Source organism: Canis lupus, chromosome 30 (genome assembly GCF_048164855.1).
Source record: "Canis lupus baileyi chromosome 30, mCanLup2.hap1, whole genome shotgun sequence".
In the NCBI taxonomy this organism is placed as follows: Eukaryota; Metazoa; Chordata; class Mammalia; order Carnivora; family Canidae; genus Canis; species Canis lupus.
The window spans coordinates 8736055-8808143 of NC_132867.1; the positions used below are offsets into that span (position 1 = coordinate 8736055).

Here is a 72089-nt window from a genome sequence, read left to right on the forward strand (position 1 = left end):
TAAGGACATAGTATTTTATCCTACTAAAAATTCCAGTACAAAAGTTTTAGTAGACTGTATCAAAAGATGTTAAGGATTATACATTATCATGCTATCTTTCTTTCCCCCTTAGTTTAGCTTAGAAATGTTTATACATACCTATTACTGTTTACAGGGAAAACACACAGTAGTCAAGATAAATATATATATGCCTTTATGTCAACTGCCTCTTTCTCCCATGCTCCTCTAAAGTAGGAACAGTTTTTGTGTTCTGTTTCTCCTTATAGTTGAACATTCTTTGCAATTCAATTTTCATAGTTGCGTGGTGGCATTAACTCTCTAATGGGTTCAAGTAAGTTACGAGTTTTTAGATTATTTGGATTTTTTCTCATTGTTAAAATAAACACAATATAACGTTTTTTGTATATAAACCAGAAGCAGAACTCTTCACATTGATGATGTGTCATTTTTCATTATAATTTACTATAAAATTTTCACTGGGATTCTTTTTTTAACCATGGTCAAGCTATTTAGAAAATAGCTGCTTAAACCAAAATATATGGGGATTTTCAAATTATATTTGTTTTTTTTGTTGTTTCAGGCTTAATTATAGTATGCAATTTAATGCTCTTATATGTATCAAGACTAGCTTTTCCTATCAGCATATGGTTAAATTTTGTTATTATCTGTGCATGCTTAATCATTCTTCATGTATGTGTATACATACATACATAAATGTACAATTACATAAACAGGAGGAAGAGAGATTGGGAGAGATTGTCATCATAATCCAACTATCAGGTAAAATTGTATATATGAATGACTACTGTGTTACATGGCTTTTGCTTTCTAGACAAGTCTAGATGTCAATGTTATTTAATGAATTAATCTACTGAATTGTTTTTTAAAATATGTGAGTATACTTACACATATTTACTAACACTTATGTGAGTAAAAAATGCTGTGCGATTTGTAAGAGCTCTGACAAAAGTTTAAAAAAATAACAATTTCAGTTTCTACTTGGAACACATAAATTTAAAAAACAATATGAATTAGTCCTTGGAACCAGCTGCACTCCTTAGTTAATTGTCATTCAGATGGGAGGCAAGACATTTTCTTTTTTCTAAGTTAATTCCGGTTGTTTTTATGTGATATAGAGCCAAAACCCTTCTTAATCAAGTGGCCATACAAAGTGTGAAAACTCCTTTTTAATTGAAGTAACCAAATAATTTACCATCTAAGATGGGATACTTACGAGAATAAATGGAAATGCAATTGGAAATTTATTCTTGAAACAAGCATACATTGAAGCTGGTCAGAGAAATTGGAATGTCTCTCCATTCCACCTGTAATCTTTCTACAATCAGCTCTAATAGTGGCAATGACATATTTGCCACAAGTCTAATAATATCACTGTATATACTAAAGAAATACAAGTATGTGCAAGTGGAAATGGTGTAATTTAGTACATCTTAACTACACTGAAAAATAATACATGTATCTTTTCTGCTTCCTATTTCTGCTTCCTCCACATTTAAAATTACCATCAGCATTCTTTCTAGCAAGCTCTCTTAATTACTGAAAATCAAGACCAAGACTTTCTAGGTACAGTACTGTTCAAGTAGATTCTTGCTTTTCATGGAAGTAGGATATGAATACTCTTTTTTTAAATTTTTTTATGAATACTCTTAATATCTGTTTCAACTCTAAGAATCTTATTAAAAATCTTATTGAGTAGGTTACTAGTTATTCTGAAATTATATAAATAGAAAATGAACAATAGAATCAATAATATACTATTTGATTATATGCATAATCCAGTTGAATATGACAAATGTCTTTAAATTAAGTATGAGTACCATTATGACTGAATAATTGAAAATTTACTCTGTGCTAGGTGCTGTTTTAAATACTTTATATGAAACTCATTTTAATCTCAGGATCACCATATTTTAAAACTCCAGGGAACACAGACACATGTAAATGGTACCTTTAGGACTGTGCAATTCTGTAGTCTTCTTATTTAATCTCCCTAAAAGCCATGTTAATTGGTACTTCTATTGTTCTTATATAATTAATTAGTACAATGAGAAAAAAATGAACTCATTCTAAGTATTTCAGCCAATAAGTAGGGGAACTAGTTTCAAAAGTTACATTTGTAATCACATTCATTCATGAAACAATTATTTATTGAGCATACTTCTGGTCAAGGCACTGTATTAAGCACTGAGGATATGATTAGGATTGGATGTTAGAATATTAGATTCATGTCATGTTTCAATATATAAAAACACAGATATCTTACTTACATAATTATTTGGAAACATAATCACACACCTATCTTTATCTCTATATAGACAAAAGGTAAATTATTAATAGATATTTGCATGTTAATATGTTTAACTGATATTGTGACATGATTGATACAAGGGAAAATACGACAAAATGGAAGAAAGTTTTTCAATGAGGATAAGCGTGGTGGGGAGGTTTACATTATTTGTTGTGTGAAGATTGAGAAGAACCTATACAGGGCAGCCTGGGTTGCTCAGTGGTTTAGTGCCACTTTCAGCCCAAGGCGTGATCCTAGAGACCTGGGATTGAGTCCCACATGGGCCCCCCCGCATGTGGATGCTTCTCCCTCTGCCTGTGTCTCTGCCTCTCTGTCTCTCAATCTCTATGTCTCTCATGAATAAATAAATAAAATCTTTAAAAAAAAAGAGAGAGAGAGAAGGACTTATACGGATTAAATGTATTCATGTGTATTTGAAGGTAGGAGGAAGAGTGGGACAGGGCAGATAGTAACAGAATTGTTGGTTATCTCAAGCACAGTGTGAAGTGTAGATGAGACTGAAAATATATGCAAAAACTAAATTCAAATCAAAAGTAGTCAAAATTACTCTTTTTGTTGTTACTTATAATTCCCCATTAAACATAGCCTGCCTTTCTAGTTACTGCTTCATTAAGTTTATATAAATATACAATGGTTATATATATGTTTTATATATGTTTTAATTTATATAGTTTTATATATATTTAAAAAAACAATGGATAGGTGTAGCTGTGTGATGCTAAACATGAGTAAATCCATTTAGATGGGACTGGAGGCTGTGAGAACTTTCATTGCTCATCAATACTACAACAAATTCAGAGCTCAGCAATTAGGAATACTGTATCTTTTTTTTTTTTTTTTTTTTTTTTTTGTCTTGTTGCAAGGAAGTATTTTTTAGCTTCAGGGAACCTTTTTTATTGGAATAAAAAATGAATTTTCTTGAGTATGTTTAATAGTCATGTAAATTAATTTGCTATACTAAGTCCTTAATTATAGTTTAAAATATTTGATATTAAGAATTTTGCATAATATATAGAAGTGAAACATACATGAGAGATCTTTTAGTTCTTTTCTTTCTCACTCTCTTTCTTTTTACTTCTTTTATATAAACTTTAATGTCACATATTAGAGAAAAATATTACACCCTGAAAGACTCACTGTAATTGAGGGGGACAGAAAATAATGCCCATAAGCTTGTTTGTTTGTTTTTTTTGTGTGTGTTTAGGGATATGATAATGCCTTTAACAAGATGTTAAGTGGGAATCCAAGATCATTTATTTAGTAAGAAGAAATATCATGTAAGTTATTATGTCAAAAATAACATATTATGCTAAACAACTAGTTTCTTCAAACTGTAATTTGAACAAATCAATTACTTTTAAGTAATGAATGGTTCAAGAAAACAACTGCTAAATATTTCCACTGTGTGTTACATAGCCATAATTTTTCTAATGTTTACGGCAATTTTCTATACAAATATGAGAAAACAAAGCTTTTCTCTTTCTTTATAACATTTGCAAGACTGCTATGGTAGTGCTGAGATAAAGTAATATGAAAACTCTGGTAAATAGTATCATCTTTTTCTATCTCATATCCAAATATGATAAGTTGTCTGAAACAATATGTTTCATTATCACCGGTATTTGAAAATCTTCCTATAAAATTAATAAAGGTTTTCTTCAACTTCTTAAGCATGTATTATTAACCTTTGTATGATTCAGTGCCTGAAAGCTTGTTAGCCACAATATACACTAACTGCAATTTTCTTTTTAAATGCATTCAATAGGGGGTCCCTGGGTGGCGCAGCGGTTTGGCGCCTGCCTTTGGCCCAGGGCGCGATCCTGGCGACCCGGGATCAAATCCCACATCGGGCTCCCGGTGCATGGAGCCTGCTTGTGTCTCTGCCTATGTCTCTGCCCCCCTCTCTCTCTCTGTGTGACTATCATAAATAAATAAAAATTAAAAAAAAAAATAAATGCATTCAATGACTCAGCTCATTTTTCTTTTTAATACAAATTAGAAATAGATTATTGGCAATTTCCAGTTATTGCACTTTGTCAAATCCTTCATTGATTATAATTTGTTAAATTTTCACTTTAAATGCAGATATAGTAAGCCTGAAGAAAGTGTACCAATGGTTATTTTTCAAAAAGATTATGGAAAAAGTATATTCGTAGAAATATAGTGCCTTGATAGACTAAATTATTGTATAGAGGTATCACTATAGATAATTTATTAAATAGGTAATTTATTAAATACCAATATAGAAAAAATACTAGATGTGTGATGTGTAACTTAAATACTGTTTAATAGTTTTCTATGTTACCAATAATTCATTCAAAATATTTCAATATATTTATTTCACAGAGATAAATACCTTGAAATTTCCAAAAATAGTTTTATCATTACTATGTGGAATGCATGCTGCTGTTTTTAAATCTCCATCTGTTTAATTTTGTTAAATTATATTTATGACAAGTTAGTTTCATGATGAGTGCCTATAATAGTTATTATTGACAAGAATATACTAGGGCCTTGATAAATATATGTAGAATTGAATTCAACCATGAATATTCTTTTTTTTATTTTCAGATTTTTTTATTTTTTTTATTTTTTTTTATTTCCCAGAACAAAAAATATTTATAGCATTTTCCTCCCAGCCATAATTTATATATTCATCCATCTATTAGTACCAGATATATTCATTGAATATCTATTTTCTAGAGAGAAATTGGGATATAAATACAGAGATTTGTGAAAATATATATTTCTCAGAATGATTAAATAACTTTCAAAGAGGAAAAAAGATATGAAGCATGAAAAGAAAAATGACAACAAAGGAAATATACTTGAAATATTGACTTTGAATGAATGTGTGGTCATTGAGGATTATGGCTGAAGTAATTTTTATTCAAGTCAAAATAATTTTTGTCATAAAAATAACTACAGTTGAAAAAATGCAGGTGCTAGAGTCCTTCAACATTCAACAAGAATTTGCTAATCATCTAAATAAGTTTCTAATTTCTAGTTTATCTATTTGACTAATTCTACTTCTACAGACAAACATTGTTTAGTGATTCTATTTACTGTTAATCAACATACTTCTTTTTTCCCCCTTTGACTAAATACTCTTTGTTTAGGTTAATTTAGCTCCCTAATTATTGAAGACTGGGGTAATATTTCTGCAATCTATGAACAACGTTAAAGTAATGTTTAAAACTTCTATACATTTGGCTCCTAAATAATCTGTAAAGTCATCATTATTAGAAAATAAAGCTATATTTTAGATTGTTTTATTATGTACCTGATTTATTTTCTAATTCTACACTCAAATTCTGAATATTTTTTAAATGAAGCTAGCTTCAGAATATAACATAGTACTGCAATTTCATTAGTGTAAGAGCATAAAAAATTCTTAGGTCATCAACACATTCAGTGAATAATGTAATTGGCTTATTTCTAAAGAGTCATTGGCTCCATGGATGATTTAATCTCAAATCTCAAATTCTCTGTGGAAGTTCCAGGCATATTGAATAATCTAATTGGTCTCATGCTAATTTAGCTCATAAATTTCCTTTCCTATTTTCCTTCCTATGTAATTTTGAACTGTTTTCTCCTTGAAATTATATAAAGGACCTTGAAGAAAACATACACTTTCTCTATTCATTCAGGGTCTGTCTTATTGTGATTGTTTTAAAATAACATATACCTATGTCAGTTATGACCCTTAGCTATTCTCTTGGGAAGAGAAGATGGCATAAACTCTAGAAGAGGAGAAATGTATAGAAACCAAAAAAAACTCATGGTTCAAGAGATTCAGGCTTAACCATCTATCTAGGGGAAAAGTATTGAAGAGAATGAAAAAAAATACAACTTAATTTAGGGGACAGAAAGCTAAAGGCCAAGAACATGAAAAACGAATGAGAAGACTATTAGAAGTAATATTTATTGTCCCTTAAAGTTGAAAAATCTTCCAATAAAAATGTTACCTCTAAAATTTTTTCCCCTTCTTCTTTTTTTTAATTCACTCATTAGACACAGAGAGAAAGAGGCAGAGACATAAGCAGTCTCCCTACAAGGAGCGTGATGTGGGAACTCGATCCCAGAACTCCTGGATCACGCCCTGTCTGAAGGTGGATGCTCAACCACTGAGCCACCCAGGCATACCTTTATTCCTTTTTCTATGTAAGATTTCAACTTCTTTAATAAATCTTCTAAAGATGCTTTATTATGATGCAATAGAATAACCTAAAAATGTCCTAATAGTGATATTCTTATTTTCTTTTTTTTTTAAGATTTTATTTATTTATTCATGAGAGACACACAGAGAGACAGAGGCAGAGACACAGGCAGAGGAGGAGGAGGCTCCATGTAGGAAGCCCGATGTGGGACTCGATCCCAGGACTTCAGGATCAAGCCCTGGGCCGGAGGCAGGCACCAAACCGGTGAGCCACCCAGAGATGCTGATATTCTTATTTCCTATGGATCACTAAGCAATCAAAAAGTTATTTAAAAATCTGAGTCAAAAAATCCTCTACTTACAGGATCATATATCTATCTATCTATCTATCTATCTATCTATATGATTGAGATATATATATCTATATATATATCTCAAATATATAATCTCAATATATAATCTCAACTATATATATATTATATAGTCTATATATAGACTAAAATTATATATATATATATATAATTTTATACATGTCCCCTCCCTGTAGAAACTCAAATATATTTTTGAGAAATTTTCCAATAATGAAAAATGTGATTGGTGTAAAAAATAAAACAGGTATTGATTAATCTGTGATGTGGCATAGCTCATGAAAGGCTCATAGGAGATACAATATTTTAAAACCTAGAGGATTAAAAATATATTTTTGAAGGACAGAGGAAAAAAAGCTTTTTTTTTTTTAATTGTGAAAACTCTTCGATGGGAAGCCTGAGTGGTTCAGTGGTTGAGTGTCTGCCTTCGGCTCAGTGCCTGATCCTGGGATCTGGGATCCAGTCCTACCTCAGGCTTCCTGCGAGGAGCCTGCTTCTCCCTCTGCCTAATGTCTCTGCTTCTCTCTCTGTGTCTCTCGTGAATAAATAAATAAATATCGAAAGATGAATAGATAAAGAAGATGTGCGGGTTTATGTATACAATGGAATGTTACTCAGCCATTAGAAACGACAAATACCCACCATTTGCTTCGACGTGAGGGAGGGTATTATGGACTGGTGTTATAGACCCGAGGTGACTGGAGGGTATTATGCTGAGTGAAGTAAGCCAGTCGGAGAAGGACAAACATTATATGTTCTCATTCATTTGGGGAATATAAATAATAGTGAAAGGGAATAGAAGGGAAGGGAGAAAAAATGGGTAGGAAATATCAGAAAGGGAGACAGAACATAAAGACTCCTCCTAACTCTGGGAGACGAACTAGAGGTGGTGGAAGGGGAGGAGGGCGGGGGGTGGGGGTGACTGGGTGAGGGGCACTGAGGGGGGCACTTGACGGGATGAGCACTGGGTGTTATTCTATATGTTGACAAATTGAACACCAATAAAAAATAAATTTATAATATATATATATATATATAAACATTTAAACTTAAAAAATACTCTTCAAACAAAATTACTGAAATTAAAACATACCTAATATATACTAGTGACATTTTTGAGATTTCAATTGTATCTGGATTATATATATGTACATATATATTATATATATGTACAAAATAACTAAGGCTGAGTACTTGGCTCCCTGCATGGAGCCTGCTTCTCCCTCTGCCTTCATCTCTGCCTCTCTTTCTGTGTCTCTTATAAATAAATAAATAAAATCTTAAAAAAAAAACCTAAGTGTAAAATTGATGACTATAAAACTCCTAAAAGGTAACATAGGAGAAAATCTAAATGTCCTTGGGTGTTATGGTGACTTTTTGGATATAATACCAAAGGCATGATCCATGAAGGAAAAAAAAAAAAAAAAAAGAAAGATAAGTTAGACTTTATTAACATTAAAAATTTCTCCTCTATAAAAGACACTGTCAAGAGAATGAAAAAATGTTCACAAAAGGCATACCTAACTGGAGATTTTTATCGAAAATATTTTAAAAACCTCTTTAAACCTCAAAATAAAACAATCAGATTAAAAATGGACTAAAGACCTTAATAGACATTTCACCAATGATGATTTACACATGGAAAATAAATATGTGAAAAGATGATCCACATCCATATGTCATCAGAGAAATGCAAGTTACAACAATGAACTACTACTATGTGCCTATTAGAAGAACAAAAATCCAGGACCCTGACAATATTGAATGCTGGTGAGGACGTGTTATAACAGGAACTCTCATTCATTTCCAGTGGGAATACAAAATGGGATAGCCATTTTAGAAGATAGTTTGGTGGTTTCATACAAATTTAAATATATTTTTATCATACAATCCAGAAATCTTGCTCTTTAGTATTTTCCCAAAGGACTTGAAAATATATGTCTACACAAAAAAACCTGCCCATAGAGATCTATTGCAGCTTTATTCTTATTTGCTACAACGTGAGGCAATCAAGATGCCCTTCAATAGGTGAACGGACAAATAAACTGTGGTACATCCAGCCAGTGACATATTACTCAACACTAAAAAGAAATGAGCTATTAAACCATGAAAAGGCAAGGAAGAACCTTAAATGCAATTGCTAAGTTAAAGAATGAAATATGAAAAGACTACATAATATATGATTCCAACTATATAGCATTCTGAAAATTCAAAACTACGGAGGTAATATTACCTTATTGCTTACAATAAGTAATATTATTACTTATATTTTTTTCAGGAGTTACAGGAGGGGGGAAATGAACTGGAAGAGCATAGATTTTTAGGGTAGCAAAACTACTCTGTATGATACTATAATAGTGGATACATGCCATTACACATTTGTGCAAATCCATAGAATGAACAATACCTAGAGTGAACCCTAATGTAAGCTACAGACTTTAAGTGATAATAATGTGTCAAAATAGGTTCATCAATTATAACAAATGTGCCACTGTGGTAGAGATATTGATGTGAGGGAAATCAGAGGCATATGGGAAATCTCTGTACCTTCTGCTCAACAATGGTTGCTGTGATTCTAAACTTCCTTAAAAAGTAGAATATTTTTTAGGGAAGGTACCAGCCAACTTTTGAAGGCACCAGCATAGAGAAAATAAATATCAAAGGAGTATTTTAAAAATTGGGACACCCTCCTTTGAAAGTGATATTCCTTCCCCTTCAACTTCAGTGGAATGTGTGTGTTTAATCAACAGAATGTGGTGGAAGGTGATGTGATAGAAATATGAATTTCACCTAGATTTCTCTCAGAACACGTTTTATTTTATATATATTTTTAAGGTGTACAAAGCATTTATTTAATACACATATGTTAAAAAGTGACTACCACCATAACATTAGTTAATACCTTCATCATCGCATCACATAATTACCATTTGATTTTTCTGAGAACATTTAAGATCTACTCTCTTAACAACTCTGGGGTACATAATATAGTATTATTAACCATAATTACCATGCTGTATGTTAGATCCCCAGAACTTATTTGTTTATAATTGGAAGTTTGAATCCTTTCACCAACATCTTTTTCTTGCAACTCTTAGACCTAGGAAACCTATTCTGCAAACTTTTGTTCCCTAGAGTTAAGGGTGTCTTATGGCTTATCTCTCTCTCTCTCTCTGTTTTTATTTTACTTTATTTTTCCTTCCCTTCCCATATGTTCATTGGTTTTGTTTCTTAAATTCTACATATGAGTGAAATCTTATGGTATTTGTCTTTCTCTGATTGACTTATTTCACTCTGCATAATACACTTTAGTTCTATCCACATTGTTGCAAATGACAATATTTCATTCTTTCATGGCTGAGTAATATTCCTTTCAATCATCTTCTTTATCCATTCAACCATCATTGAACATCTGGGCTCTTTCCATATTTTTTTTCCTCTTTCCACATTTTGGCAGTTGTGAATATTGCTGTTATAAATATTAGGATGCATGTGCCCCTTCAAATCAGTATTTTTTATCCTTTTGATAAATAGGTGCAATTGCTGGGTCATAAGGTAGTTCTTTTTTAACTTTCTGAGGAAATTGCATATTGTTTTCTATAGTGGCTGCACCAGTTTACATTCCCATCAAGAGTGTAAGAGGGTTCCCATTTCTCCACAGCTTCACCAACATCTGTTGTTTCCTGAGTCATTAATTTTAGCTATTCTGACTGGTGTGAGATATATTTAATAAATAAAATCTCATTGTGGTTTTGATTTTTATTTCCCTGATGATGAGTGATGTTGGGCATTTTTCATGTATCTGTTGGCCATTTGTATTATTCTTTGAGAAATGTCTGTTCATGTCTTCTCCCCTTTTCTTGATTTGATTTTATGTTTTTTGGTTGTTGAGTTCGGTAAGTTCTTTATAGATTTTGGATACTAGGCCTTTATCTGATATGTCATTTGCAAATATCTTCTCCCATTCCTTAGGTTGTCTTTTTGTTTTGTTGATTATTTCCTTTGCTGTGCAAAAGCTTTTTATCTTGATGAAGTCCCAATAGTTTATTTTTGCTTTTGTTTCCCTTGCCTCAGGAGACATATCTAGAAAAATGTTGCTAGAGCCAATGTCAAAGATATGATTCCCTGTGTTCTCTTCAAGGATTTTTATGGGTTCATGTCTTACATTTAGGTCTTTCATCCATTTTTAATTTATTTTTCTGTATGATTTAAGCGGTCCAGTTTTATTCTTCTGCATGTTGTTGTCCAGTTTTCCCAACACCATTTGTTGAAGAGACTCTTTTTTTCCAGTGGGTATTCTTTCCTGCTTTATTGAAGATTAGTTGACCATAGAAGAACACATGTTTTAAAAGTGAGAGTTCTGGCCACTTTATCCATCCTGGCTAGATAACAAGGAAAAAAGGAGATTCCTGAAGAGCTACAGATGTTCCAGCTCTGAGCTGTTCATTCTGTATTCCCATCCCAATTACCAAATGTAAAAATCTTTGAGATAATTCAAGCACCATATTATTATTGTGCTGCAACCTCATGACAGACCCTGAGTCAGAATGGCCCAACTAAGCCACTTCAATTCTTTAGCCACAGATATTATGAGAACTAATAATTACTGTTTTTAAGTTATCTAATTTTGAGTTAATACTATACAAAATAGTAACTGATAGAACAATGTCTCATTAGATTGAAATTATTCTTGCCATTTTTACTTTTGCTAATCATTTTAGATATATATTTAATCCGGGGAGCCCCGGTGGCTCAGTGGTTTAGCACCGCCTTCGGCCCAGGGCGGGATCCTGGAGTCCTGAGATCGAGTCCCACGTTGGGCTCCATGCATGGAGCCTGCTTCTCCCTCTGCCTGTGTCTCTGCCTCTCTCTCTCTCTCCCTCTCTGTGTCTCTCATGAATAAATAAAATCATATATATATATATATATATAAAAAATCAAATTTTAAAATTTACATTTTCATTTTTCTTAAAAAATAAAATACTTAGAGTAATTTAATTCTATTTTCCCATTTCCTACACATGCACATATCCTGTATATAATTTTAAGGATGTAAAAATATCATTAAAATTGTTTTTAAGTGTCAATGTCTGTTGATGTTAAGCCATATATTTACTGTTTCTAGGGGATATTTATTAACAGTCATTATAGCTTCTAATATTTCCTGTGTTACAGTCTCTGTATTTGACTCTTCCTGTCTTTTCTATCTCTCTTAATTTTCTGAACTCCCAAAATGTTTTGAACAAAACATACAGTTTTCTCCTTCCCATCTCTTAATTACTCTTTTATGTTTCTCATTTTTACCTTCCTCTTTGTTAAGTTCTGCATAATTTCTTCTAACTTTATGTAAGTTGATTAATTTTCTCTTAAACTTTGTCTAAGCCATGCAAGGGAAAATGGTTGTGTTGCTCTAGGTAGCTGAGAGGAGAATTATAGTTCTCAGCAACTGGACTATCATTGCCCTATTCCCCAGATGTCAAAGTAGTACCTGCCACTGTCTTCCTTCATTTTATCCCATCTTGGTCTCCCCTTCAATCCAAGCTGGCAGCATTTCAACTAAAATAGTCAATTCAATCCACAAGTCACAAACCAAATCTCTTTAGCAAACTTTTGTCTCACCACCCTTGGCATTCTCCTTGAAGCATACTCTGCTATTTTTTTTTTCCAATATAGTTAGGCTGTAAATTTTCAAATTTCTAGTTCTAGTTTCTTTTTGCTTAACAATTTCTTCTTCACATTATTTCTGTCCTCTGTCATTTTAATACAAGCAGAAAAGATAAATCAGGCTTCAGCTTTTAACACTTGCTTAGAAGTCTGCTCAGCTAGACATCTAAGTTTATCACCTAGAAATTTTACTATCTATTCAACAGAACATTACTCAGCCAAATCTGCTACCATCTTATAAGAATATTTAACAAAGAAATAGCTGTTTTTTTTAAGGAAGGTACAAAATAATTCACACATTATATTCTGTAAGTACAATGCAGTACCTTCCTTCTTTCCTTCCTTCCTTCTTTTCTTCCTTCCTCCCTTCTCCTCTCCTCCTTTCCTCCTTCTCCTCCTCCCTTTCAGGAGTTTCAAACACACCTTTCATGAAGGGTATGCAAAAAAAAAATGCACTAATAGGTCAGAGACAGGGGACTATTGATCTTATAGGTAACACTGAGAAGAAGTCTTTCAAACAAAAGCCTAGACTTGACACAGGGTATTTTAGGAAGTAAGGTTTAGTTATCATTCCTAAAGGCACAGGGTATAGTCTTGGCTAGACTTTGATTTCACATTCATGCAAATTTGAACACTTTCTTAAACATTCAGTCAATCCACATATTATGAATATTCAATTTCAATGAGTATTCATTTCTAATATTCAGTATAGTAATCAATGATTCATTGATTTAAATGTCGCCAATACTCACACATTACAGTCACTAAACTAATTATCTGGTGTTGATCAAAATTAAAGGAAGCCGAAATGTTTGTATTATTAGCATCTAAACTTTACCATTTTTGTTAGATGCTAGATGACAACTTGTGATGTTCAAATATAGATCCTAATAAGAAAGTTAAGTGTGGTTTGGTTTAATTTTAAGTAAAACATAAATACACGCAATATCACCTTTAAAGGTTTTAAGGAACTATTATCATTATAAAACAAAATTCATAAAATTCTAAATATTAATATAAAATTACATAATGCTGGGAAAAAACTATCAAAAGGAGTGGATTTGATTTGAAAGGAATAGAGCAATAGCAACAACAAAATATTAGAAAACAAATCAGAGTAAATTTTCACAGATGATGTATTAGTCTCTAAATATGTATGCCGTTTTACACTGTTGATAGGAATGTAAATGGGTACAACCACTGTGACATAAAGTATGGAGATTCCTCAAAAAGTTGAAATTAGAACTACCCTAGACTCAACAATTGCACTACTAGGTATTAACCCATAGGATACAAAAATATTGATTTGAAGGGACGCATGCATGCATTCTGATGTTTATGCATTATCAACAATAGCCAAATGATGGAGAGAGCCCAAATGTCCATTAGATGATGAATAAAGAAGAGGTGATATACACATGTGATGGAATATTACTCAGCCATAAAAATAATAATATTTTGCTATTTACAATTATGTGGATGGAGCTAGAATGTATTATGCTAATTGAAATAAGTCAGTCAGAAAAAGACAAATGCCATATTACCATGAATTTCTCTCATGTGGAATTTAAGAAACAAAACAGATGGAATAAGGGAAAGAAAACAAAAGAGGGAGAGGAATATAAACCATAAAAAGATATTCTTAACCACAGAGAACAAACAATTGCTGGAGGAAAAGTGGGTGGGAACAAGGGATAAATAGATAATGAGTAATATGGAGGGCACTTGTGATGAGCACTGAGTGTTGGATATAAGTGATGAATCACTAAATTCCACTCCCAAAACTAATTATACACTATATGTTAACTGGTGTTAAAATAAAAATTTGAATGACACCTGGGTGGCTCAGTCAGCTAAGCATCTGACTTCAAGCTCAGATCATGATCCCAGAGTCCGGGGATTTAGCCCCGCATTGGGCTCCTTGCTCAGTGGGGAGTCTGTTTCTCCTTCTGCCTCTGCCCCTGTTCACTGCTTGTGCTCTCTCTCTCTTGCTTTATCTCTTTACCAGATGAATAAATAAAATATTTAAAAATATTTTAAAAATCTGAAAAACCTTGAAAAACATAAAATTTGAGGAGGTAGTGCAGTCTTATATCTATTACATTTCATCATATCTTGTCTTTTATAAAGTTAAGCTTCTATTTCTGAAGATGAGTATAATTTAATCCAAAGACATTGGCCAGTGTTCTTTTAAGTTTTTTTTTTTTTTTAAGTTTAAAGGGTGTTAGTCTAAATCAACCATTTTCTAAATATTGATGCCCTTTTTATTGTAGTCCTAAAGTTCATTTTGTAGCATTTCAAAATGATTTTGCTTGGAGCAATGTCATTATTAATAATGTCAACTGTATCTGTCATTCTACTTTTTGTTTGTTTCTTTGATTCCCCCATCATGGAAATGAGCATTATATCCATTAGTATAATGCATTTCAAAACAACTGTGTAAATGTCTGTCTACTCAATAAAACTAAGCAATTCTTTTAGGCAAACTAAGAATTTATGGAATATTTTCACAGATGAAAATTTTATGTAAATTTACTTACACATGTATAAATTATTCTATAAATCTTACAAAAATTAAATGAAAAAATAGATCCAAAGTGATTAAACACAATTTTATAAAAATCAATATTATAAGCCAAGCATATATGTTTATAACTAACAGTTGTATAATAAGATGTCTAGAATCTAGTAAATATACTCTGATACTCTTTTTGTTTAACTTTAATAGAACAGCAAATGTGACATGCAATTGATTGTTTAAATCATGACACACAGAAACTATTGTAGGAATTTATTAATGAATTCTCAAGTATGCCCAACAATGTGACCAAATTACTTCATGATATCCAAGGTAATTACACTTTCACTAACATGATGTTCTAAGCATGCAGTAGACTTGCTTTCTAGCTTGAAATGTGTGGATTTATTTTTTTTTAAGATTTTATTTATTTATTCATGAAAGACACAAACACAGAGAAAGAGAGAGAGGCAGAGACACAGGCAGAGGGAGAAGCAGGATCCATGCAGGGAACCCAATGTGGGATTCAATCCCACCAGGACCCCAGGATCACACCCTGAGCCAAAGGCAGACAGATGCTTAACTGCTGAGCCACCCAGGCATCCCAGAAATGTATAATCAATTAGTAATAGGATCTAAATCGCGGGTATCCCTGGGTGGCTCAGCAGTTTAGCGTCGCCTTCAGCCCAGGGCGTGATCCTGGAGACCTGGGATGGAGTCCCACGTCGGGCTCCCTGCATGGAGCCTGCTTCTCCCTCCGCCTGTGTCTCTGCCTCTCTCTCTCTCTCTGTCTATCATGAATAAGTAAATAAAACATTAAAAAAAAAAAAGGGTCAAAATCTCTATTCCTTAGTGGAGAACTAAAAATGTTGTGAGAGTAATTCAGTAAGCTACAATTCTAAGAGAAGCATACCTAGAAGAGCAGAAACATGCTGGAAAAAATGTAATACCTTTGGTCTGCTTGAATACGCTTATTTTTTTTAAAGATTCTATTTATTTATTTATTCATGAGAGACACCGAAAGAGAGAGGCAGAGACACAGGCAGAAAGAGAAGCAGGTTCCCCACGAACAGCCTGATGTGGGACCTGATCCCAGGATCTGGGGAGCCAAAGGCAGATGCTCGACCGCTGTGCCACCCAGGCATCCCTGGGTACATTTATTTAAATTTATCTCTTAACCTCATTTTTCTACGACAGTCTAATCTAATATATTAGAGCAATTAAGATTAAATTTGCATATTAACCATGGGACATATCATTTGGTTATATATGCCACCATTTTTAAAGATTTTCTTTGTCTCTGTGAAATGTTACTCTTTTTCATGTATCTTAAAAAAAGTAGACTTAGAATATCTACAGAGAAAGAAAAAATGCAAGAAAGGGAAAAAAGGGAAAGAAAAGAAAGAAAGAGAAAGAAAGAAAGAAAGAAAGAAAGAAAGAAAAGAAAGAAAGAGAAGAAAGAAAGAAAGAAAGAAAGAAAGAAAGAAAGAAAGAAAGAAAGAAAGAGAAAGAAAGAAAGAAAGAAAGAAAGAAAGAAAGAAAGAAGAAAGAAAGAAAGAAGAAAAGAAAGAGAAGAAAGAAAGAAAGAAAGAAAGAAAGAAAGAAAGAAAGAAAGAAAGAAAGAAAGAAAGAGACACTCTAATCAACCCTCTGCTCATTAAAGGGTATTCCTTTGTTCATATACAGTTTATTAAAGATGTATTAAGGAGTTAATTCATGAGATTTTTTTAAAAATGCAAAATTCTATAAAATCAGTGGAAATTATTATACCATCACTATACATCACTATATTACATATACTATATGTAAATAATAATACATTTAATGGAAAATTGTGATGCCCATTCTATCTTAAATATTTTTTAAGTATTAAGTATTAAGTTACAGTAATAAATGTCAAATTGACTAGTTCAACGTAAGTTGTTTTCAATCGGCACATTTCATCTAATGTTCACCATCAAATTGCCTACTAGTAAACATAAACATCCTCTCAGATTATATTATTAGGACCATTTTGCAGATGAGTAAAGATTGTTTAGCTAATTATTCAGTCAGTAAGGGACACAACAGATGAGGTAAAGCAATTTGCACACAAATCAGGCTGAGAGCTATCACTACTCTCACTCTTTTCTGGGTCTCATTGATAAATACCTGAAATATTGGTCTCCATTTGATGTCATCCTTTCTCAACCACTTATCTTGACTTTAAACCACTGTGAGCTGGATTTACCCAATCACTCTTCAGAAACTATTAGCACCAATATCATCTAGCTGCTCAGACACTGATATCCATCTGACAAATTGAAATATATATATATATATATATATATATATATATATATATATATTACTTTTAAGTTACTTGATCTCATTTTTAAATTTTAATACTGTTGGATACTCCCTCTTTAAGGGGTGGGGGTAGGGGAGAAGGAACCTCTGCTATTTCTGTACTATCTCATTTTGTTCTCAGTCTGAAGTTCCTGCCAAGTCTCCTTCATGTACTACATTCTTTAATGCCAAATGTTAAGTGGTTGGTTTTCCCCACTGTTCTCTACTGAATCCTGATACCTTCAGCTGAGTAATATTCCAAGTAAGTGTGCAATTAATTGTTTATGTAATAACTACTAATTCTTTATGGTCAGTGTAGAGTATCTCACTGCGACTCCTGTGTATGTATTTATAGGTCTTTTCTCTAAATAGATCAACTTAATGGCCAAAAGGAGACTCAATTTCCATCCAAGATTTAATTTAATAATTTGTCCTGACAATTCTAAAGCTTCTTCTTTCTCCCTGACTTTTAAAATTTTATTATCATCTAGTCCCAACCTGCAAAACTACCAATATGTCAAAACATCTACATGCAAATTAAGATAATATTATCACATGCATATTTATTATAACATATTATTTATCATCCAGAAATCTTGAAACACTCTTATAATAGTTGTACAACTCTCAATTATTTTTATATTCATCTGTATATTTGGTATTACATATAACTGACAAAAGATACAAAGGAAACTAAAATTCAATGTACTATAAAACCTGGCTTTTAGTATTGTATTTATAAGATAGAAATGCATAGATTGTATGTAAAGTAAAACAATTCTCTAGCACAAAATCTATTCACGTTATTTTGATATTGATACACATTTTTACCTTCTCATGTAAAATACAGTGAATTAAGAAATATGTCAAATTGGCCTAATGGTTAGGGCAATCAGTTATTTAACATACGTGAACTGTTGCAAAAATATTGCTTTTCTATGCCTGGAGAGGCCTATTTTTTTTGACAAGTCTGACATTTCTTATTGTGGGTCTTTCATTTCTGCAGACAGTATCAAATCCTCACAGGTGTTATATAAATCTACTTACATATCTTTAAACCAAATACAATTCAAATGTGTGGAAATAAATGCTTCTCCCTGGCTTTCAGCATTTGATAATAGGACACTATGCATTTCTCAAATAAATGGACACAAAAAAAATTTTAAATATATCAATCAAGGGTAAGAGGACACGTGACATAAACTGATGTTTAGAAAAGGTGATATGTAGAGATTAAATGATTGGATTTGTAAAAAAGTTAGATATTACTGAGTAATATCCCTTTCTCCAGGCGACCTCAAAGTTTTCTCTTACACAAGCTCCAAGAGGTAGCAGATGAGACTAAACTCATTATGATTAAATGAACTGTTCAACCCATAGAACTACTAATCATGTTTTATATCTCACTTTCCCTAGCCATCCTTATCTAATTCATCAACAAATTTGATTATGTCTCCTTTCAAAGCAGTAACAAAGGTGCCCCCTTCTCAGCTTCCCTCTTCCCTACCTACTTCGAGCTATTACCAGCTCCCCTTGAACTGCTATTATAGCCTCTAATGGGTAACTCTACTCCTACTTATAATTCCCTAAAATTCATTCACCACATGGCAGCCTGTGTGTTCTTAAAGAAATCAGATATTGTCACTCCCTACTCATAAGTGTTACCAAGACCGTCATGAATACTGATAGGGTCCAAGATAAGATTAGATATGGTAGCATATATACCATATATTGAAATTTGTTTGAATATTTTAAGTTATATGCAATAATAATAAAATGTTAAATAAAATATGTTGTCTGCCTGCCTTGACAATATGTCATCATACAGCTTTGAATTTGGAACTTGTACCTTCCTCAGAATTCTATACTATATATGGTCCCACATGGGGCCCCCAGGCACAAAGAGTCTCACTGAAATTCTGCCCTGCTTCTCCCACATTCCATTACCTTGCCTAAGATCTCAAGGTATAGCCCCTGCATGAATTTGGTCATTCCAACTTTTACATTCTAGCTATGTCTATACCCCTTGAAAATAGCCACACTTTGAGACTCAAGTGAATGCATTGTTTATGCAGTATGCCTTCTGGAGAATGAAACTGAGTAGGCCTTTAAAACCAACGTAGAGCTACTTGGGCAGAAAATTCTTGAGTCTCAGGCACCTAAAGCATCTGGGGTAAGAAGGGAAAGACATATAGAGGTCCACATCTTTGTTCCTACCTAATCTTCTTCCTTTATCAGAGCATAGCTGGAGGGAGACTGAAGGAACAGAGAAGAGATGTCTCTTGCCTTCGATTAAGAATAACACCTAGAATAAAATCCGCGCTCTTCATCATGATCTATAACAACATATTGATATGACACTTCTCCAGCTTTCAAAGCTTCTTCATTCATATTTTTTGTTTCCAGTAGCTGTGAATCAGGAGTCTGGGCACGGCTAACCTTAGTATTTTCCTGAGATCTCATGAGGCTATAAACAATGTATCAGCTGGGCTCCATTTTCATCTTGAAATGAGTTTGTGAGTAATAATGATGTAAGTTAAAAACATGGAAGGCACTGTGTACAACCAGCAAGATGTGAGAGCAGCTTCAAGTTGAGAGCCAGGAAGGTTATTCTGTCAATAGCCTGAATGAATTTGCAGGTGGATTCTTCCAAAGTTTAGCCTCCAGATAGGAATGCAGTGTGGCCAACATCTTTTACTGCATCTTCATGAGATTCTGAGCAAATGGTTCAGCTATTAGGTGCTCAGAGACCTTACTCAAGGATTGTGAAATAATAAATATGTTATTTTAAACAACTAATGTTGTGGTAATTTGTTGTGAAGGATAGAAAACTATTATAGGAACACCTGGGGGGCTTAGTCAGTTGAACATCTGTCTTCGACTCAGGTCATGATGATTGGGTCCCAGGATCAAGTCCCGCATTCCTGTTTCTCTCTCGCTCTGCCCCTCTCCCTGCTCATGCTGTCTCTTTCTCTGTCAAATAAATAAATAAAATCTTAAAAAAAACCCTACTATAAACTGTTATACTGCTTCTCAATTTTCTTTTCTTTGTACTTCCATTTCTTACTTCATTACTTACTTTCTTCTTTCCAAAAATATTATTAAGCATTATTATTGTGCCAGCCCACATTTTAGGTCCTGGAGGCACTTAGACCCGGCTTTGGGAGTCTAACAAATTTAGGTTCAGTCATCTGTTTACACTACACCTACTTCTAGAAAGGGCTTAAGGAAATTAATAGTGGAAATGCATATTTAAATGTGAGTGAAATAACTATAACAAAAACAATAGATAAACCAGAAATATTACTGAGAAGTATTACATTTATTAACCTTGTTAAAGAGATTTACTGAATAATTAGTATTCATTTAAAAAAATCTACAATCATATGGATTTTTAAGTTTCCAAGACTTCAAAAAGTTATTTCTTTTATTTTTCTGCAATGATCTACTAGAATCTTAGAATTTTAAGATTCTAAGTTGTCTTTATTTTTCCTGTTTTGTACTGAGTTTCAAACATTTTGATGTATGGCATTTTTACAAGTTTGTCCCATTCTAGGCCTTAAAACAAAATTTGAGTTATTTCCTATCAGTAATGAATCAATTATTGAGTTTCACTTTAGTCAAAAAAAAAAAAAAGATTCTCTTCAGGAACATTCTGACTCATGTAGTATTCTAAACAGAGCTTAAAATCCATTGTCTACATAATTTATACAGAAAGGCAGTATGGGATACTGAGAGGAATAGCAGATTCTCTGTCATAAGGTTTGTATCTTATCTCTGTCACTTGTTAGCACTGTAACTTTCGGCAACTATTTTAACTTACTGAAGCCTTGATTTTTCACCAATTTTAAAGCTTTTCATCTATAAAAGAGATTAAATATTTCAAAAAAAAATCCTAAAAGTTTATATAGTAAATGCAAAATATAAGTAGTGAAATACTGAACTAACCACATTATAGGTAAGTTAGAATTTTGTTCAGAAATGCAATTTAAATGCCTCAAATTAATCATCCTCTCAGAAGGAAAAGATAGTGTAAATCTTACTCTGGTTACTTAAGAAATGTCAATAGGGATAAAATCAGGGAGGAAATACTTAAAGCCTGCCTAATAGTGTACATCTATAAATTTAGAAAAAAAAGGCAGAAATTCTTCTTTTATTTAATTTGGTGACCAATTACCCAGCATGCAATTCTAGACAGGAACACTGGGCCATTCAAATTTGAAGAGTGAACACTTGAGAAAGAATAGGCAAAAAACTTGGGATTTAATGGGGTTACTAGGAACACAGATATGACAATCTTCAAAGCTACTAGCAATTTCAGTTGATTTTTCTGGTTGAAAGGCTCTAGCTGATGACCACAAATCAATTACAGTTAACTTATTTTTCCCCACTGTTCAAAGATTAGACTTGAACAGCAAGGGGCTTGTTTCTATGAACAGAGGGTATCACGAACAATTGGGAGTTATTCTCTCAGTAGGGAGCCTTGGCAAATTGAAATACTATGGAAAAAAGAATCTTTAAAAAAATCCTAAAAAAATAAAGATGGAAAATTCTGAACACTTTATCTTAACAACAACCAAAAAAGTCCCAAACACAAACCATTTGTCTGGAAGTATTTGTAGATAAAATCTCAGTAAGTAAATCAAACAATTTTTTTCACCATATATGCATGTAAATGTACTATGTGTAATAAAGCCATATTTTTCAATCTGCAGCTGCTGTAATAAAATCCCTTGTTTGCCAAAATACTTCTAAAATAACATAACCACGGAACATTTATATTTAAAAAAATATTTCAGGACACTGGATAATATATTATTTAGCAAAATTTCATAAAGTAAAAAATTTACAACTTCATTTATCCCTATATTCAGAAGTCTTTTAAATAAAATATTCAGAATTATGGTGAGATCTGAATTCAAATTGCATGCATTCATGTAGTAAAATATAGGTACAAAATTGAAGGAAGAAGAGATTCAAAGAAGATTTAGGTAAACAGTACTTCCCTTTTTCAAAAGTTGCCTGTAAGATGGTCATCTTACATTTCCAAATCTCAGCTGTCTGTAAGATGAAGATCCTGACAAATAGTGCTCAATAGGATTATATTATTAGAAAGAAGCAAATGGTAGGATAGGGCCATTGTTAACAAGAAAGCATATCATAAATATAAATTTTCAGACTTTCTATTTTATGTAACCCTTTATGAAATGGTATATAAATTATTCTCTTTCAGTCTCTTTTGTATATGATTATTCATGACTGGGATTTTCAGGCTTTTTGTTGCTTTAATGCATGCTTTTCTGATCATTCCATTAGTCATTACATCCTATCAGAATAATTGATGTTTAGGAAAAAAGAGTTATCTTTTACAAAGCATTTCTGTAACTTTGGTAAGTGTAATAACAAACTTTCTTATGAGGCCTGAAAATAGCCCAAAACATTCATATAGTCCACATTTAGATCAATAATCTGTGGAAATGAAAATCAGCAATATTATTTGGATAAATTGTTTTAGAATACTCTTTGATGTGTAATTAGAACAAAATAATTGTATTTCAATTAAGGATATTTTTGTTATTGTTGTTCAAAACATGATTTTGCCATAGGTGATATCTTCGGAGGATAAATGAAGACAACTGTCAGACTATTTTCACATAATGGATTTTACAAAACAATACTTAGATAGTTAATTGTGTCTAGATGCATTTTGGTATTACATCTTTTTAAAATGATTGTAGGCATAAATGAACTGCAAAAATAAACATTTTCTCTATACCTTAAAATATTCCCAGAAGTAACAAGATAGTGCTTCAAGTAAGTCTTACAAGGAACAATAAAAATGGAAGACAAGGTGCTCTCAAAATGCGTAATTACTCTTCTACTAATATGTTATGTTTCACGTGACAGTTCTTAATAAACAACTGATACAATATTGTCATAGCAAATGCACCCATAATATGTGATGTGAAAGATTTATTTCTATACTAAGTTATTGCTAGGTTATTGCTAGAAGAATTAAAAAGTCTAAATAATACTAATGGACTGAGTCCACATCTGCATTATATCCTCAACCCTATTACCTTTACATTCCAACAAAATTTCTCTGCTGCAAGAAGGTAACAAAATGATTTATATCTGACCACCACACCTACAACAAATTGATCAAAACAATTTTTTGGAAACAAATTTAATGCCTCTTTATTAATCATTTATAATTGCAGGTTTATATAAATATGGATATAGATGATAGAGACAGAATTAGAAATATATGCATTGTTCCTTAGACTTTTTCTGCCATGTTAATAAATAAATTTGAATCAAGAAATATGGCCAAAATAGCATATTACTTATTATAAGCAAAAATAAAAAGCATGTAGCTAAATGTGGGTCATTAACATTCTATAGAAATAATATGTCATAAGAGAGCCTGGGTGGCTCAGTCAGTTAAGCATCTGCCTTCAGCTCAGGCCATGTTCTTGGGGTCTTGGGATTGAGGCTTACATCAAGAGCCTTTCTTGGCGGAGAGTCTGTATCTCCTTCTCCCTCTGCTTCTCCTTCTCACTCTTGTTCTCTTTCTCAAATAAATTAATAAAATCTTAAAAAAGGAACTAATATGTGATATTATACATTTGATTGGTTATAACCTACATTTTATAAAGTTTTTTCACTATATGCAATCCACTTATAAAATCGTGCAAGACTTTGTTATTTTAAGATACGACTGTTATTTGGGAGACTTATGGAATTAGTCTTTAACTTACAGTTCCTTTCACATGGATAATACAAAATATTTAGAAACATTTGATATAATATTTATCATCACTGATTCTGATTCTAATAAAAATTAATGTCTTTTTTAAAAAGTCTTAATATATTTCTCAGTGTTTTAAAAAATAGTGATCAATTTCATATTTAAGTTTCTCGTATTTGAGGTCACAGTAGACAATGTTCTAGAAAAGTGAAGTGATTGAGAAAGTAAAGGATATTATTCATAACTTAAGAAAATTAGTTACACCTGTTAGACTTATTCAGCATTCATGACAGCTGGTATTAAACATTCAAGACCCTGGTATTTTGATAACAAGGAATAATATGAACAATGGGCCGTGCTCTCTTCGAATGTCAAGGGTGAAGATGGTTAATTAAGCCATTCAGATGTCTATAGAGCAGATGAAGTGAAATACAAATAAGTAGATGCAAATAATGAAACATATCCTAGGAAGCAATTCATGTGATTCCTATTCATAAATGGAGGCCAAGGATAATATTTATCCATTATTCCTTTTGGAAATGATGTTAAAAAATGACACCATAAAAAAGCTTAAAGAGATATATATTCATTAAATCCATAGTAAAAATCTCAAGAAACATTGATGTTCTCAAAATTAATAAGAAGGAACATGTGATAATAATAATGTCACTAATACAACATTGAAGCATTAAAAAAATTCCAAGGCAGAAACCTTTTTGCATAGTTATCATATAATATGCCTGCTTAGGTATCATTAATTCCGTGTTTAAGAAGCGTTTAAGAGGGGCAGCCCCAGTGGCTCGGCGGTTTAACGCCACCTTCAGCCCAGGGTGTGATCCTGGAGACCCAGGATCAAATCCTGCATCCAGCTCCCTGCATGGAGCCTGCTTCTCCCTCTGCCTGTGTCTGCCTCTCTCTGTGTCTGTGTCTCTCATGAATAAATAAATAAAACCTAAAGAAGAAAAAAAGAAAGTGTTTAAGAAACTAATGTTTATCAAAGAGGATATGTGCATAGCATTTTATAATACAATTTAGTAATAACACAAATCTATATGATGTTTAGAATTTTAAGCAAAGAAATTTTAAAGGAATGGCATTAGCTATTGTAGCATGATGTATTCAGAATTAATATACTTTTAAAGTTGCTCTTTCAAGGTGCTAGAGTTGGAAAGACAGTCTACAGATATAAAAATCTGAGAATAAGAAAAGAAATTATTTATGCAAAATCACAGCTGGTCAGTTATAGAACCAAGATAGAAACTCATATTACAAATTCATTAAAGAAACATACCCTTTATTGATACTTACTGAAAAGTAAGCACAAGGTACCTGAGACAGAAAGATGACTAGGTCATGGAGATATTATTCTAGGAAGGATTATTCTGGCAAGTGTAAGGAAGTAGTATAAAATGATATAAGAATGGACTTCCACTTCTGAGAAGCCAGTTTAGACTATTTTTTTTTATTTCTCACACTAAATAAACTAAAAACTCTGCAAATTGCACCTATTCCAGAACACAAAGAACAGTAGGGTTTTCTGTTTTCTGTTTTTGTTTTTTTTTTTTTTTTTTTTTTTTTTTGAGTTTCCAACATTTTATTTTTGCTTCGTGTCTCCCAGAATGGGGGCTGAAGAAGCCAGCAATCTAGATACGCCAATAAGCACAGACCAAAAAAGCCACAACAAAGGTTTGCTCTTTGTAGCTACAAAAAATATTTTAGCAATAAGATAGTATCTCATTTTGGCTTTTATTTGCATTTCCCTGATGACTAATGATGTTGAGCAAGTTTTCATATGCTTTGTGTATCTCTGGCAAAATTTCTATTCAAGGTTTTGCTAATTTTTAATTGGATAGTTTTTGTTTTTGCTGTTAAGTTTGAGAGATGTTTATATATTTTGGAAATAAGTCCCTTTACATTTGTAGTTTGCAAATATTTTTCTTTTCCATTTCATAGGTTATCTTTTCATTCTGTTGATTGGTTCCTTTGTAGCATGGAGGTTTTAAAATTTGATTCAGTCTCATTTGTCTGTCTGCTCTTATTGAATGTGCTTTTGGTGTCATAACCAAGAAATCCTCCTTGGTTAAGTTTATTCCTATGCATTTTATTCTTTTTGATCCTATTGTCAATTGGATTGTTTTAATTGCTTTTTAAAAATTATTCGTTGTTAGTATATAGAAATGCGACTGACTTGTGTGTGATTTTATATCTTACGACTTCTCTGAATTTGCTTAGAGGTTCTAATAATTGTTGGTGCAACCTTTAGGGTTTTCTAGATCATATCATTTATGGATAGAGAATGTCATTACCTCTATTAATTTGAATGTTTTTCATTTCTTTTTCTTTAACTGCTCCATCTAGGACTTCCAATACTATGTCGAGAAGTGCTGAAAGTCAAGTAGCGATGGGCATCCTTATCTTGTACTTGATCTCACAGAGAAAGTTTTCAGTTTTTTACCATTCAACGTGATGTTAGTTGTGGGCTTTTTGTAGATGATCAATATTATGTTTAATGAATTTCCTTCTTTATTAGAGGGTTTTTTAAATGAAAGATTGATTTTTTTTCAAATGCTATTTCTGTTCATTGAGATAATCATGTGTTTTTTATTCTTCATTCTGTTAATGTGTGCATTATATTGATTGGTTTTCATATGTTAAAATATCCTTGCATTCCAAGCAATAAACTCCTTTAGGGCAAGATATATATATATAATCCTTTTAAGTGTTATTAAATTTGGTTTGCTTATATTTTGTTGAGAATTTTGTTTGAGAATTCATCAGGGATATCAGTCTTTGGTTTACTTGTAACATCTGTCAGGTTTTGGCATCAAGGTAATGCTAACCCAATAAAAAAGGTTTTTAGAAGTATTCATTATTCTTAAATTTTGAGGGGAGGAATCTGAAGAAGATTGGTGTTAATTCTTTAAATGTTTGGTAGAATTCTTTCAGTTAAGATGCCTGGCCCAAGGGTTTTTGGGGGAGAATTTTTATTTTTGATTACAAATTCAGTCTTTATAGTTGTGAGTCGGCTTAGATTTTTTATTTCTTCAAGATGCAGTATTAGTAGGTTTTGTGCTTCTAGAAATTTATTCGTTTTTTGGTATGTTATCTAATTTGTTGGTGGGTAATTGTTCACATTTATCTATTATTCTTTTTAATTTCTATGATATCTATTATAATTTCTCCTCTTCTATGCTTCCATTTCTATTTTTTATTGAGTCCTTTCTCTCTCTCTTTTCTTAAGGATTTTATTTGAGAGAGCAAAAGCAGTGGGGAGTGGCAAAGGGCCTCCTCACTAAGCAGAGAGACTGATTCTAAGCTTGATCCCAGAACCCAGATTATAACCTGAGCTGAAGACAGATGCTTAACTAAGTCACCAAGGAGACCTGTCTTTTATCTTTATTCTTTGTCTAGTTAAGGATTTCTCATCTTTATTACATTTTTCAAAGAATAAACCACTTTTGTCGGGTATTATTTTGTTTTTGTTTTTGTTTTTCTGTTTTTGTATCTCAAGTTCTGCTCCAATTTTTATTATTTTCTTTTGTCTGTTAACTTTGAGTTTATTTTATTCGTCTAGCTTCTTATGGTGTAAAGTCAAGGCTGTTGAGTTGAAATTTTTGTCTTTAATAATGTAGGCATTTGCAACTGTGAATTTCCCTCTTCTTATTGTTTTTGTTGTACCACATAAGTTTTGATGTTGTATTTTCATTTTCATTTGTCTCAAGGTATTTTCTACTTTCCCTTGTGACTTCCTCTGTGATCTGCTGTTTGTTTAAGCATGTACTGTTTAATTTCCACATATTTGTGATTTTTCCAGTGTCCATTTTGCTATTGATTTTTAGCTCCATTTCATTGTGGTCAAAAAGGATGCTTTGTATGATTTAAATCTTCCTAAATTTGTAAAGACTTATTTTATAGCCTAACATATAATTATCCTGGAGAATGTTCTATATGCTCCTGAGAAGAATGTGCATTCTACTGCTGCTGGGTAGAGTGTTCTGTATGTATCTATTGGTCTAGAGTGTTTGAGTTCTTTTGATCATCTGTCTGGATTAACTATCCATCACTGAAAGTGCAGCATTGAAATCTCCTACTACTTTTATATTATGATTTCTTCCTTCTATCCTATCAAGTTTGCTATATATATATATGAATATACATGAATTTATGTATTTATGTATTTATGTATTTATAAAATTATTATAGCTTCCTAGTGAGTTGATGTTTTTATCATTATATAGTATTCTTGTCTCCTGTGACAGTATTTGATTTAAAGTATAAAAGTATAAAGTATAAAAGTGTATCTGGTCTGATATAACTATAGCCACCCCTATTCTCTTTCCCCCTTCCTCTATTCTCTTTTGGTCATCACTTGCATGGAGTTTATTTTTCCATCCCTTTACTATCAGTGTATGTATATCCTTATATTTAAAATAAGTCTTTGGTAGATACTGTAGAGTTGGATCTCATTTTTTAAAATTATTTTATTTATAAAATTATTTTATTTATTTACTCATGGGAGACAGAGAGAGACGCAGAGACACATGACAGAGGGAGAAGCAGGCTCCATGCAGGGAACCTAATGTGGGACTCAATCCCAGGACCCCAGAATTATGACCTGAGCTGAAGGCAGATGCTCAAATGCTGATCCACCCAGGTGTCCCAGATATCATTTTTTAAAATCCATTCATAATATATATCTTCTTAATGGGAGATTTAATCCTTCTATATTTAAGGTAATTACTAATAGGGAAGCAATTACTATTGACATTTTGTTAATTATGTCCTATATGTCTTCTACTGATTTAGTCATTTTCCTTTCTTGATGCCTTGTGTTTCACTGACATTTTGTGTGTTTACATGCTTTGATTATTTTTTCTCCTTTTCTTTTGTAAATCTTCAATAGATATTTTCTCTGTGGTTACCATGGGGATTAACTAAAATATTTTTTCAGTAACATACTAATTATTGTAAATTTTTGCATTCAATCACAGTAAAAAATATTCTACCCTTTATATCTCCCCCTACATTTTCATTGATGCCACATATCACCTCTTTTTATATTTTATATTAATTAACAGTTGACTGTGTGCTTTGAACTTTTAAATTCTATAACTGAATTTAAAATGAGCTGATAGGAGAAACTGAGTGGCAGTTGGATAAGCGACCAACTCTTGATTTAGGCTCACTCAGGTCATGATCTCAGGGTTTTGAGATCAAGGACTGTGTCAGGCTCCATGCTCAGTGGGGTGTCTGCTTAGAATTCTCTGCTGCTGCCCCCATTCATGCCCAGTGCAGTCTCTCTCTCTCTCTATCTCTCTCTCAAATAAATAACTCTTTTAAAAATGTGATTTGAGCACCACCATTATAATATTACAGATTTTGTATATGTTCATGTCTTTATCAGAGAGATTTATATTTTTGCATGCTTCTGTGTTGTTTTTAACTTTGGTTTTATTTTTTATTTTTTTATAAATTTATTTTTTATTGGTGCTCAATTTGCCAACATATATAATAACACCCAGTGCTCATCCCATCAAGTGGCCCCTCAGTGCCCATCACCCAGTCACCCCCACCCCCCGCCAACCCCCTTTCTACCACCCCTAGTTTGTTTCCTAGAGTTAGGAGTCTCTCATGGTCTGTTTCCCTTTCTGATATCTCCCACTCATTTTTTCTCCTTTCCCCTTTGTTCTCTTTCACTATTTTTTAATATTCCCCAAATGAATGAGACCATATAATGTTTGTCCTTCTCTGATTGACTTATTTCACTTAGCATAATACCCTCCAGTTCCATCCACATTGAAGCAAATGGTGGGTATTTGTCGTTTCTAATGGCTGAGTAATATTCCAGTGTATACATAAACCACATCTTCTTTATCCACTCATCTTTCCATGGACACCGAGGCTCCTTCCAGAGTTTGGCTATTGTGGACATTGGTGTTATAAACATTGGTTTAAGGCCAGATGTCCTGGCATTTCATTGCATCTGTATCTTTGGGGTAAATCCCCAGCAGGGCAATTGCAGGGTCGTAGGGCAAATTTATTTTTAACTCTTTGAGGAACCTCCACACAGTTTTCCAGAGTGGCTGAACAAGTTCACATTCCCACCAACAGCAAGGGGATTCCCCTTTTTCCACATTCTCTTGAACATTTGTTGTTTCCCGTCTTGTTAATTTTCCCCATTCTCACTGGTGTGAGGTGGTATCTCATTGTGGTTTTGATTCATTTTTCCCTGAATGCAGAGCATTTTATCATGTGCTTGTTGGCCATGTCTATGTCTTCCTCTGTGAGATTTCTGTTCATGTCTTTTGCCCATTTCATGATTGGATTGTTTGTTTCTTTGCTGTTAAGTTTAATAAGTTCTTTATAGATCTTGGATACCAGCCCTTTATCTCATAGGTCATTTGCAAATATCTTCTCCCATTCTGTAGGTTGTCTTTTAGTTTTGTTGACTGTATCCTTTGCTGTGCAAAAGCTTCTTATCTTGATGAAGTCCCAATAGTTCATTTTTGCTTTTGTTTCTCTTGCCTTCATGGATGAATCTTGCAAGAAGTTACTGTGGCCAAGTTCAAAAAGGGTGTTGCCTGTGTTCTTCTCTAGGATTTTGATGGAATCTTGTCTCACATTTAGATCTTTCATCCATTTTGAGTTTATCTTTGTGTCTGGTGCAAGAAAGTGGTCTAGTTTCATTCTTCTGCATGTGGATGTCCAGTTTTCCCAGCACCATTGATTGAAGAGACTGTCTTTCTTCCAATGGATAGTCTTTCCTCCTTTATGGAATATTAGTTGACCATAAAGTTCAGGGTCCACTTCTGGGTTCTCTATTCTGTTCCACTGATCTATGTGTCTGTTTTTGTGCCAGTACCACACTGTCTTGATGACCACAGCTTTGTAGTACAATCTGAAATCCGGCATTGTGATGCCCTCAGCTATGGTTTTCTTTTTTAAAATTCCCCTGGCTATTCGGGGTATTTCTGATTCCACACAAATCTTAAAATAATTTGTTCTAACTCTCTGAAGAAAGTCCATGGTATTTTGATAGGGATTGCATTAAACGTGTAAATTGCCCTGGGTAACATTGACATTTTAACTATATTAATTCTTCCAATTCATGAGCATGGAATATTTTTTCATCTCTTTGTGTCTTCCTCAATTTCTTTCAGAAGTGTTCTGTAGTTTTTAGGGTATAGATCCTGTATACCTCTTTGGTTAGGTTTATTCCCAGGTATCTTATGCTTTTGGGTGCAATTATAAATGGGATTGACTCTTTAATTTCTCTTTCTTCAACCTCATTGTTTGTGTATAGAAATGCCACTGACTTCTGGGCATTGATTTTGTATCCTGACACACTGCCAAATTGCTGTATGAGTTCTAGCAATCTTGGGGTGGAGGCTTTCGGGCTTTCTATGTAAAGTATCATGTCATCAGCAAAGAGAGAGAGTTTGACTCCTTCTTTACCAATTTGAATGCCTTTTATTTCTTTTTGTTGTCTGATTGCTGAGTCTAGGATTCTAGTACTATGCTGAATATCAGTGGAGAGAGTGGACATCCCTGTCATGTTCCTGATCTTAGGGGAAAGGCTCCCAGTGCTTCCCCATTGAGAATGATATTTGCTGTGGGCTTTTCGTAGATGGCTTTTAAGATGTCGAGGAATGTTCCCTCTATCCCTACACTCTGAAGAGTTTGGATCAGGAATGGATGCTGTATTTTGTCAAATGCTTTCTCTGCATCTAATGAGAGGATCATATGGTTCTTGGTTTTTCTCAATGGATTTCATTGAGTTCTGCTCGAATCTTTATTGACTCTCTTCTTCTGCTGGAAGGATCTATTTGCTGTTTTTTCTCCAGCTCCTTTAGTTGCAAGGTTAGCTTTTGTATTTGAGTTCTTTCCAGTTCTTGGATGGATGCTTGTATTCCGATGTATTTCCCCCTCAGGACTGCTTTTGCTGTATCCCAAAGATTTTGAATTGTTGTATCATCAGTCTCATTAGTTTCCATGAATCTTTTAAATTCTTCTCTAATTTCCTGGTTGACCCTTTCATCTTTTAGCAGGATGGTCCTTAACCTCCATGTGTTTGAAATCCTTCCAATCTTCTTGTGATTTAGTTCTAATTTCAAAGCATTATGGTCTGAAAATATTCAGTGGACGGTCCCAATCTTTTGGTATCAGTTCACACCTGATTTGTGACCCAGTATGTGGTCTATTCTGGAGAAAATTCCTTGTGCACTTGAGAAGAATGTGTATTCAGTTGAGTTTGGATGTAAAGTTCTGTAGATATCTGTGAAATCCATCTTGTCCAGGGTATCATTTAAAGGTCTTGTTTCTTTGGAAATGTGCACTTAGAAGACCTATCGAGTGTAGAAAGAGCTAGATTGAAATCACCAAGTATAAGTGTATTATTATCTAAGTATGTCTTAATTTTAGTTATTAATTGATTGATATATTTGGCAGCTCCCACATTGGGGGCATATATATTGAGGATTGTTAAGTCCTCTTGTTGGATAGATCCTTTAAATATGATAGAGTGTCCTTCTTCATCTCTCACTACAGTCTTCGGGATAAACTTTAGTTTATCTGATATAAGGATGGCTACCCCTGCTTTCTTTTGAGGACCATTCGAATGGCAAATGGTTCTCCAACCTTTCATTTTCAGGCGTAGGTGTCCTTATGTCTAAAATGAGTCTCTTATAAACAGCAAATAGATGGGTCCTGCTTTTTTTTATCCAGTCTGAAACCCTGCGCCTTTTGATGGGGGTCATTAATCCTATTCTCGTTCAGAGTTTTTATTGAAAGATATGAGTTTAGTGTCATCATGGTATCTATTCAGTCCCTGTTTTTGTGGATTCTTTCCTTGGACTTCCTCTTTCTTTTACAGAGTCCCCCTTAAAATTTCTTGCAGAGCTAGTTTGGAGGTCACATATTCTTTCAGTTCCTGCCTGTCTTGGAAGCTCTTTATCTCTCCTTCCATTCTGAATGAGAGCCTTGCTGGATAAAGTAGTCTTGGTTGCATGTTCTTCTCATTTAGGACCCTGAATATATCCTGCCAGCCCTTTCTGGCCTGCCAGGTCTCTGTGGAGAGGTCTGCTGTTACCCAATATTCCTCCCCATAAAAGTCAGGGATTTCTTGTCTCTTGCTGCTTTAAGAATCTTCTCTTTGTCTTTGGAGTTTGCAAGCTTCACTATTAAATGTCAGGTGTTGAACAGTTTTTATTGATTTTAGGGGGGGATGTCTCTATTTCCTGGATCTGAATGCCTGTTTCCCTTCCCAGATTAGGAAAGTTTTCAGCTATGATTTGTTCAAATACATATTCTGGACCTCTGTCCCTTTCGGCGCTCTGGAACCCCAATTAAATGTAGATTTTTCTTTTGAGGTTGTCATTTAATTCCCTCTATCTATCCTCATTATTTTTTTAATTTTTTTTTCTCTTTTTTCCTCAGTTTCCCTCTTTGCTATCAACTTGTCTTCTATGTCACTCACTCGTTCTTCCACCTCCTTAACCCTTGTCGTTAGGACCTCTAGTTTGGATTTCATCTCATTTAATTGATTTTTAATTTCTGCCTGATTAGATCTAAATTCTGCAGTTATGAAGTCTCTTGAGTGCTTTATGCTTTTTTTCTAGAGCCACCAGTAGCTTTATAATAGTGCTTCTGAATTGGCTTTCTGACATTGAATTGTAATCCAAAGTTTTTAACTTTGTGGGACAGAGGACTATTTATGATTCTTTCTTTTGAGGTGAGTTTTTCCTTCTAGTCATTTTGCTCAGTGCAGAGTGGCCAAAAACAAGTTGTATTGGGAAAAGGAGATAAAGAGAGGAGAGAAAGAAGAAAAGAAAAAGAAAAAAAGAAGAAAAAAGAAGAGAAGAAAAGAAAAAAAGGGGGAGGGAAGCAAACCAAACAAAAAACAAGGGGGAGTATCCTCTGATTCTGTATACTGTAAATCCCTCGACTTCTCCTGGAACTTTCCAGGGCTCCTTGGTCAATAATTTGTTTTTCCTGTGTAGGTCTAGCTGGTCTTCTGAGGGAGGGGCCTGCTGTGCTGATTCTTAGGTGTGAGCACCTGGGGGAGCTGTTCATCCTCCTGCCTGGTGCAGGACTCAGAGAAAGTTGTTTAACCTGTTTATCCTGTGAGGCCACTGTGAGGCTCAGTGGGGGTTGTTTACCCGTGAGGCCCCAGGAGGAACAACAACAGTGGGGGTGGCCAGCTCTCCAGCCCTAGAGTCAGCTCTGCAGTAACTACCAGAGCTCTCAGTCTGCAGGGGCCTGGATGCTCTGCGGGCGGGGCCGCTGATCTGCTCAGCTCGGGGCTGCCCAGCGGCAGGAGCGTCCCTGCTGTCCTGGGCCCTCCCGGCCTCTGCCTGGCCCGGGGGAAGCGCCCGATCCTGGGCTGTGTCCCGGCGCCCTGTGCTCCCGGGCCTGCGCTGCTGGAATCTGGCTCCCTGCCGGGCAGCTCCCTCTGCGCCGAGCCTCTACCCGAGCCGCTCCAAGCTGCAGCCCTTTGGGGAGCTCGCCCACGGGGTGTGGGGCGCTTCCTCCCGGGGTGCAGTTCCTCTGTTAGTGTCCCTGGGAGCCTGAGGGCATCCCCGCCCCTCCTGGGATCCTGCCCGAGCTCGCTGTGGAGTGTCTTTCTGACCAGGAAGGTTGGTGCAGCTCCTGTTTCTCCGGGACGGGGCTCTCCTGTCCTGGGGGCTTTCAACTGCAGCCTCAGCCCAGCTCCTCGTGGGGCCCCTCCCCCTTGGAGGCCTTTTGTTTCTTTATTTCTTTTCCCCCGTCTTCCTACCTTAGAAGCATGAACTCTTCTCACTGTAGCATTCCAGCTGTTCTCTCTTTAAATCTCAGGCCGAGGGATCCCTGTGTGGCGCAGCGGTTTAGCGCCTGCCTTTGGCCCAGGGCGCGATCCTGGAGACCCAGGATCAAATCCCACATCAGGCTCCCGGTGCATGGAGCCTGCTTCTCCCTCTGCCTGTGTCTCTGCCTCTCTCTCTCTCACTGTGTGCCTATCATAAATAAATAAAAATTTAAAATAAATAAATAAATAAATAAATCTCAGGCCGAATTCGTAGGTTTTCAGGATGATTTGAAGGTTATCTAGGTACTTTGGTGGGGACAGGCGACTTGGGGACCCTCCTCTTCTGCCATCTTGCCCTGCCTCCCCCTGTCCTTTGGTTTTAATGTGGGGTACTCCCTTTAGCAATCCTTAAAGGCAGGTCTAGTAGGCAGCTTCTGTTGATCTGGGAAGGTCTTTATTTCTTCTTCCTTTTTGAAGGATAGTTTTGCCAGATATAATATTCTTTTTTGGTACATTTTTTATAGTTGCTTTTAATGTATCACCTCACTTCCTTCTTTGTAATGTTTCTGCTGAGGTACCTGTGGATAATTTCATGAGAGTTCCCATCTACATGACAATTTTTTTTTTTCCTTTCAGCTTCCAAAAGTTTTATGTGATTGATTTTTGACAGCTTGATCATGTGTCTCTTGGGTTTATGCTAGTTAGAAACTTTTTAATTCTTGAATTTGAATGTTTATTTCCATTCTTATATTTGGTAAGTTTTTGGCTGATATCACTTCAAATTCTCTCTCCCTTATCCATTCATTTCCATAATGCATAAATTTATCTGCATGTTGGGGTCCCATAAATTCTTTGAGCTTTTCCAATTTTCTTGATTCTTTTCCTGTTTATTTCTCCGATTCTATAATTTCAAATACACTCTTTTGAGTGCACCATATTTTTTCTTCTGCTTGATCAAGTCTGCTGTTGAAACTCTAGTGAATTTTTCATTATAGTCATTGCATTTTTCAGTTCCAAAATTTTTCTTTGCTTATTTTTATATAGTTTCTAGCTCCTTATTAATCTCATTTTGCCTATGCCTACTTTTCCTGATTTCACTTACTTGTGCGTCTGAATTCTCTGGTGCATTGAGCCTTTTAAGGTGGTTATTTTGGATTTTTTGTCAACTAATTCATAGATGTACCTTTCCTTAGGGTTTCTTTTATGGAGATTTATTTTTGTCTTTTGACTAGGCCATGCTTTCCTGTTTCTCTCTTGCTATATGTGTGGTAATTTTTGCATTTGAAAAAAAACCCAGCCATCTCCCACTCTTTATAGACTGACTTTAGAGAAAAGACCTTCACCAATGATCTTGGGAAGAGACTCTGGCAGCTTCTCAAGCCTTTTATTAAGATGCATCTTCTCTAGGTTTATGTGTTCCAGTTTCTTTTCTGGAGCTTGTGCTCTTTTGCTCTTTCTAATGTATAGTACTGTAAGTCCTTTGGGCTGCAATAAGCCAGTGAGTTCTCTTTTGTTCTCAGAAGGCAAGGCATCCAAAGTATGCTGATTTATTCTCAGTGCTCTGAGTTGGGCAAGACATAAATCAGTCCTTCTGGAAGTTTCCTGAAAAGCTTGAATATTGCATACATGCATGTATATTTCACCTTTCTCTTTGTCTTCCAAAGGAGAAGTCACAAGCTGGGTACTTTCTGATTGCTCTGAACTGTGCCAGTGTTAGGGAAGGGCTGACATGGTTGAAATAAAACAACTTTTTTTTTTTTTTTTTTTTACCTATTACATTGTGGCTGTTTTTGACTTTGAACTTGCTAGAGTCACTGTGGCTTCTTAAATGGTTTTTGGAGTTCTTATAATGGCCTTTTGGGCCATATATTTTTAAGTCATTGTCTCTGTTGGGGAATGAGATCTAGGTCTTCCTCTTTCATCATTTTGCTGATATTACTTTCTACTTAGGACAAAAGTGCCAAGCCAATTCAAGGGAGTTAGAAATGGTACTGGAGCAATTGAACATTTTTAAAATAGTATACATGAACTTAAATCTCCTATTTTACATAAAAATACATCATTGTTGGAATGCCTGGGTGGCTCAGTGGTTAAGCATCAGCCTTTGGCTCAGATCATGATCCCAGGGTCCCGCTCCCCATAAGGAGCTGCTTCTCCCTCTGTCTATGTCTCTACTTCTCTCTGTGTGTCTGTCATGAATAAATAAATAAAATATTAAAAAAATCATTATTATAGGCCAAATGTTTCTGTACCTCCAAAAAAAAAAAAAAAACATTTTGAAATATTAACCCACAATGCAATGGTATTAAGAAGTGGTACCATGAGGAAGTAATTAGAATTAGATGAGCTCACGAAGGCAGATCTCTCATGAATGGATTAGTGCCCTTATTACAAAAAATATAAGAATGCTTGCTATTCTCTGCTGCCTGCCTAACTAGGATACAATGAGAAGTGAGCAGCTTGCAACCGGAAAGAGTCTTCAATAGAACTGCTGATTCCTGATATTGGAATTCCAGGTACCATAACTGAAAGAAATAATTTCTGTTGCTTTTAAGCCACCTAGTCTTTGGTATTTCTGTTATAGCAGCCTGAACAAATGGAGACAGTCATGTAGTTAAACAAAATATGAAACCAAAACTTTGAGAAAATATACAGGAGAAAACTTTCCATAATTAGGGCTATGCAAAGAATTATTACAAATGAACAAAAAAAAACATGATTACCAAATGGAAATTTGGTAATTTGGGCTTTCAAAATTTCAACAAAATTCTGCTCTATGTAGGACATATTAGGATGAAAATATAAGCTATATGATAAAAGAGAATATTTGGAAACTACAAATTTGACAACGTACAAGTATCTTGAGTAGAGCAAGAACTATCAGTCAATGGTAAAAATAAAACAAATAATGCAGTTAGAAAATGAGTAAAAATACAGTGGCGCTCTTCCAGAAGACATACAGATAGAAAAACAAGCACATGAAAACACGTTCAACAACATACACCACTGGGGAAATGAAAATGTAAACCACAGTGAATTATAACTGCATGGTTACCAGAATGGCTCAAATGTAAAAGAGTGACAACACCAAATATTGATGAGGCTATGGAAAAAGTGGATTATTCATACATTTCTGATAGAAATGTAAAAAGTTACAGTTACTCTTAAAAGATTTGGCAACTATACAGTTGTTCCAGTACCATTTGTTGAAAATCAGTAGAATATATATATATATATATATACCTATATATTCAATGAATATATATATATATATTCATTCCAATAATGAATTGGATGAATGAATTGGATGAATGAATTATATATATATATATATATATATATATTTATTTATTCCAATAATCTCCAATATATACATTCCAATACTCTCAATTTTATTCCACTGGACTATATAGATATACTATTGCTGATGAAGCACTGTATTACTTAAAATTTAGAGTAAAATTTAAAACCAAATTTTATGCTTTTCTACAACTATCACTTTTTTGCAAAATTGTTTATTATTCTAGTTTGATTGCACTTGCATATAAATGCTAGAATTTTAATTAGATTGTATTGAATCTACAGATCTAACTAGAGAGAGCTGACATTTTAATACTATTTAGTATTCCATTTTATGAAGGTGATATAGTTTTCCATTTACTAAGTTCTTTATTTTTTCTTAATAATGTTTCCTGGTTTTAAATATGGAGGAAATATACATTTATTTTTCTCAATTATTGCAAAGTTTGTTCTATTTTTGATATTACAACAAATCAAATTGTCTTTAATTTCTATTTCCAATTGTGTATATTTACCAATAAATCTACAACCAGATCTCTTCACACATTTATGTGTTACACAATCAATACCATGTCATATCCCTTCAGCGGGAGAAAACTGGAATTTCTTATAGTGCATGCAGGTGTGCTGGCAATAAATTCTCTAAATTTTTCTTTATGTAAAAACTGCATCATTTTGCTTTTATTTTAATGGATTAATTCACTAGATATAGAAATTTTGGTTGGCAGTAATAACAATAGTGTGCTGAAAATAACAATATTATTATGTATGTTATACATATGTGTAAATATACACAGACACACACACACACATATATATATATACATATTTTTGTTTGTTTGTTTTTTCCTAGAAAGAGAGACAGTGGTGAGAGGGGCAGAAGGAGAGGAAGAGAGAGAACCATAGGCAGGCTCCATGTTCAGTGCAGAGCCCAACACAGGGTTCAATCTCAGGACTCTGAAATCATGACTTAAGCCAAAATTTGGATGTTTAACTGACTGAGACACCCTGATGTCCCTATATAAAATATATAAAAATATTGTTATTTTTAGCACATTGAACATGTCATTTTTACACCTTCTGATATGAATAATTTCTGATAAAAATTGAATCATTAATTATAATGTTTCCCAACATACATAGAGAAATATACTGTTTGTTTTTCTATAATTGTTTAAAAATTTCTTAGACTTTTAGTACATTTATTATCATTTTTGTACATTTTTATCATTTTTTAGTTTTAGCACATTTATTATCATTTTGTGTTTTCATCTTGCTTGTTATTGTTGAGCTTCTTGTAAATTCATGTGCTCTGAAAAATTTGTGAAATCTTTGGTTCTTGATATTACTTTTCTCTACCCCTTTATTTTGCTCTTCTCTTTCTAGGACTTCAATTGCATGTATTACTTACTTGACATTTCTTCACAAGTGTATTTGACATTTCTTTACAAGTGTCTTTGAAGCTCTGTCCATTTTATCTTTAATTTTTTTCTATATTCTTTAGATTGTGTAATATTTTGACCTGTTTTTAGGTTTGCTTATTTATTCTATTAACTGAAATCTGATATTAAGCCAATGTTGTTACTTTTTCATTTAAAGTTACTGTACTTTTCAGCACTTGATTTACTGAGTAGTTCTCATTTGTATGTTGAAATTCTCCAACTATTCCCACATTAAAGTCAGTTTCCATTAACTTTATACACATGTTCCCACAATTCTTCAAACATATTTATGTAATAGTTGCTCTAAAATTTTTATCCGATGAATTCAATCTGGTTCTACTCAGTTTCTGTTGGTCATCTTTCTTCCCTGTTATGAGTGACACTTTCCCTCTTCTTTAATGTAGCTATTTGTTGAAAAATGGGCATTACAGATCACGATTGCTGTGGCATTAGATCCTGTTTTATGATTTCTGTGGTGTTCTTGCTCTTAAGAGATTTACTGCTGATTCTCAGATATTCTATCAGTCTCGGGATCTGCCTGCTGCCATCTCAAGCTTGTAAAGCTTCTACTGTCTTTCGCCTTGGTGGTGGCATAGTTGGGAATTGCACACAATTAAAAAATTAAACAAAGCAATCAAATCTCAGATCTCACTCAGTACAGCTCTATCTTTAAAAAGTAAAGTCCTCATTTTCTTTTGTCTAAATTTTTGCCGTGCATTCTTCTCTCTTATTCATGAATCTGTAGTGTAGATGACAGCCAGGAATATGGGCAATTTTATGCACCAGGTTTGTATCTTACACTTTCTGTCATTTTCTAAATACCACACTTTGTCCTTTAACGTTTCAGTTACTCTTTTAATACTAAACCCTATTTGCCATCATCTCCAGTTGATAAAGATGAAGTTTCCTCTACTTATTTTGCAACAGCCTTGGGGTTTGGGAGGAGCATTCAGGCCAGAAATTCACAGATTTGCAATTCTCACATCTTCTAGTTGCAATATTTTAAAGTATAAACTCTAATTCTATTCTTCTTCTGACTGCTTTCCAGTTTGTTAAGTTTTATATGTATGAGGGGTCAAATTATTAATGTTACTGGAAGTTCTTTAGATATTAAAATTTTATGCCAAGATTTTTAAATGTTTTATTATTTAAAGATTTTATTTATTTATGAGAGAGAGAGAGAGAGAGAGAGAGAGAGAGAGAAAGGCAGAGACACAGGCAGAGGGAAAATCAGGCTCCATGCAGGAAGCCTGACATGGGACTGGATCCCGGGTCTCCAGAATCACACCCTAGGCTTCAGGCGGTGCTAAACCGCTGTGCCACCGGGGCTGCCCCCCCCCCCACAATTTTTTTTAAATACTCACATATACTGATCTAGCAAATATTAGGAGAATTTTTTGCTTAATGATAGTCATCAGGAAATGAAGAGAGGGAAGAAAGGGAGAGTTCTGTAGTTCATTATTAAAATTTACTATGAAAAATAAAAATAGTTTACCTATTATATGCAACCTAGTACTGTGAGTCTTTATGATCCGTCTTTGAAAGAGAGACATCTCAACTGGGAGGCCATGAGAGCTTCCCAATAGTTACTATGAGGGGATTTCCATTTTTGTCCCTATGTTTCTGCAATCTGGAGTCTGGAAATGATCCTTATTCCTGTTACTACAGACATAAAATATATAGAGAACACTTTATTATATTGAAGAAAGCATATCGAAAGGAAATATGGAAATAACACATTTTAGACATTATTCTTCTCTATTGCTGCCTCCCTTTCACTACTTTCTCTTACCCAAGTCCATTAGTAATCTCTCTACAAGCATTCCTAGTCTTCTTTACATTCCTAATTTGCAACACCTATACTGTTCTTTCCTCAAAAGTCCTTGTGGAGGCCATAATAATGCAGATTTCTAACTGCAGTATGTGCAATTAAGTGATAACTCTAGCTAATGCACTATGATATTATCACCATGTTCACAGTGAAGATATGTATCCCATTGGGCTGCTCTCAGCCAATGATTAAGCACATAAGAGATGCTAAGGCAGGGCCATTCCTAAGAAATAAAAGATTTCTCTGATGATCAGTGTTGACTCCAGAACTCTTTAATGGTTCTTCCAAATTCTTTTATACCTGCAGTGCATTCTAAGGTATTGACAATCCTTCCTTCCTTCCTTCCTTCCTTCCTTCCTTCCTTCCTTCCTTCCTTCCTTCCTTCCTTCCTTCCTTCCTTCCTTCCTCTTTTTCATACAAGGTCAGGCCTAAGTCACAGTCTAAAGGCTTTCATAGGCTCCCTTGGCTCTCTCTCTCTCTCTGTGATATCTAATATTTATCTTGCACATCTAATTTTGTCTTGGTGTCTGCTTCATGAAAAGTCCAAAATAATACAGACCCTGATCTATGCCAGCAGGCCTGGAAATACTCTTCTAATAAAGTGCATTTTAATTCTTGTGTTAACTTGTTTCTTCTTTCTCATCCCCCACATACAGTTAAAAGAAAATAGAAAATAGTTCATGGAGTGACTAGGAGGGGAATCTTTTTTGGTTTTGTTTATCTTTCCAAAATACTGACAATGAAATCCTCAGAATGTTTTGTATTTGTTTAATTTTAGAAAAATGTTAGGACAGTTAAGGAGGGGGCTCTGTTGGCAGTGAATGAACTACATGGGTAATAGACCAGTTCCTAAAGTCTAAATATTAAAAAGAGAGATGCATAGGTCACTTTCCTTGAACTAAAATATAACCTATTTCTTTTATCTTAAAGGATGCAATGATATAATTTATTATTTGGGTATTAAGTTTTTCAAGCCAATCTTGGCTGTTTCCTTAGTAACATTTTGCCATTAAAAACTCATTAAGAACAAACATGACTATGAACAAAGAAACAAACATGGCACCCAAATTCTGTTTGTATTTGGTTAAAAGTTGTCAGCCCCAGACTATATTAGTATATTTTAAGGTTAAGATAATTCTATAGACAATTCAAGACAAACAAGGATATATTTCTCTCTGTCTCTGTCTCTCTGTCTCTTTCTCTCTGTCTCTCAGTCTCTCTCTCTGTCTCTCTTTCTCTCCTCTCTCTCTCTCTCTCTCTATATATATATATATATATATACACACACATATGTGTGTAATTTGAAAATCAGTAGAGTGTAGAACTGAGGCTATTTTAAATCCAAAGTCTTCAATATCTGCTATCACCTCCTTTTCCAAACCCATGTCTATTTGAATCATGGGTTATAAAAATCATACCATATGAACTATGACATAGCCACTTCAAATTATATTATTGATTTTATTATGCAAAATTGTAATTTTTGCTAAAAAATAAGACTATAAAATGGTTTAGCCATATTGTCTTAACTGTGTTTAGTATGCAAACATATCTGCTTCCTGCTGGTAATCACTACTGAAGAGACTAAATTTTTTTCCCATATTCTAAATTGTTTCCAAATTTTCTACAAATTTGTGATGAAAAAATATTTAAATTTTTATTATTATTTAATAGATAAGATGCTAGCCCCTCCAGTAATATTAAGGAACAGAGTCTCAGTGTGCTTGGTTTATTCAAATACTTTGTAATCCAGTAAATATGTTTTAAGAAGATTCATATAAATAATTCATATCATTTATTTAGCAGGAAAAAAAAATGTATAGTACCTTGCAGATCCAGGCAGTAGTGCCCTTATCTCATGGAATGTACTGAATGAGGTAAAAATGATAAGAATAAGGGAAAATGCTAAAAGGAATATATTTAATTCTATTAAAATACAAAGAATGGAACAGCTAATTATCTCCATGAAGAATGATTCAGAAAACTATTTATAGATGAACAGCCATTTATACAACTGTTTAAAGGAGAAAAAGAAAAACTCATCAAGATGTATACATTTGTATGTGTACATGTTTACAAACAAATTTATCCAAGTTTTTTAATATTATGATTCAATAAACTTTTTGTTTTTTTTTTAATAAGGGAGAATTAAGATGGTGGAGTGGTAGGAGGACCTTATGTTTGTCTCATTCCTCAAACACAGCTAGATAAATACCGAATCATTCTGAACACCCAGGAAATCAATCTGAGGATTGAGAGAAAAGAGGCCACATCAAGGAAGGTAGGAGGTGTATGATTTGGGGGCAAAAGAATCATGGGTATTGTGGACAGAAGGGAGCTCTGGTCATGAAGAGAGGAGAGAAAGAGAGACAAATAAAGGAACGTGCAGGGGATTGCACAAGAAAAACATCTCCCCAAACAATTGACTGGGAAAATAAGGGCTGATTATTATAAGCAACAGATGACTCAAAGTCTGAAGTTCTAGATCTCCTTGCCATTGCGAGGGTCAAGGCTGGTAAGTGTAGTGGTGCTCCTATGGAGAAGGAGGGTGGAGGCCTGGGAGTGGACAGCATGCTCTGAGGATCCCTGGGTCCTACTGGGAGAAACAGTTCCCCTTCTTAGAGTGCATTTGGGAGAGGTGACACTGCCTCTCAAGGGACAAAAGAGCTAGCAGGCAATGTTAAGCTACCCCATTCGTTAGCTTATGAGGAGAGACACCTGCTAAGGGCAGCTAACTTGGATGTCGTCTTTTGCTGTGCTTTACCATAAAATCCAAGTCCCAGTGTGGACATGCAATTATTTTTCTGGGACAAAGCAGTACCAGCTACGGCATGGTGAGACCCTCCTTCAAGAGATCTGCATGGGTCTGCACCGTGTTATGTCCCTAAAACTTGGAGTTTTGAAACCCAGCCATGTGCCTATAATGAAACACAGAAGCACTGCACACCTGGACCTGCAGACAGCTTGAACACAGGATGAAGGCAGGAATCTGACAGAAGAACAAGAAGAAATCAAAGCCAGGGAGTTAAGCAAGATAGTTATAAGTAATATACCCAAACAAGAATTCAAAACAACAATCCTAAGGATACTTAGCAGGGCTTGAGAAAAGCATAGAAGAGACTAGAGAGACCCGTAGCACAGACATAGAAGACCTAAAAACTAATCAGGCTGAAATAAAAGGGCTATACTCAAGATGCAAAACTGACTGGATGTAATGACGAAAGAGTGGAAGAAGAAGCAGAATGAATAAATGATATAGAACATAAAATTATGAAAAATAATAATGCTGAAGAGGGAAAGGAACTATCACATCATGAAGGTAGACTTAGGGAACTCAAATGTTCCATAAAGCAAAACAACATTCATATCATAGGAGTTTCAGAAGAAGAGAGGGAAACAGATAGATGGCATATTTGAGGAAATTATAGCTGAAAACTTCCCTAATCTGGGGAAGGAAGCAGACATCCAAATCCAGGAGGCACAGATAACTCCCATCAAAATCATAGCCAGCCAACACCAGGACATGTCATAGTAAAATTTGTAAAACACAGATAAGGAAATAATCTTGAAAGTAGTAAGAGAAAAGTAATCCCTAACCTACAAGGATGGACAAATCAGGTTGGCAGCAGATCTCTCCACAGAAACCTGGCAGGCCAGAAAAGCATGGCATGATATATTCAATGTGCAGAATGAGAAAAAATATGCAGCTAAGAATATGTTATTCAGCAAGGCTGTCATTCAGAATAGGAGGAGAGATAAAAAGTTTCCCAGACAAATAAAAACTAAAGTTTGTAACTGGTTTAATAACCAGCACTAAATATTAAAGTGGATTCTTTGATTGGGAAAGAAAGGCAAAAAGCAATAAAGACTAGAAAGGAATTGAGAAAATCTCCAGAACCATCAACTTTACAGGTAATACGATAGAACTAAATTCATATCTAGCAATCACTAAGAAAGCAAATGAACTAAATACTCCAGTCAAAAGATACAGAGTGTCAGAATAGATTAAAAGAAAAAGACTCATATATAAACTGCTTATAAGAGACTCATTTTAAACCTAAAGCACTTCCAGATTGAAAGTGAGGGGATGGAAAACCATCTATCGTACTAATGGACATCAAAAGAAACCTGGAGTAGCCATACTAGATTTTAAGCCAAAGACTGAAATAAGAGATGAAGAAGGGCACCATATCAAAATAAAAGAGTCTATCCAAAAAGGAGATCTAACAATTGTAAATATTTATGCTCCCAACTTGGGAGGAGCCAAATATGTAAACTGATTAATAATGAACATGAAGAAACTCACTGATAGCAATGCAATAATAGTAGGGGACCTTAACACCACACTTACAGCAATGGACAGATCATCCAAGCTGAAAGTTAACAAGGAAACAATGATTTTGAGTAACACACTGGACTAGATGCAGTTAACAGACATATTTAGAACATTTCATCCTAAAGCAGCAGAATATGCTTTTTTTTTTTTTAGACAAATACACACAGATAAAAGAACATCCTATTAAAGTACTAAGGAATGAATGGGTAAACCAGGATTAAAGGAAGAAAAACAAAAACACAAGGAAGCATATGAAAATGAAAACAAAACAGACCAAAATCTTTGGGATACAGCAAAGGCAGTCATAAGAGGAAAGTGCATAGGCATACAGGCCTTCCTCAGGAGCAAGAAAAGTCTCAAATACACAACCTAATCTTACAAATAAAAGGGCTAAACAAGGAATAGTAAATAAAGCCTAAAGCCAGTAGAAGAAGGAAAATAATAAAGATTAGAGCAGAAATAATGATACAGAAAAAAACAAACCCCACAAAACAAAACAGTAGAACAGATCAATAAAACCATGAGCTGGTTTTTTGAAAGAATTAATAAAAATGATAAAGCCTTAGCCAGACTTCTCAAAAACAAAAGAGAAAAAACAAAATAAAACCATGAATCAGAAAGGAAACATCAAAAATACTACCAGAGAAGTAAAAATAATTTTTTAGAAATAAAAAAATTATAAGAGAATATTATGAAAAATTAAATGACAATGATTTAGGCAATCTGGAAAAAATGGATAAATTCCTAGAAACTTATAAACTACCAAAGCTGAAACAGGAAGAAAGAGAAAACTTAAGGGGACTGATAACCAGCAAAGAAATTGAATCAGTAATCAAAAATCTCCCACAAAATAATTCCAGGACCAGATGGCATCCCAGGGGTATTCTACCAAACAAAGGAGAGTTAATACTTATTTTTCTGAAGCTGTTCCAAAAAATAGAAATGGAAGGAAAACTTCCAAAGTCATTCTATGAGGCCAGAATTATCTTGATTCCAAAACCAGACAAAGACCCCACTAAAAAAGAGAATTACAGGCCAATATCCCAGATGGACATGGATGTAAAAATTCTCAACAAGATACTAGCAAATCAAATCCAACAGTATATTAAAAGGATCATTCACCATGATCAAGTGGGATTTATTCCTGGGCTGAAGGGTGATTGAATATTCACAAATTAGTCAACATGATACACCACATTAATAAAAGAAAGGCTAGGAACCATATGCTTCTTTCAATAGATGCAGAAAAAGCATTTGACAAAGCATTCATTTATGAAAAAAAAAAACCCTCAACAAATCAGGGAGAGAGGGAACATAAATCAACATCATAAAGGCCACATATGAAAGACCTACAGCAAATATCATCCTCAATAAGGAAAAACAGAGCTTTTCCTCAGGAACTCTTCCTCAGGAACAACACAAGGATGTCTGCTGTCACCACTGTTATTTGACATTATACTGGAAATCCTAGCTTCAGCAATTAGACAACAAAAAGAGATAAAAGGCACCCCAATCAGCAAGAAGTCAAACTTTCTTTCTTCACAGACAGCATGATACTCCAGTGGAAAACCTGAAAGATTCCACGAAAAAATTGCTAACACTGACACACAAATTCAGCAAAGTCACAGGATATAAAATCAACATACAGAAGTCTGTTACATTTCTATACACCAATAATGAAGCAGCAGAAAGAGAAATCAAGGAATCAATCCCATTTGCAATTACACCAAAACCCTTTAAGGTACCTGCGAATAAATCTAACAAATGAGGTAAAAGATCTGTACTCTGGAAACTATAAAACACTGATGAAAGAAATTGAAGATGACACAAAGAAATGGAAAAACATTCCATGCTCATGGATGGGAAGAACAGATATTCAAATGTCTCTACTACCCAAAGCAATCTATACATTTAACACAATCCTCATCAAAATACGACCAGCATTTTTCACAGAGTGAAAACAAACAATCCTAAAATCTGTATGGAACCACAGAAGACCCCAAATAGTCAGAATAATCTTGAAAAAGAGAAGCAGAGCTAGAGGTATCAGAATTCTGGACTCCAGCTATATTACAAAACTGAAGTCTGTGAGACAGTATGCGACAGATATAAATGCAGATACATAGATCAATGGAACAGAATAGAAAACCCATAAATTGACCCACAACTATATGGCCAACTAATCTTCAACAAAGCAGGAAACAATATCCAATGGAAAAAAGATAGTCTCTTCAACAAGTGGTGTCGGGAAAACTGGACAGCAAAATAGAGAATGAAACTGGACCACTTTCTTACCATACACAAAAATGAATTCAAAAGAGTGAACGAGGGCAGCCGTGGGGCTCAGAGGTTTAGCGCCACCTTCAGCCCAGGGCCTGATTCTGGAAACCCGGGATTGAGTCCCACATTGGGCTCCCTGCATGGAGCCTGCTTCTCCCTCTGCCTGTGTCTCTGCCTGTCTCTCTGTCTCTCTGTGTCTCTCATGAATAAATAAATAAAATACTAAAAAACTAACAAAAAACCAAAAGGGTGAACGACCTAAGTGTGAGACAAGAAACCATAAAAATTCTAGAGGAGAACACAGGCAGCAACTTCTTTGACCTCAGCTGTAAGAACTTTTTAGTAGACATGTCTCCTGAGGCCAGGAAAACAAAACCAAAAATGTTCTCTTGGGATTTCAGCAAGATAAAAGGAAAGGAAATTGTTTCCTTTGCTGTGCAGGAAACAATCAGCAAAACTAAAAGGCATTCTGTAGGTTGCAACCTACAGAATGCAAGAAGATATTTGCACATGACATATCTGATAAAAGGTTAGTATCCAAACCCTATAAAGAACTTCTCAAACTCAACCCTCAGAAAACCAAATAATCTACTTAAGATACGGGCAGAAGATATAAATACTCATCATCAAAGTAATATAAATCAGAACCACCATGAGATACCATCTCACATCTGTCAGAATAGCTAATCAATAGCACAGGAAACAACAGATGTTGGCAAGGATTTGGATAAAGGGGACCCCCTTACTCTGTTGGTGGGAATGCAAAGTGGTACAGCCACTCTGGAAAACAGTATGGAGGTTATTCAAAAAGTTGAGAATAGAGCTACCCTATGACATGGCAATTGCACTACTAGGTCTTTACACAAAGTATCCAAAAATACTGATTTGAAGGGGCACATGCATCCTGATGTTTACAGCAGCATGATTAACAATAGCCAACTTATGGACAGAGTCCTAACATCCATTGACTGATGAATAGATAAAGAAGAGGTGGAGGAAAAAAAAAAAGGCAGGAGAGCAAGCCATGAGAGACTTTTAACCATAGAGATCTAACTGAGGGTTGATAGAGGGAAGTCATCAGGGGGTGGCCTAAATGGGTTATGGATATTGAAAACACTTTTTGTGTTGAGCACTAGATGTTATATGTAAGTGATGAATGACAAAATTCTACTCCTAAAACCAATATTGTACTGTGTCTAGCTAAGTAGAATTTAAATAAAAATTGGAAAGAAATAATAGTTTTTAATTAAAAACTTTCCATGATTATGTAGGATTGTTAGCCTAAAAAATAAAAATAAACCAACAAATGAATGAATGAATGAATGAATGGGTCAATGATAAGGAGAAAGAAGAAGAACAGTTAAAGCAGAGTAAGAAAAGATGTTCCAGAAATAAGAGATTAAAGTGAAATGATGGAAGTTTTTAATATGATAAGAGATTTTCTCATTACATATAAAATAAGTGGAAACATAAACATCTGAATAAAGGCTGTACTCATATATAATCTAAATAACACTTGCTATTTTCATTTACAAATAGATTTTTTTCTTAAATTTAGCAAATCAGATGCAGACCATTAAGATATAATGATTGGAATACCAGATAGAACATCAGCAGGAACCAAATACCAGGGATTAAAAAGAAAGTAGCTTCATATTTTTAGAATAATTATATTTTAGACTCTGACATCCACGTTTTACAATTCAGTATATTATATAAAAGACCCCAATGGAGAGTATTTATTATGTCTGTTGCACAGAAAATTTAGCATTCCCACTCACTTTTCATAAAAACACATTTGTATAATCTCCGTATAAGAATGTTTTCAAGTAACTGATAAGTGAATGTTCAAGCACATAGTAGGTGCTCAGTTATTTATTTTAAATAGCTTATGCTATATTAGTAAGATTTTTTATTTTGGAGGGCAACCCATTAAATCCCAGATAATAGTATCCAAGTTGTGGTTATTGCTAAAAGCAAATAACATATGTTAGATTTAATGTTGAATATGTGCTATAAGATTACAAACTTTAATGCATAACATCATTGGGATTTTATAGATCAAATTAATTGTGAGTGCATTTTTACCTGTCATCATACAAATTTCTTTCTCTCATGAACAATATAAAGACAGAGTAGTTTAAATATCTAATAGAAAAAAACAAACATATCTTTCCTCATACCTAAATAGCATTATATATTGTTCAGACAGAGCGAAAGGAGGAAAAACATATCTGGTGAGATAAATCTTTACAAATGTATTCTATCATTAAATTTCACTTAATATTGTTGCAATAAAACAAAACTTTTTTTTTTTTTGTCTTGTTTTCCTCTACTTATTTTGAGGATATTTTAACTGAGAGGCAAATACATTTTAACATTTGGACACATACTCTTTACTAAAGTATTCCTGGGCAATATATACTTTGGAGATATGGATCACAGGGTAAGGAAAGAAATAGCTATGAAATTAATAAAAATAATTCGATGAATTTTCTTGACATCTTATTCGACTGTAGATACGACAGCTCAGTTCATTTGGTGCAAACATAGTCAGCAGTGGCGGCTATATTACAAGGTCTGATTCAGACTGATAACTCAAAGAATCTCAGGCAGTTCAACATTTATTTTAGAAATATCAAAAGCAATTAGGTCAAGAGTTTAACATTTCGTTAAAGCACAGTCTATTTGAACTTTTTACACACATAAGAAAAGGATCTCCAATCAATAGATATTTTATTAAGCTCTGGAAATTCCTGCTGATTTTGATACTCAGAGAAGAGAGAAGTTAGAAAATAGAAAATAAGTAAATTTGTAATTATAAGAGCACATTTTAGAAAACTGAGTTCTCATTTCACCTTTATTTTCTTTTCTAGGAAGAACTGCTTAAAGGGCATGGCATAAAATCTGATAAGAAGATATCTTTCTGTTAGGCAAAATGTTTATCAATACTAATGTTATCTTAGCAACCTCCTGTTCTGAAGTACTTAAGAAAATTTATGTACTATGCCTTAGGGGATTATACAAACTGGAAAGCTGTCTTTCTAAGACCCATCTTCAAAGGGGAGACTGGATAACTGAGTTTCCAGAATTCCTTGACAGAAACATAAAGAATCATAGAAAAATGGAGCTTCCAACTCAAAGGGAGGCAAAACATAAGGAAAGATAGGAGCACTAGAACAGATATTCCCTTATCCTTCTGTTCTAGAACAAATTTCCAAAGTCCCTATATACTGAAATTCTACTTAATGGAAAAAAGTACATGCTCTGTAACATGCACTCATCAAGTTTATTCATTTTTAGCAACAAATTAGAAGTGGAATTTATGGTAAATGACTATATGTCTTCAAGATGATGTAGGTCATAAGAACACATAAGTAGAGAGAGAATATAATTTCATCCCATAAGGTTAATGAGTAGGCTTGAATGAAAATGAGCCAGAAATAGAGCCATTGCTCTACTATACCATGTAGGCTTAGCAGAAAAGTATAACAGAATTAGTCAACAGCATAAATCATAATGTAGAATTCACCTATTAGAAGATAGATAATGCTGGAGATATTGGGAGAGTATAAAGTTCGAGAAGAATCTTTCATCAGAAGCCTGGAACTATGCTTTCCTGATAGCCTTCACACTTGTGACAAAAGAGAGTGTTGTATATAACTATATGCATTTTGTGGAATTACTAAAGAGAGTTAGATTGCTTTTATAAAAGAAAGGAAGTCCAATAAGATATATATGGAATAGATGGGAGAGCTCAGGCAGTGCAATTTTCAGCCCCATTTACTCTGCAACCTTCATGGTCTGACGTAAGTACAGGTCAAACAATGGAGCCTATGCTGGGCATTACCACTAGATGCATAGGATTGAACATGCTAGAGACATTAGTTATGGGAGTTAAATTATCAGATAAATGCAAGTGGGCTTTAGAGCATTTGTAGGGCCCATCTTTGAGAGCCTGCATGAAGCCAAACACAAGGAAGGAAGTTTGTCTGGGCCTGATGGTTCCTGGCACTTCCAGCAGGGTGGAAACACTAAGGAAACAATCCATTTCTGAGTAACCTAGGGAAGGATGATACTTCTACTTTGGGCATAAGACAGGGGATCTTTATTATGGATAGTACAGAATTGTTAGAGAAGGTTTGGAAGAATAGCAAACAAGTACTACTGGAAGCCATCTGTGCTAGGGCTGACTAAAATACTGTTAGAGGCCTAAGACCCCCAATCCTATTCCTGACTTCCCCATAAATACTCTCAAATGCATTTCTCTTTCAGAATAACAATCATGTTACAATGAACAAAGGCTATTAGAAAGATATGGGAATATTCATGATTTAAATCAGAGTTTGGCAGATTATGTCTTGTGGAGTAATTCTGCTCCATTACCCATTTTTGAAATAAAAACATAGGGAACATAGGGGGTACCTGGTAGGCTCAGTCAGTTAAGCATCTGCCTTTGGCTCAGGTTATGATCACTGGATCCTGGGATAGAGCACTGCCTTGGACTCCCTGCTCAGTAGGAAGTCTGCTTCTCCCTCTCCCTCTGCCTGCCACTCCCTCTGCTGTTCTCTCTCTCTCTCTCTCTCTCTCTCTTTGTCAAATAAAAGTCTTTGAAAAAATATAGTGGAACCTAGCCATGCTTGTTTATTATGTATTGTCTATGGATGAATTTTTGCTACAATGCCCAGGGTGAATAGCTGTGACAGAGATTGCATGAATCTCCAAATCCTAAAATATTTACTATCTATTCCTTTACAGAAAAAAATGCCAACCATGCATTATATGGTAGAGTCAAACAACAGTTTAAGGGCCCAAGGACAGAGCTCAAACCTGAGAGATTTAATATTCATGAACCATGGTTGGGCTCTTAATCCAAAAGGCAGTGGAGCTGTAATGTGGGCTTACTGGCTAGGCATAAGATGTTGCTAAGGATACCATGGTTTTACTTCCTAATTATTAATGACCAAAAGGGAATATCAGCTGACCTTGATGTAATTTGGGGGTGGGAAACAAGAGAGCAGACGGAGAGTGTCTCACCTTACACACAACTAAATTAGGGATTTAAATTAAATTACCTACAATTAAATACCTACATCAGAAGGTGATAAAAGTATTGTAACATACTTGAACCTATCAATAGCTATACCATCAAAAACTAGTGGTTTCAAAATTCCAATCATGAATTTTGATTGTGATTCTGTGAATTTGCAGTTTTTTCTGGGGCCAGCTAGACAATTCTGCTGATCTCATTCATGTGTCTGTTGGCAACTGAGGATCAATGGCCTCACTCCATGTCTGATAGTTGGCTGGGATGACTTGTTTTACTGGGATGCAGGCTCTTAACCTTCCACAAATTAACCTGGGTTTATTCGTGTTCCAGAGCAAAAGAAAACTTCAAAGCTAAGGCCCTGATGATAATTCTTTGCTTCCATCAAGGTTGCTACTCTTCTGTTGATCATAAACTAAGCAAATGGGCAGGCCAAGAATAAATATGGGTGAGAACTATCCAAAGACATGGATTATTACAACAATTTACCACACAGTATATGTCTAATAAGATACCAAAAGTTGTGAACTGATTATAGGAACCTGGTTTTAAGATGTATAAAAGTCAGTGGGACTTACCCACTGAGGAACTGACAGGAGATGGGGGGACCCACACAGGTACAATAGGGAATGATTTGATTATCAGAGAATCCTTTAACAGTTCAGGGAGAAGTCTCTCCCTCATATGGAGAAAGGGAAAGGAATTTGAAGGAGACACCAGCAACATGGACATTGAGGTGTTTGGGGCACTATCTTGGCACTGGGAGGCAGAGTTCCCTCCTAAATTCCTTAATCTAGAGGTATCAGAATTGGCTAGTTCAGAACCTCTGCAAGGAGAACAGTGTCATGAAAATTGCAATGAATATTCCAAAACAAATGGAAATGATGACATTAGAAATCAAAGAGCAAGAACAAGGATAAACAGAATCCACTATTATCACAGGTGATAACTCTATGCTGAGTGTTCTAGGACATCTTCTTGTACCCATAACACACCTAGTGAATGGCATATGTAGTACTCTTATTCTGATTTTTATGTGTAGTAATCCAAATACTCATGGGAAGTTTCTGTGTCCACTCTAGAGATACTCAAAGATTTTAAATATCCCCATGGGAGGCAGCATATGAATGCTTATTCTGTCATATTTAGTTATAAAGGCCACATACAAAATGTAGGGAATAATCCAGGGAGTGGGCAGGGGACTGGGTGGGGGGGTGGTGGCGGGAGAGGATTGCAGACAAATTTAGAGTATAACTTTAAGTTCTCCAAGACCTATTTGGTAAAATCTGAAAGAAATAACTGTTAGTTGTAGTTATTTCCACTTGCATGTACCATTGACAATAAAACTGAAGTTCAGGGATAAATTTGGTCTAGGGTTCTACACATAATAATCAAATATTATAAGCTCTTACCAGTTACTATTCTCATTTCTTAATTAGCATTATCTAGACCCCTTATCTTTAAAGATTCTAATCTAGTTGTGGAATGAGGCTGGAGGCTGTGATTGCTTCTAAAACCAATTCTGTTGATTCTAATGTGTTGTCATTTAAATTAATCCTTATTATATTCTATACAGGAGACACTATGATAGTCCATTTTCAAGGTGCAAAAATTGAAACAGAATGAGGTAATAGGGTGCCCCAGATCATCTAGTTTATTATAGAACTATCCTTCATTACAGAACTAGTAAGCATCAGTGGTAGGATTTGAACCTAGGGAACCTGATTACAGAACTTTGACCACTGGGATCCCTGGGTGGCTCAGCGGTTTAGCGCCTGCCTTTGGCCCAGGGCGCGATCCTGGAGACCCGGGATCGAATCCCACATCGGGCTCCTGGTGCATGGAGCCTGCTTCTCCCTCTGCCTATGTCTCAGCCTCTCTCTCTCTCTCTCTGTGACTATAATAAATAAGTAAAAAAAAAAAAAAAAAGAAGAACTTTGACCACTACTCTCTCTCCTGACCAAAAACGTTTAATGTTTATCTCAAAGCTTTTTTTTTTTTTTTTCCTTTTAACTGCACTACTTTCTGGAAATCAAAGTCTAGACTATTTTAACATTTAGTAACACATTTCTGAGTGACAGATGTTGCCAGTTTCCTTTTTGGTCAGGATGAGGCACTGAAAGTTTAGACATCTTCAGCCTACATTTGTAATCATCTAAGTCTCTACAGCAGTACTACAGAAGTGTTAATATGTAGCATCCCCAGTAACTGAGAGGCTTTGGATTTCAAGATGTTGCCCAGATCATAGATGATTAGTGTGTAGCAAAGGCTCCGAGTAGGTTTTCTCTCAGAATAACCCAAGGAGTTATAACTACAAAGCTTTGGGACACATACAGAGTTCAACTGGATACCATTTTGACATTCATGGGTAAAATGACAAAATAATGTAAGAAGCATAAATAGATTATTTATATCAACTAGGCATTAGAGGCAGTAGGGTTGCATTTACAGACCCTTATTTGATTTGAATATTAGGTCATGATGACTCAAATATGGTGATGGGACCACCCATTTCTTTATGTTTATTAGTCTATGATATGATGACTATAAGTGGCTCAGCATGGTAGTTAGGGAAATGAATAAAAATGTATTGATGTTCATAATTGTAAATTATGGGCCAGATTGAATCTCTAAGAAATAATCTCAGAGAGCCCCCCAATTTTGCATGAGGAGGTCAACATTTTTTAAGATAATTTTTATTAATGAGTCATTATTATTAGTAACTCCTGTGAGATTTAGAATTTAGTATGGAAATGAATTAAAACAAATCTGTAGTGTTAGTATTTTTGTATTAAGCTCAGAAACTATGTACATTTGCTACTTGAGCATTTACAGTTTATTGTAAAATTTTTGACATTTTAGCATTCAAACTGATTCTTATAATTTCAATTTTAATAAGCATAATTGAAAAAGTTAACATAGATTTACTAATTTAATATTCAGTACACATTTAAGGGAACTTATGGTTTAACTTACTATGTTAAATTTATAGAAGTTATTTAAGTACTCAGGAAGGTTTTATTTGTTAATTAGACAATTGGAATACTTAAAAAGAAATTGAATATATTAAATTTATAAATATAGTTTAGAATGTTGAAGGTGTTTAATTAACTGAGTTTGTAAATGTGACCAAACACTCTTAAAGGCCCATTATTATAAGTAGTGAAATTTTACTAGACTTAGCAATACAACATTCATATACAGCTTAAAAGCTTAAGAGCTAGTTTTGGGGTTTGTAGCTTTAATAAATTGAATATTAGTTTCAAAACCAATGTAAACTTAAATAATATTCTGAACATAAAAACCTCCTTTGAGAACATAAATAATTTTTCAATAATACCTAATTTTGCAGTATTTTGGGGAAATCTATGACATAGTAGCTTTACCCTATGGCTAGTTTTTCCCTCTGGTTCCAAGAGTGTATTCTTACTCTATCAATGCACCCCCCCCCCCAAAAAAAAAAAAAAACCTGAAGAGAAAAGCCCCACAACAACCCTATATTAAGTCCTAGCACTTGGTATGGCTATATCAAACCCTATATCATCCTTTTAACCATTCTTTTTTTTTAAGACTATTTATTTATTCATGAGAGACACAGAGAGGCAGAGACACAGGCAGAGGGAGAAGTAGGCTCCATGCAGGGAGCCTGATGCAGGGCTCAATCCGCAGACCTCAGAATCACCCCTTGAGCCAAAGGCAGACTCTCAACCATTGAACCACCCTGGCGTCCCTTAACCATTCTTTCTGAAGGACTTGATTGTTTCTGCAGAAGTTCATGGACTCCCTGCTTCAAACTAAACAAATCTAACAGAACCAGAGCTTTCCCACCCATTTCCTAACTCCTTGATCACTAAATGACGATGGTTTATCTTATCCAGCACATCAGCCATGCTAGATATAAATGGTTTCCTGGGTACAGAGTGAAACCACTCAGTTGCATGGGATCATTATTTAAACCCCACTTGGCTTTTCTCACCAGTGCTTTATGGCCTCTGCCTTGACTCTCCCCTCCCCCACAATACATCCATTATCTACAGTTGAGGTTTTGGTAGTACATATATCTCACACTATAAGAGAAAAAATACATTTTCCAGGAATGTTAACATATGTATGGGGAAATTAACATCATTAACAATTGAGATAAACAATCCATCTCCAGTGTCATCAGGCAAAGCAATTGCTACCTTGACCAAGAATATGCTAATAGACTCCTAATTAGATTTAATTGGCTTTCTCATACTCATTTTTGATCAAATCAACAGATAATTAATTATTCATTATATGTAAGGTACTCTTTTTATAACTTACCTGGTCAAGATAGCATTATTTAAAAAATCATTTAATTATTGCCCTCTTTCTAAATAATAATTCCAAAATCTTGTGAGTGCCTACAAGGGCCTACAGAATTTGGTGTACATCAACAGTGCCCACCTTACCTCTTATCATGTGATCCCTGGTTGTTTTTCAATACTGTGAATAACTATACCTCTATACCTCTGACTAAATCTGTAATTTTTGCACCTTCCCATCAGTCATCCACACGTGAGGCTTAAGAGCTCCAACTTTGTAAATATCTTTGTGATTGCATTACTAAAAAGGTTTACCTGTTGATTTTCTGTTTGGACACAGTTTTCCATGGGTTCCTCATATTTCTGAATGGTTTAGGCCATCTGAGGAAATAATACATTTAAATAGCAAACTGCCTTGGAAGCTGGAGATAATGTTATCCCTCCAGGGAGATGTGGAGATGCACCTACTCAGAGATATCTCATGGCACTAAAAATTTTCTTTTCCAAAGACATTTACTTAAATCCTAGGATAATAAGCCTATAGAGGGGTCCCATCTCTCCCAAAGGTGATTTGCCTTCTCACTGTCTCAGCAGAAAGGACAATAAATATATATGTACCAGTAGCCCTACAAAAACTGACAGTTTCCAAAAATCTTGGATATCCCTCATGTGATGCACCTCACTGTACATACAGAAAACAACAGACCCTCATGGCATCCCCCTATGGGAATTGGGACATGGGATTGAGCGAGATGTTGCTCTAATTTTGTTGTGAAAAATAAACTCTGTCTTTGACCCAGAGACACTGAGTTTCGTGTGCATGTGTGTAACATATATAATGTATATACACATATATATATATTAAATTTTTCTGACAATATATTCCTTTCTATATTGTAATCACCTTAAGAACCTTATATTATTTGGATTTTTATTCCTCATTTATATATAATGTCCCGAGAAAAGGAACTCAGGAAATACATGGATAAATATATGTATCTTCACAAGTGTTAGGAATTCCTATCTTATGTACCACAGAGTACAGATGTCTATAAAGACAAAGAATGTATAAGAATCAGTCCAGAGAATTTATATATGCAAAGATTATAACTTCATTTCTTCTCAGTTAGAATAGTTCTGACTCAAAAACCCATTTTTCTGCTAAGTTTCTGAAATATTTTATCTTGGTTATTATTGAGACCATCTTCATTCTCCTGGGGCCATATCAGAATGCCTGGGTTTATTTAATATCATGAAAATGAAGTAGATAAGTCTGATATTTCATTTACCTAAGTTACTACTGACAATTTCATTGCCCCAGCTTTCCATGGAATCTGGTGAATTTCTGCCTCCATGCCACAATTGGACTTCCTAACTTTTGTAGGGCAGAGAAACACCTGCACCTAGGTCCTACACAGCCCCTATCGCTGAAGTTTGCTTCCTCCTTTCATCTCAGTCTCAGAACAGTAAAGTCCATGATGCCTAATGAAATCTTATCTGTGGGATCAAAGTCTAGAAACAAATCCAGGAGGCTCTAGTCTAGCCCTGGAAAGAGAGCTGAGCGGTTATGATATCTGTTGATATCAGAGGAAGACAAGATATGGAGGAAGATAAGGGAGAAAAAAAATATATATATAGCTAACAGAGGAAGAGAGGGGAGGAGGAGGAGGAAGAAGAGAAGGAGGAGGAGGAGGAGGAGGAGGAAGAGGAGGAGGAGGAGGAGGAGGAGGAGGAGGAGGAGGAGGAGGAGGAGAAAGGAGGAAGGAAAAGAAGAGACTGAGAGAGATTGGAGACCAGGTTCCTGCTCCTTCCAGCACCCCTCAGCCTCACATGTGTGCACTTCAGGGGCACTACAGGGACTGGCCGTTTAGTAGGACCTCCTCTTGACCTTTGTCCTACACAGTGTCCTGGACCATCCACAGCCAAACCTTCACATAGAAGTGTGCTAGGCTCCTGCAGAGTAAGGTCTTTCAAATTCTGAGTTCCCATAGTACCTGCAGCACCACCTGAACACACTGTGTAGGTCCATCTATCTCAGAGGTCTGTGCCCTGGAGCTTTATTTCTTGGGGTCTGCCTAATGCAAATACCCTGTGTCCTGAGCCTGGAATACGCCATGGCAACTTCCCTCCTTCTGCATACTACCCACAGCCTTGGCTCACCTGAGCCCTGGGGTGTTCTTTGCCTGTTGAGTAACTATGAACCGGTTCCCCAGTAAACAGCAGCATCATCCAGAGGGCTACAATCACAACTTTCTGCATGAAGTCTGAAAGCCCTTCCAAGTTCCTTCTTTAGGAACCCTTCCCTCAGACTTAGGATGCTTTTTTTTTTTTTTGACTTAGTATACTTTTGAGAATTCCTTTCCATCTTCAGAATTATTCTATCATGACTTAATCATTCTTTATATTAAGTGTTCTTCATTTAAATTACTGATTGAACCCTGGCTGATATATTAGTCTTTTAATATGCCTTGTCCAAAAGCTAAATAACTGGATAACTAGCTCCCTATCACTGAGGAAAAATTCTACAGGTAAACTAATATCTAGAAGAAATATCTGCTGCTAAGAACCCAGCCATATGTTTCTCCTGATATATAGTATGATCATTGTCCTGAGAGATGGTATTCTGCAGACTGCAGATTCAGACAGAAAGGTTTTTATAGATATTCCTCCCTCTGAAAGACTTCACAGGTGTTAGCAATATACCTGTCTTCAGGAGGCAAGCTGAATATCATCTCACACATTTCTACATATAAAACACTCAGAATAAGCGTAATATCAATACATTCAGAAAAATTAGAAGTGATCCACAGGAAAGAAATGTAGTGTGTGTGGGAAGGGAGGGAATTTTTCAGACCTAATGTTGCCTATTTTCATTTTTCAATAGAGAAAAAAAAGTATCACCATTGTCCATTAACCTTAAAATTGGTGATGTAACATGAGTAAGAATTATACTTCATACAGAATACTTTTTAAAAAAGATTTTATTTATTCATTCATGAGAGACATAGAGAGAGAGAGAGAGAGAGAGGCAGAGACAGACATAGGCAGAGGGAGAAGCAGGATTTCTGAGGGGAGCCGGATGTGGGACTCAGTCCCAGCACCCCCGGATCATGCTGAGCAAATGGTAGATGCTCAACCACTGAGCCACCCAGGTGCCCCCAGAATACTTTTTAAATAATATATTCATGGGTGGTTCAATCGGTTAAGCATCCAATTCTTGATTTTGTCTCGGGTCATGATCAGGATTGTGGAATCAAGCCTGGCGTCAGGTCCCGCAATCAGCAAGGAGTCGGCTTGAGATGTTCTCTCTCCCTCTGCCGCTGGCCCTCCCTGCATCTCACGGTCTAAAATAAATATATAAATCTTTAAAAAATATTAGCTTGACTCAATAAACTCCTTTTTAATAATTTATATTCGTCTTACAAGCATATTTGCCCTCTAAATACTGAAATTTAAACATCATCCTAAGGGCAGACCAGGTGGCTCAGAGGTTTAGCGCTGCCTTCAGCCCAGGGACTGATCCTGGAGACCCGGGATCGAGTCCCACGTCGGGCTCCCTGCATGGAGCCTGCTTCTCCCTCTGCCCCTCTGTGTCTCTTATGAATAAATAAATAAAATCTTAAGAAAAATAATAAATAAACATCCTAGCTAGTAGATAATAATCTGGGATAGATTACATGAATGGATATAGACTTACACAGACATAGATATATTTCTAAATTACCAAAACTGAAGGAAAATATTTACTGGTTTGAATGGACACTTAACCTTATAGCCAAAACTATTTCTTCAAAATCACAAGTCTAATTATAAATTAGGAATTATTTAATCTTCTTGAATATTTATTTGGATATATTTTCATTCAGCTATCAGACTCTGGATAAATTTGTATAATGTGATGAGAGGAGTGATTTCATTAAAATTTGCATTGAACTGAAATCATAAGGCCAGGTTAAATCTCTAATTGATTTGGATTCCACACATTAAAGATCTGTGAAAATATAGAAACAGATTGTAGTTAAAAGTAAGGTGTGCTTAAAAAGTCAAAGTATGTGATATAGAGGAAGAAACAGGAAACTAGGAACTAGGAAAGAGACAGTTTCTAGTTCTCAGTGATGTTCATTTGTGTTATTTTACATAAATAATTAGTGTTCACTAAATTTGGGTATTTGGTGGACTACTGTGTCAAGAAGCTGTTAGCCATTTGTTGCACTTGTTATTTGAAATAAAGACACAATCCTACTTTTAACATATTGCATACTTCAAATTTATTTTTTACCCCAATTAACCTAAATTAGCTGTGAGATTTAATTATTGGCCTGATGATCTTCCGATTGAGTACCACTTACTGCTTTGTCTTCAAGATATAACTGCCAGTTACACAGCACCACTATATCTTACAGGCATTATTTATTTGAAAAACACCACTGCTATTTGAACCTTGTTTTAATTAGAATGCAAAAATATATTAATGGTAAACTGCATAAATACAATTTGAATATACTTTATGTGAAATGTTTTATTTCCCAAGTTTAGTGTTTCAAGCTTATGTCCATTATCATTATTTTGGTTTTACTATCAAGAAACTATAAAACTGGGATCAGATTTTTATTTTGTAGCAAAATTTAGAGAAGAAAATGAAAATATATCTTTAAAAAATATATCTTTAAAAAACTTCTTTAGGAATGTGTTCCTTGAAAATTCTTAGATATCTTTAAATTACTTCTGCCAAATACACTAAAAGCTAATCCATAGTACAGTATTTTCCAAGAGCTATGAATATATCTTGCTGAAAAATAGAGCAGGAAAGAGAAAGAGTTTTTTTATAATTATTTTTAAAATTAAATTGTTGAGAGTTTAGCTCCTAATTACCATATATTTAGAAATGAATTCTGGATAAATAAATTGGAATTCATAGAGCATCATTTTCAACTAAAAACCTAATGCTGAGAAATGTCCATAGTAAAGACAATCAATTAGAAAATAAAATAGTTTAGATTTAGTCTTTAACTGTGAAAGTTAGTTAATTTTGAAATTTAATTTGTTTTAGCAATGTAGTTGAAAAATGAATACAAATGTACTGGGGATTTTTTTAAAGATTTTATCTATTCATTCATGAGAGACAGAGACAGAGAGGCAGAGACACAGGCAAAGGGAGAAGCAGGCTCCCTGAAGGGAGCCCAATGTGAGACTCAATCCTGGATCCCAGTATCACTACCTGAGTCAAAGGCAGACAGCTCAACCCCTGAGCCACACAGGCATGCCTATTGGGGTTGTTAAAAAGTGTTTGAACTGCACAACTTAATCCATTTTATGTAAACTTAACTCTGATATTTCAGTAGTGGTCAATATGACTATAGAAATTGAGGTTTATTTTATATATTCAATTATCAAGGAAGAGCTCCTTTAAATATTATTTTCCAGTAATATAAACAGTTTATAAAATCTATTAAGGAGTTTAACATATATATTAAAATTTCGATTCATTTAACACCCAAATTAGCTAATATTCCCATGTAACTACTACCAATGTCAAAATAGAACATTTTATCACCCCAAAATATTGTCCTATGCTTATTTTCAGGCAATTTTAATGTCTTCTTTTAGGCCCAGGCAAAAATTGACCTGTTATTATTCACTATGTATTATTTTTACCTGCTCTGGAATTTCACATAAATTTAATTTTATAATGTAGTCTCTATTGCTCAGCAAAATATGCTTGAGATGAATTCAAGGTGTCACATATTCTGGTAAATTTGTTTCTTTTTCATTGTTAATTACCACTAGATTCCATTATTTAATTCATTTAACTTGTTAATGCACAGTTGTATTAGTTTTATTTTTTTACCTTTATGAATAAAGCTGCTATAAGCTCTTTTGTACGACTTTTTATAGTTATAGTTTTCATTTTTATGTTAAATAACTAAGTGGAATTTGGGGGGTTGTATGGTAATTATATCTCTAACTTTAGAACAAGCTGCCAAATATTCCATTTTCTAGTGAGATCTAAAATTAGGCAGGCAGTTCAGGGTAGCTTAGAAGAACTACTAGATACCAGTGAATGACCCAACATAAAATTTCTTTACAGGAAGAAGAAATGTGTTCCAAGAAAAAAAATAAAAGCCCAGAATATGGTTTTTATGGGAGAAGGCTTGATCTAGGAGTGTGTGTCTAAGGATGAATCACATCAGAACCCAGATATTTGAATACATGTTCTCTGAGCAAATCTTAGGTAGTTAGTTGAGTTAGTTTATGAATCCATTGCAGGTGTTGGATAGCCTGATCTAGGGTTGTTCTAAAGAATTACTCATGATAATGCAGCGCCCTGAGTCTCAATAGTGATGCTGTGGTAGCAGTAAAAAACAAAACAAAACAAAACAAACAAAACCCAGAAAATTTAGAATAAATATAACAAAACAAAGTAAAAATTGAACAAACAAACAAAAACACCACTATGGTGAGCTAGCTAAACACTAATGCTCCTCACGTGTCACATCTCCAGATGATTATGCCCCTTTATGGATTTAGTATACCGTAGGATTTTGGGTTTTTTGATAATTTAAAATAAATCTCAAGAGGGGGGGATCATTGGAATTCTTAATAAGAATAAAAAAGATTCAATATTGCTCATGCGTGGAATTTATGAACATGTGACAAGTTGATTAAAACAGAATAAAAAAAGATTCACTTCCAGAAGAAGAGCAATCAAGAAAAGAAAACTTGTATAGGAAATGCAAACCATAATCTTTGGGATTGATTGTATCTGGCCTTGAATCACTACCACTTACTCTAGGCAAATTATTTAAGCTACGGAGTTATCTTTTGATAGCTAAACTGGAAAATTAATGTAATTAATCAGAGATGACCTTAAAACAAATAAAAGATACTAAGTCTACTTTAAACATGGTAACATTTTTAAAGAAAGCTTTCTTTTTCAAAGGGGTGGAATAGAAACAGAAACAGAAAAAAAAAATGAGTCATAGGGACATTCAGCAGTGCCTCACCAGGGTCTGCTATGTCGAACAAAGAGTAATGAATTCATGCCAACTGTACAATTTGTATTAACCATGTTTATGTCATCTTTAAACTTGATAAACTCAACATGCACAAGTTGGACATGTTTTTATTCTGGACAACACAATATGTCTGAGACACCCTGTCTTGGTGCTACATAGTGTGGTATGCTCTCTCCTTATGGGTACTGGGCATAATAAAATGGTAATTGTCTCCTGACAATTACACCTCATATTTCCTAATATTTTATATTTTATATTTAGGAACAATGGTGTAGTTTTAACTACTGCTGTACATCAAAGCCTATAAAGAACAAACCAACTCCCATAATCCAATTTCTTTGCTCAACTTTTTTTTTTTCTTTTTTTAAATCTTTTTTTTTTAATTTTTATTTATTTATGATAGTCACACAGAGAGAGAGAGAGAGGCAGAGACACAGGCAGAGGGAGAAGCAGGCTCCATGCACCAGGAGCCCAACGTGGGATTCGATCCCGGGTCTCCAGGATCATGCCCTGGGCCAAAGGCAGGCGCTAAACCGCTGCGCCACCCAGGGATCCCTCAACTTTGTTTTTAATATAACCTCTCATTTGGTTTGTTGATAAAGAACTAATTAGATTTTTGGTCTTTTAACAGTTTTTTCTTCTTATGTATTATTTTAACAGATTTTAATTTTTATACATAGTTTTTTGTAAGTTAAGCTATATACAAGTCTGCCCAAGGAGACGGACTTATTCTGATAAATTTTGGCTGAGGGTAATTTGAACAGTAGCCATCTAACCATTACTGCCATATTGGGGTCATTTGTGGCAATCAGCTACTTTTCCCTTGGTTTGCTGCAGGAGCAAATTATTATTATATTATTATAAGCATATAATTATAATTAATTCACCAACCAGAAGTAAAGAAAGATTAAAGTTAATACAATCAATGTTTTAATTCACATAGATAATATGAATGTACCATTTACCAAGTGATTTCTGTACAATCAGATTGGTTATTCTGCTCTCTACCATCATGAGCCCTAAATACTTTAAACTAATTGTTTTCCAATATAACTTTACAATGCATTTCCTACTTGTGAATAGAATGCATATAGATTTGTTTACAAATATCACCTCAAACAATATCATTACAGTAATAAACAATAAAAGACATTCTTAGTATTGTGTCAATGTTAAAGAATTACATGGACTCTGGTGATCCTCAGTAGTAGAAAGTATAACACCTAAAATGATTTCAAATATTTCATATTGAAAGTTAACCTCTGGGATGCCTGGTTGGCTCAGCGGTTGAGCACCTGCATTTGGCTCAAGGACTGATCCCAGCATCTGGGATCGAGTCCTGCATCCGGCTCCCTGCAAAGATCCTGTTTCTGCCTCATTCTGTGTGTCTCTCATGAATAAATAAATTAAAAAAAAAGAAAGAAAGAAAGAAAGAAAGAAAGAAAGAAAGAAAGAAAGAAAGAAAGAAAGAAAGAAAGAAAGAAAGTTAATCTCTGAAAAATCTACATTAGGCAATGGAAAAAGAGGTTTCCAGCATAAAGATATGCCTATGTTACAATATTCATTATATTCATTAATTACCATATAAATTATAATGATAAAAATTAGAAATTATGAGAAACACAAATTTGAACATGAATACTGACTTGTTGTCTTATATTTAATGCATTTAATTTATATATAGCTATATATATTTTTTATTTTTTTATAATAAATTTATTTTTTATTGGTGTTCAATTTACCAACATACAGAATAACACCCAGTGCTCATCCCGTCAAGTGCCCCCCTCAGTGCACATCACCCATTAACCCCTACCCCCCGCCCTCCTCCCCTTCCACCACCCCTAGTTCATTTCCCAGAGTTAAGAGTCTTTATGTTCTGTCTCCCTTTCTGATATTCCCCACACATTTCTTCTCCCTTCCCTTATATTCCCTTTCACTATTATTTATATTCTCCAAATGAATGAGAACATACAATGTTTGTCCTTCTCCGATTGACTTACTTCACTCAGCATAATACCCTCCAGTTCCATCCAAATTGAAGCAAATGGTGGGTATTTGTCGTTTCTAATGGCTGAGTAATATTCCATTGTATACATACACCACATCTTCTTTATCCATTCATCTTTCAATGGACACGGAGGCTCCTTCCACAGTTTGGCTATTGTGGACATTGCTGCTAGAAACATCGGGGTGCAGGTGTCCCTGCGTTTCATTGCATCTGTATCTTTGGGGTAAACCCCCAACAGTGCAATTGCTGGGTCATAGGGCAGGTCTATTTTTAACTCTTTGAGGAACCTCCACACAGTTTTCCAGAGTGGCTGCACCAGGTCACCTTCCCACCAACAGTGCAAGAGGGTTCCCCTTTCTCCGCATCCTCTCCAACATTTGTGGTTTCCTGCCTTGTTAATTTTCCCCATTCTCACTGGTGTGAGGTGGTATCTCATTGTGGTTTGGATTTGTATTTCTCTGATGGCAAGTGATGCAGAGCATTTTCTCATGTGCATGTTGGCCATGTCTATGTCTTCCTCTGTGAGATTTCTCTTCATGTCTTTGCCCATTTCATGATTGGATTGTATGTTTCTTCGGTGTTGAGTTTAAGAAGTTCTTTATAGATCTTGGAAACTAGCCCTTTATCTGATAACGTGATTTGCAAATATCTTCTCCCATTCTGTAGGTTGTCTTTTAGTTTTGTTGACTGTATCCTTTGCTGTGCAAAAGCTTCTTATCTTGATGAAGTCCCAATACTTCATTTTTGCTTTTGTTTCTTTTGCCTTCGTGGATTCGTGGATGTATCTTGCAAGAAGTTACTGTGGCTGAGATCAAAAAGGGTGTTGCCTGTGTTCTCCTCTAGGATTTTGATGGAATCTTGTCTCACATTTAGATCTTTCATCCATTTTGAGTTTATCTTTGTGTATGGTGCAAGAGAGTGGTCTAGTTTCATTCTTCTGCATGTGGATGTCCAATTTTCCCAACACCATTGATTGAAGAGACTGTCTTTCTTCCAGTGGATAGTCTTTCCTCCTTTATCGAATATTAGTTGACCATAAAGTTCAGGGTCCACTTCTGGGTTCTCTATTCTGTTCCATTGATCTATGTGTCTGTTTTTGTGCCAGTACCACACTGTCTTGATGACCACAGCTTTGTAGTACAACCTGAAATCTGGCATTGTGATGCCCCCAGATATGGTTTTCTTTTTTAAAATTCCCCTGGCTATTTGGGGTCTTTCCTGATTCCACACAAATCTTAAAATAATTTCTTCTAACTCTCTGAAGAAAGTCCATGGTATTTTGATAGGGATTGCATTAAACGTGTATATTGCCCTGGGTAACATTGACATTTTCACAATATTAATTCTGCCAATCCATGAGCATGGAATATTTTTCCATTTCTTTGTGTCTTCCTCAATTTCTTTCAGAAGTGTTCTATAGTTTTGAGGGTATAGATCCTTTGGTTAGGTTTATTCCTAGGTTTCTTATGCTTTTGGGTGCAATTGTAAATGGGATTGACTCCTTGATTTCTCTTTCTTCAGTCTCATTGTTAGTGTATAGAAATGCCACTGATTTCTGGGCATTGATTTTGTATCCTGCCACGCTACCGAATTGCTGTATGAGTTCTAGCAATCTTGGGTGAAGTCTTTTGGGCTTTCTATGTACATTATCATATCATCGGCAAAGAGGGAGAGTTTGCCTTCCTCTGTCAGTTTAAATGCCTTTAATGTCTTTTTGTTGTCTGATTGCTGAGGCTAGGACTTCCAGTACTATGTTGAATAGCAGTGGTGAGAGTGGACATCCCTGTCTTGTTCCTGATCTTAGGGGAAAGGCTCCCAGTGCTTCCCCATTGAGAATGACATTTGCTGTGGGCTTTTCATAGATGGCTTTTAAGATGTCGAGGAATGTTCCCTCTATCCCTACACTCTGAAGAGTTTTGATCAGGAATGGATGCTGTATTTTGTCAAATGCTTTCTCTGCATCTAATGAGAGGATCATATGGTTCTTGGTTTTTCTCTTGCTGATATGATGAATCACATTGATTGTTTTACGAGTGTTGAACCAGCCTTGTGTCCCGGGGATAAATCCTACTTGGTCATGGTGAATAATTTTCTTAATGTATTGTTGGATCCGATTGGCTAGTATCTTGTTGAGAATTTTTGCATCCATGTTCATCAGGGATATTGGTGTAATTATCCTTTATGGTGGGGTCTTTGTCTGGTTTTGGAATTAAGGTGATGCTGGCCTCGTAGAACGAATTTGGAAGTACTCCATCTCTTTCTATCCTTCCAAACAGCTTTAGTAGAATAGGTATGGTTTCTTCTTTAAACGTTTGATAGAATTCCCCTGGGAAGCCATCTGGTCCTGGACTCTTGTGTCTTGGGAGGTTTTTGATGACTGCTTCAAGTTCCTCCCTGGTTATTGGCCTGTTCAGGTTTTCTATTTCTTCCTGTTCCAGTTTTGGTAGTTTGTGGCTTTCCAGGAATGCGTCCATTTCTTCTAGATTGCCTAATTTATTGGCGTATAGCTGTTCATAATATGTTTTTAAATCGTTTGTATTTCCTTGGTGTTGGTAGTGATCTCTCCTTTCTCATTCATGATTTTATTAATTTGAGTCTTCTCTCTCTTCTTTTTAATAAGGCTGGCTAATGGTTTATCTATCTTATTAATTCTTTCAAAGAACCAACTCCTGGTTCTATTGATCTGTTCCACAGTTCTTCTGGTCTCGATTTCGTTGAGTTCTGCTTGAATCTTTATTAACTCTCTTCTTCTGCTGGGTGTAGGATCTATCTGCTGTTTTTTCTCTAGCTCCTTTATGTGTAAGGTTAGCTTTTGTATTTGAGTTCTTTCCAGTTTTTGAATGGATGCTTGTATTGCCTTGTATTTCCCCCTTAGGACTGCTTTTGCTGCATCCCAAAGATTTTGAACGGTTGTATCTTCATTCTCATTAGTTTCCATGAATCTTTTTAATTCTTATCTAATTTCCTGGTTGACCCTTTCATCTTTTAGCAGGATGGTCCTTAACCTCCATGTGTTTGAGGTCCTTCCAAACTTCTTGTTGTGATTTAGTTCTAATTTCAAGGCATTATGGTCTGAGAGTATGCAGGGGATGATCCCAATCTTTTGGTATCGGTTCAGACCCGATTTGTGACCCAGTATGTGGTCAATTCTGGAGAAAGTTCCATGTGCACTTGAGAAGAATGTGTATTCAGTTGAGTTTGGATGTAAAGTTCTGTAGATATCTGTGAAATCCATCTGGTCCAGTGTATCATTTAAAGCTCTCGTTTCTTTGGAGATGTTGTGCTTAGAAGACCTATTAAGGTAGAAAGAGCTAGATTGAAGTCACCAAGTATAAGTGTATTATTATCTAAGTATTTCTTCACTTTGGTTATATATTGATTTAAATATTTGGCAGCTCCCACATTCGGGGCATATATATTGAAGATTGTTAAGTCCTCTTGTTGGATAGATCCTTTAAGTATGATAGAGTGTCCTTCTTTATCTCTCACTACAGTCTTTTGGGTAAATTTTAGTTTGTCTGATATTAGGATGGCTACCCCTGCTTTCTTTTGAGGACCATTTGAATGGTAAATGGTTCTCCAACCTTTTATTTTCAGGTTGCAGGTGTCCTTATGTCTAAAATGAGTCTCTTGTAGACAGCAAATAGATGGGTCCTGCTTTTTTATCCAGTCTGAAACCCTGCGCCTTTTGATGGGGTCATTAAGCCCGTTCACGTTCAGAGTTACTATTGAGAGATATGAGTTTAGTGTCATCATGGTATCTATTCAATCCTTTTTTTTGTGGATTGTTCCACTGAACTTCTTCTTAAAAGGGGATTTTAAGAGTCCCCCTTAAAATTTCTTGCAGAGCTGGTTTGGTGGTCACATATTCTTTCAGTTCCTGCCTGTCTTGGAAGCTCTTTATCTCTCCTTCCATTCTGAATGAGAGCCTTGCGGGATAAAGTATTCTTGGTTGCATGTTCTTCTCATTTAGGACCCTGAATATATCCTGCCAGCCCTTTCTGGCCTGCCAGGTCTCTGTGGAGAGGTCTTCGGTTACCCTAATACTCCTCCCCATAAAAGTCAGGGATTTCTTGTCTCTTGCTGCTTTAAGGATCTTCTCTTTATCCCTGGAATTTGCAGGCTTACCTACTAAATGTCGAGGTGTTGAACGGTTTTTATTGATTTTAGGGGGGGGATCTCTCTATTTCCTGGATCTGAATGCCTGTTTCCCTTCCCAGATTAGGAAAGTTTTCAGCTATGATTTGTTCAAATACATATTCTGGCCCTTTGTCCCTTTCGGTGCCCTTGGGAACCCCAATTAAACGTAGATTTTTCTTCCTCAGGATGTCGGTTATTTCCCTTAATCTATCTTCATGGTCTTTTGTTTGTCTCTTTTTTCCTCAGTTTCCGTCTTTGCCATCAACTTGTCTTCTATGTCAGTCAGTCGTTCTTCCACCTCGTTAACCCTCGTCGTTAGGACTTCTAGTTTGGATTGCATCTCATTCAATTGATTTTTAATTTCTGTCTGATTAGATCTAAATTCTGCAGTCATGAAGTCTCTTGAGTCCTTTATGGTTTTTTCTAGAGCCACCAATAGCTGTATAACAGTGCTTCTGAATTGGCTTTCTGACATGGAATTGTAATCCAGATTTTGTAACTCTGTGAAGAGGGGACTGTTTCTGATTCTTTCTTTTGAGGTGAGGTTTTCCTTCTAGTCATTTTGCTCAGTGCAGAGTGGCCAAAATCAAAGTTGTATTGGGAAAAGGAGAAAAAGAGAGGAGAGAAAGAAGGAAAGAAAAGAAAAAGAAAAAAGAAAAAAGGAAGAAAAAAAGAAAAAAAAGAAGAAAAAGAGAAAGAAAAAGAAAGAAAATTAAAAAAAAAGGGTGGGGGAAGCAAACAGAAATCAAAAAGCAAACAAACAAACAAAAACCACAGGGGAATATCTTCTGATTCTGTGTACTTTCAGTCCCTTGACTTCCACTGGAACTTGTCCGTCCAGCTGGTCTTCTGGGGGAGGGGCCTGCTGTGCTGATTCTCAGGTGGTAGCACTTGGGGGAGCTGCTCTGCCCCTGCCTGGTGCAGGGCTCCTTGGGGGTTGTTCACCCCGTGAGGCCCCAGGAGGAACAACCGCAGTGGCGGGGCCAGCTCTGCAGCCCTGGAGTCAGCCCCCGCAGTAGCTCCCGAGCTCTCCGTCTGCAGGGCCTGGAGGCTCCGGGCGGGGCCGCTGATCTGCTCAGCTGGGGCAGGAGCGTCCTCGCTGTCCTGGGCCCTCCCGGCCTCTGCCTGTCCCGGGGGAGGCCGGGTCCTGGGCTGTGTCCCGGCGCCCTGTGCTCCGAGGCCTGCGCTGGTGGATTAGCGCTCCCGCCCCGCAGCCCCCTCCGCAGAGCCGCCCCCGAGCTCCCCGAGCTGCTCCCGCCCAGCAGCCCCCTCCGCGGAGCCGCCCCCGAGCCCCCCCGAGCTGCTCCCGCCCCGCAGCCCCCTCCGCGGAGCCGCCCCCGAGCCCCCCGAGCTGCTCCCCCCCGCAGCCCCCTCCGCGGAGCCGCCCCCGAGCCCCCCCGAGCTGCTCCGGGTCCCCCGTGCGCGCTGCAGCCCTTAGGGAGCTCGGCGCACTCTCCCGGGGCGCAGGTGTCTGTTACTGTCCCGGGGAGCCCGAGG

The 72089-nt window shown here is 35.2% G+C and overlaps 1 long non-coding RNA gene across 3 annotated transcripts; it reads left to right on the forward strand.

Moving 5' to 3' along the window:
* Nucleotides 1-21056: 21056 nt before the first annotated feature.
* Nucleotides 21057-52648, forward strand: LOC140621837 (uncharacterized). 3 transcript variants are annotated; one of them, XR_012021561.1, is made up of 4 exons: nt 21078-21128; nt 37339-37416; nt 43677-43754; nt 50966-52648. It is a non-coding gene; the product is annotated as an uncharacterized lncRNA (long non-coding RNA). The 3 variants fall into 3 exon arrangements; XR_012021563.1 differs by having other exon boundaries at nt 21086-21128; nt 43616-43754; XR_012021562.1 differs by lacking the exon at nt 37339-37416 and having other exon boundaries at nt 21057-21128; nt 43616-43754.
* Nucleotides 52649-72089: the final 19441 nt, after the last annotated feature.